Raw genomic sequence first — 71,493 nt, forward strand, 5'->3', positions numbered from 1 at the left:
CAAATGTTCCGGCCGGTTGACCAGGGCGTCTTTGCGCGTGGCCTATCCCGCGAGCTAGGGCACCTTCGTTCTGCACCGCCTGTGTGTACCTAAAAAAGAAGCGAACAAAGGGGCGCCCTCGCGGTCGTTTGCACTCCGACAATCAAGTCAGCTAGCGAGAAACATCAAAGTGACACACCCCCGTATCGGAGCACCGCAAATGAATGCTTTGAAGGTGGTCTAATCACTGAGTAACTAATGCTTTTTCTCCCTAATTGTCTGTGCGTACAGTGGGTGCGCAAGCAAGCAACTAGAGTGTATCTATGTGTGTTCTCCCAAAAAAAAACTCCCGATCTCTGTTTCCCACGTCTAAAGCCCCCTTTAAACGTCCCTAGCATTTAAAGAGTCTTAAAGCGCATTTAAGGGTAAAACGTTCAGGGCCTTTAAGACGTTCAAAACACTTAAGGTGTTTAAAGTGCTTTAAAGCGTTCGAAACGTAAACTTAATTACTTTGACATAATCTTAATTACCTCATACCTGACAAACTGTCTGGAAAACATTGATGTTTTTGTTTGTCTCGCCACGTGTCCTCCTGACTTGACCGTTATTCTACATGGAGGGCCTCACAGCACCATAACCCAACTTAGGGATATTTCATCGTGTGAGTCCTCATTCCTTGGAGTGCATCTGGCGCAAGGGGTGACTTTTTGGGTGCCAACTCATGCGCCCCAACCTCTAGTCACTCGCCCTGGAAGTGTATCCACCTTCCTCTCGCACCCTGCACCTGGTTTCCCCTGGGCATGACCTTCCCTTGAGTCGTGTTTATCCCAAGGGTCTCCCTGAGGTGGCATGGGCACTTCACGAGTCAGGCTACTCCCTACTGACGCTAGTACTATGGCCTTGAAGCCACCTTACTCTTCTCTTTATCACTGTTCTGAGCTGTCGAGGCCTGAGGCCTTCCCGTGGTGTCACTCCCTCCATGGTCTTTCCTACCCATGGGTATCGGGGAGTAACACCGTCGACGCCTCTCTAGGCGACGCCCTATCTTGGCGACGCCATCTCTAGGCGACGCCCTATCTTGGTGACGCCTTGTTTTGGCGACGCCTTCATTTCCCAATCTAAATAGACTTCTACATTTTCTTTTCCATGAAAATGAGGTAGATCTACCCTGACCTCTCTTGGGCTCTCTTGTTCTTTTCTTTCTCTTCTAGTTCTCCTAGGGGGTGGTTGATAATATTCATTTATCCTAAGACTTTCTTCCCCAAAAGATTCATGAGAGCTAGATGCATGTGAACATATTTTTTTATATTTTTTAGAGCTTCCATCCTTTTCTTTAGCCATTTTCAACTCTTTGATTTGTGCCTCATGTTCCAATTGTCTATATGAGAATGATTGAAAGTCCTTGGCTAATTGTTTTAAAAGAGATTTAATGGACTTTATATCACTTTCACTAGATTTAGAAGAGTGAGTTGACATGACTAAAGCTTTGTGTTAAAAGTATTTTACCTCAAGAAAGAAAAAGGAAAGTGATGAAGGTAGCTTTCCAGGAAAGAGAGGTGGATCACTAGGATCTCTTAAGTACCAAGTCTTTCCTTGCCAAAACCTATCCCTCAAGACTTCACACAATTCTTTTTCTAAGTAATTTACTTATATCACAATTAGGAATGAAAAGTCAATTTTTATGCAAAGGAAAACAATGCAAAACAATTAAACAATTCAAATCAAGTTTGACAATACAAAACAAGTAATTAAAGTAAAGCAATTAACTAAGCACAAATTAAAGATTGCTAACTACAAAGCTTTAAATTAGACGATTCCTAAGGTGAGGCTTCTAGACACTTGGAGTCATTGAAGACACACTCACCGTCTACACATGATTAATCCACTAATTAATCAAAGGTTAAATATAATTACAACTCAAAGAAATACAAATAAATTGAATTACACAAAAATAAAATTCAGATTTCCTACACTATGCACTCATTGGCTTGTGATTGATCTTCCTTGTTGTGTTCTACAAAGTGTATGTGTTTGTATTTGTATTTGTATTTTCTACAGCTCCTTGCCTTAACCTCTTATGGTTAGCCAATTAAAATCTTCAAAATAGTACCTACTAAGTAGGGATAGACTCACCACAAGGTTAATTCCACTTAACAAACACCAATTTGAATTTTGTCCACCAACAATTTAAAGGTCAAGAAATGAAAGCAAAGAACAATTCAAATTTAAAATAGGACAACAGCAAAGAGATTTGATTTATAGGACACAACTAGAAGGAATATTGAATAAATTGGACAAGCAATAAAAATAGGCACTCAACAAAAGGTAGCACACAAATTAAACCTAGAGAATGGCACTAGAGTTTATTAGAAAAACCAAAACAGCACTACTGGAAATTTCAGGTCCAAAAAGCGTGACTTATAAAATTTATGTTGAGCTGGCTATTTGAAATTTGATTCTGAAATTTGAACCACAAACACTTCAAGGTCTTAGCAAACTTTTGGCGCTGGAATCAAACCAAAACTTAGCACCAAATAATTGTGATAAATTTTTCAAAATTCTTGTCCAACTACCGTATATTTTGGCGCCATGATGCACACTTTTTTTGTTTTATTTATCATTTTTTCTCTATTTTTTCTTTTTGATCTGGTTCTTTTTTTTCTTGATTTTCTAATACATCAAATTGTATAGATCCAGATTTTCATAATTTTTCTTCAACGTATTTGAAATTCATAACAAAAAAACAGCCATCACAGAATTTGAAAAACAGAGTAATCCTAATTCTGGAACTTAAAAACAAAAGGAAGAACTTCAAAAACACAATGGAGTGAATGTATATGAATTTGTATGGATCTAACATACAAATATGAACTCAAACTAAAAGAAAAATGCACCAAAGGATCAACAAACACAAAATTATAAATCTGGACTTAAATCAAATCAAGAAACCAAAATTATCAACAAAATCAGCACTACATGGATTTGATGACAAATTAGGAGAAACATGACTTAGACAAAACATAATTGGATTCAGAAATTAAAATGACTTAAGACACATATAATGAACCGAATAGAATTGCAAACAAGACTCAAACAAACTAAAAACAAAACAGCAACACAATTCTATATGGATTCCTACACAAATATGAAAATTAGAAGCTCAAGAACAATTTGAACACAATGCACCGATTGAATTTCTTCGAACAACACCTAAATCAAATTAAAATGCAAAAAACAGCAAGACAACATGAAGAATTGAAGAACAACACGGAAACAAGAAGAACACAAACATTAAAATGAAAGAAGACACTTAGCTCTTGTAGAACCATAGCTCATGATACCAAATGATGGATTTGTGTCCTCCTCTTTTCGGTTTTGGTGATGGTTTGCGGAAGCTCCATGGATTGAAGGTGGAACAAGATCCTCCTAAGAGTGATGGTGATCTTGAAGGTGCATTGAAGGTGCATGAGAAGTAGGAATTGAGAGTGGTGAGGCCAACTCTCTTTGGAAAGTGACGGTTTAGGAAGATTAAGAGCCTAACCTAAGAGGTTTTTGGCAAAGAGTGAGAATGGCACAAATTTGGCAGTATTTCACTAATTTCATTAATCTTCAATTTACATGACCCAAGCTCCTCTATATATAGCAAGAGTGGGCTGAAAATGAAAAGAGAATTGGAGGGAAATTCAAATGTTGGCACATGGGAAGGTGGCTCCTAAATTCAGCACATGTGAGGTAGTTTCTAGAATTCTTCCATGTGCTAAGAGTTCTAGAACCTTACGCTCCACTTAGGCTAAATGTGGGCTGGACCTAAGTTTAATTAGGAGTAGGAAACTCTAATTAAACTTAGGTTAGCAAATACAAAAGAATTAAACTATGTTACTTTTGACACAAATGTAAACACTATTCTACACTAGAGTTTTTGACATGTAGAATGCGTCCTCTTGACCCCTCTTTGACCATAACTCTAGTAGTTGCCTCAATTTGACATTTTGGTGTCCTTTCAATGGATTGGTGTTGGGGCCTCTTCCATCAGCCCAACTGTTGGGATGCAGCTGGGCAGGGGCCACATTGAGCTCTGTGAGCAACTCCCTTTCGAAGTTGCTGAAAAGGATTCGTTGACCGATGCGCTTGAACTCCTAAGTTAGCTATGCACTGGGCAGTACCATGCATAAGTAACTTAGCCAAAATAAGAGTAGAAGCAGCGCCAAGTCAGGAAGCCTCCAGATGATGGCACGTGTACAGTTGGATGCGAGCCACGTGTCCAGGTCTGTAACTGCCAGGAGAGAGAAAACCACCAGGTATATAAGAGTTCTTAACAGATTTTCTAAGGTACGCGCATTCAGTTCATACACTTTACGCTTGCGAGTGACAGAGCTGTTTGTGAGAGAGAGAGTTTACACGGTTCCAGTTCTTAGTATTTGGTGATACCGTCACTGACTTGAGCGTCGGAGTACGATCGGCCGCAGCGGCGTCGTGTCATCTCTTTACAGGTTCTTGAGATAGATCCAGAGGAGGAACGGAAGTGAGAAGCGGCGCGCACGTCGATCCCTTGACGAGGCATTCTCCAGCGCTCCGGTCAACAGGCAGGATCACGAAGAAAAACGTAAATGCGAGAATCTAAACAGTCCCAGGCAGAAATATCAACGCATGGAATCAAGAGTAAAGAGCCATCAATGCGTAAAAATCATACCTTTTGTGGTTGATTAGCGAAAGTCTTGATTTTTTCAGCAAAGAAACCAGAGAGAGCTCGAAGAAGAAGATGAAGGGTGCAAGAGCAAGTTCGAGTTATGAAACAGTGACTGAAGCGCGAGATTTTGAAAGGCTTTAACGTAAACTTGAGAAGCGCAAACGACGTTAAGTCCCATCCACACGATAGGGCCACGTGCCGGTTGATTACAATGTGAGTAGATAAGCGTCACTTCAGAGCACTGTGCACGTCTTGTCACAGAATGCCACGTAGGACAGTAGGGCGAGGCCATAGTCTTTTCGTTGAACAAGTCGCCAGCTCAAGACTTGGGGGCTTGTGTACCGACCGGTCCTCGGGCGTTGACCAAAGTCAACATGGTGGGACCCAGAGCAAGGAATCCACCAGAGGTACTATGAAGCAAGTGAGGGAGTTTCGTTAAGGTCCACGTCCTCGGGCGTTGACCGGCCTCGGACGTTGACCGACCTCGGGTGTCACCTGAGTTTAGCACCAGGAATGCGCCTATGCCAGAAGGGTGTCCCCTCCTGATACCCACGGGTAGGGATGACCGTGTTGGAGGCGGCATAGTAGGGGCGTGGAGGCCTCGGGCCTCGGCACCCCAGACAGTAATAATAAATAAGACAGGTGGTTTCCAAGCCACACCCCCAGTTCTAGCAGGGAGAGACCCAACTCACAAGGGATCCGTGCATGAGGTGTAGGGACGCGGCAGTACGCACCACCGCGGGAAAGCCACTGGGACAGAGACGACCCGTGAGAAGGTCACGTCCCAGAGGATGATCTGCATGCATGGCACGTGAGGAAGGTGAAGTACTCTCAGGGCGAATTACTCGGAGTTTGGGCGCATGAGTTGGCACCCAAGCAGTCATCCCCGCACGAGTTACACTCTGGCGAGGCGACCTTACACACTAAGAAGGCCCTAAGACTAGGAACAGTGTTGCTAAGGAGCGCCCTCAGAATACGCAAGTATCAGGCTGACACGTGGAAAGAAACACCGGTAAGGTACATAAGGTTTTATGATAAACAGACTAAGGTACGTTTTCACATTTTACACACAAGTGAACTCAGTAAGATAGAATTCAGTTACGATTCAGTTACGCACTTCTCTGAGCACTGAGCTGGTGGTGTTCTGCGACGGGAAGTGTTACGGTGTTTTCTGCCATAGCTGACTTAAGCGTCGAAGCGCAAACGACCGCTAAGGCACCCACTTGTCTCTCTGTTTCAGGTGTTAGCAGCGGAAGAAGAACAACGTTGGAATAGAAGCAAAGGCATTTGTGAAGCGAATCTCGTAGAGACGTGCGAAGGTGTCCAAGTCCAACCGGCAGAAACAATTACTATTATAATTTTTTTATTATTAATAGTTTTATTATTATTCTATTTTTTATTAGTAATTATTTTTATCAAAAATAAATTCGGAAAGTGCAACTTGACGAGGAAGTGCAACTTGACCATGACAGGGTGTCAATACTTAGAGTACAAAAATGATAAGTTTTTAACAATATGAGAATTAAAAATATAGAATAAGATAAAATGTAAAATATTCATAATTGTCCGTTGATAGGATTTATGGGATATGTTTAGCCGTCTGAACTTTTTATCTTCTCAGACCTTTAGTTGTGTAGGTACTGTAATAATAATCTTATTATTATTATTATTAGTTTTTTAAAATTTTATTGTTATTATTGATATTTTATTTTTATTGTATTATATAATATAATTAATTATATTATATTACTATATATAATAATTACTATATATAATAAAATAATGGATTAATATATAATAATAAAATTCATTGTTGCTTTTCTTTACAAATCAGCAAATGCAAGAGTATACAAATTGTCTTCGCCTTTCCATCCACGCACACAACTTAACTCGTCTTTGTCTTTCCATTCACGCACACAGTACACACTCAAAAATAAATGGGGGGCGTTAGAATGCTACTGAGTCATTTTGTCATTATATAAGAATTCTTGTAATAATCATTTTTCATGTTTGTTACCGAGAAAAAATGAGCTTCAAAGTTGTAACATTCCAGATTTTTAAAATGTTGCCTTTTTTTCAATAAAGTGTTTGGTATGATTCTGATAATTTTTATATACACTTTAAGAATAAACTAATATTATAACATTCTTCTGAAATGTTATATCCTACTCGTTAATTATCAAATTAAAGGTTTTGTCTCTCACACACTTTCTTAGGGTGTGTTTGTTTCTATGGAAGAGAAGATTGTTTGTGTTTGTTTCAAGAGTTTTGAGAATGGGGAGTGGATGGGGGAAGGGTGGATAATTTTTTTCACTCTTCACAAAATGAAGAGATTTGTAGAAATAATGTAAAATTATTGTATTTTACTGAAATATCCTTGTGCACATTTTATTACAATATACAAAAATAAATATTACATAAATTTATTTATTATTTATAATTTTAAAAATATTTAATTATACTATTAATAATAATATATAATGAAAATAATAAAATAAAATTATAATATCAACAGAATATATATATATATATATATATATATATATATAAAGTAACAAATGAATATAATAATAAATATTATTTTCATAAATTTTAATGTATTTAATAAATTTATTTTAATTTAACACAAAAATATTTTCTATTATATTTTTTAATTTTTTATTAAAAATATAAATAATTATGAATATTATATATTAAAAGCATTTAATTAATTCAAACCTACACACAAAAAAATCATAATTCATTATTCAAATATTTTTTAATAACAACAATAAATTTGTAAATTTACAATAAACCATCCTCACAAATACACTCTATCATCCCTCAATCCAAACAACCTCATATTTCCTCACACATCCTCTCTAATCCTCACAAATTCACTATCTCCCCTCCTCACAAATTCCCTTCTCAATCCAAACAGAAACTTAGTGTAACAGTCCTTTAGAAAAATTAAAATTTCATCTAAGGGATACTGAAGGACAGACGGGCATGAGTTTTTGTCTCACCCTTCGTTTCATAAAATTCTAATACTATATACGAACCCAAGGCTTTGTTTGATGCGATTATTCCAACAAATTGTATGAGAGAAAAGCGAGCCACCACTAAGGAAGTCACCAAATCCTACGTTGCCACCACCCACAATTTCCACAACCCCAAAAGCAAAATCTACTTGCCCCGCTTACAAATTATTTCAACTACTGCCTCCTTCCTCCCAAATCCAGCAGCTCAGTCTTGGCAAATTACATTGGGTGCTTTTGTATAATAATTAATAATGAAAGATAACTAAATGAAATTATGTGTAAAATGGTACCAAATGAAATGACATGCAATAAATGGAAACACGTAAAAAGGACACTAAAACGTGTTATGAGATGTTTTAAGAGAAGGACACCATAGGAATGGCCTCAATTCATGACAAGGACTTCACCCCATAAATCCACCTCTGACTGCACCAGGGTTGAAGAATATGTTGAACCTAATCTCGAGAGCTTACAAGGTGAGTTTTAAAATTGGTTCATTGTTAAAAAACCATCATTGTCGAGAACTCAAACTTTTTTGAAACATCGATTTAACGTATAACATGATCATTGAGAATTGGAACTAAAGATAATATAATACAGACATACAATACAACCCGAATCAAAATATCTTTTGAACTACACAGGATGTGTAAAACAAACATTTAGATGTGGTAGTAACCTTATTGTTGTGTATCCTCTTATACCTTGATAACAACATATTCAACCGGATGGCAAATCACTGCTGCAATTTCCCCTATTCATATCAGATCATACTTCCTGGGACAATAAATTAAAATAGTTTGAAATTAAAAACTGCTGCCCAAATAAATGAAGGGATACTTAAAATTAGTATGATATAAAAGCTTCAATAATAATCTTTTGTTTGGAGTACTTACTAATATTTTTTGAAATTGAACTTTTAATAAATTATAAAATTTTATTTTAAGTTCCTAAATAAATATTTATTAATCCTTCCAATACTTTTAAATTTTCTTTTAATTGTTCAACTTATCTTTATCATTACAACCAATGTGTCATGTCAGTATAAGTAACAAGATGCTTGATGTATCGCTACAACCTAATGAACATGTGAATGGTAAAATTGATGGACATAACAGAAGAGACTTGTATCAAAATGTTTAATCTATTATGTATCCAAATTGAAACAAAAAAAAATAGGTAATCCACAAAAATCGGTCATATAGAAAACATGGAATTTATTTAAGCCTAATATATTAACACATTAAAAAATGCGGTGTTGCTGAGTTTTATGGAGCTATACATGCTATAGAGGAAGCTCAAAAGATGTGGTTGAAATGTGATTTTACTTTGGTTTGTGTTGCGTTTAATACTAGAACAAATGTTCATTGGATGCTTCGGAACCGACGGAATATTTGTCTTAATTACCGTGGGAAAATCAAGTTTAGGGTTTCTCATATTTTTCGTGAAGGAAATGTATATATTGATAAGTTGGCTAATTTAGGATTTATTCATAGAGAATCTTTTTGTACCGTCCCGTCCCCGGGCGTTGACCAAAGTCAAAGTCAAACGTATGGTGGGACCCATCTAGGGAACCCAAGGAGGAAAGTCAACAGGTTGACCACAGCAGCCCTAACAGTACCAGAGGAGGATCAAGCGCATGAAATGTCAATCCATGGAGAGGTGCACACCATCTCTGGTGGCTTTTCTGGAGGAGGACCCACTGCCTCTCAGCACAAGAGGTATGTGAGGGTAGTGAACTTAGTTGCTGAGGAGGGATTGGACGATCAGTGGGAGTCAAACCTTGTTCACAAGGGCTGACCTACGAGATGTTGTCCCACATGACAATAACATCCGGTATCTAGTCGTGAATCTAATTCAGCCTACAACATCTTGTTGGGAAGACCAGCGCTGAATAGGCTAAGGGCAGTGGCCTCCACACGCCACATGAAGATGAAGTTGCCAAATCTTAGTGGCAGGGTCATTGTGATCAAATCTGATCAAGAGGAGGCCCGAAAATGCTATGAAAATAGCTTAAAGGCGAAGAGAGGCGTGTTCATGGTGCTTGAACGATCGCCCGTTTCGGATACGTCAATGGAGGTAGAACCCTTGGAAGGGGCGATGCCCGCGGAGTCGACGCCTGTAGAGGCCTCACACGCGGAGGCGACGCCCAAGGAAGATACAACCTTAGAAAAAGCACACAGGGGGCCTCGCCCATGAAAGAAAAGTCAGAGGAGGCAACGCCCGAAGCACCCAATAGGGCGACACCTATAAGTGAAAGCAACATAAGCGAGTCTCGTGCGGAGGGCACGCGAGACAGGCGACCCCAACCAGTAGACAATGTGGTGGAAAGGCAGATAGGTGGTAAGGTGTTCAAGTTGGGACGTTTGTTGAGCCAGGAAGAACAAGACGAAGTGGCAGCAGTGATCTCACGCCACTTGGATGCATTCGCGTGGACCGCCGCAGACATGACAGGCATCGACCCAGATTTTTTGTGCCACCACCTCACCATGGACGCCAAGGTTCGCCCTGTACGACAGAGGAGGAGGAAGTTCAACGAAGAGAGGCATCTCGTCGTGAAGGAAGAAACGCAGAAATTGCTGAATGCTTGGCACATCAGGGAGATACAATACCCTGAGTGGCTGGCCAACGTCGTCCTGGTGAAGAAGGCGAATGGAAAGTGGAGAATGTGCGTCGATTTCACGGACTTAAATAAGGCGTGCCCTAAAGATTCGTACCCCTTACCTAGCATCGACGCATTGGTGGATAGCACCTCAGGGTGCAAGATGTTGAGCTTCTTAGACGCGTTCTCAGGGTACAGTCAGATTGCATCCAAGGGATGAGAGCAAAACGACGTTCATGACGGAAACATGCAACTACTGTTACAAGGTGATGCCATTTGGGCTGAAGAACGCAGGCGCCACCTACTAGAGACTAATGGAAAAGGTCCTTGCACCCATGCTGGGAAGGAACGTACACGCCTATGTTGATGACATGGTGGTGACCTCTCAGGAAATAAGGTGACACTCAGCTGACCTGGAGGAGTTGTTCGCCACAATAGCCAAGTACCGCCTCAAGTTAAACCCGGAGAAGTGCGTTTTTGGCGTCGAGGCGGGAAAGTTCTTGGGATTTATGCTCACTGAGAGGGGAATAGAGGCGAACCCTGATAAGTGCGCAACCATCATTGCCATGAGGAGCCCAACCTCAGTGAAAGAAGTACAGCAGCTTACGGGGCGGATGGCAACTTTGTCAAGGTTCGTGTCTGCTGGAGGTGAGAAGGGTCACCCCTACTTTCAGTGCCTCAAAAGAAATAGCTGTTTTGCGTGGACAGATGAGTGCGAAGCAGCATTCCTCAAGCTAAAGGAGTACTTGGCGACGCCACCAGTGTTTTGCAAGCCACGAGCAGGCGTCCCCCTTCGATTGTACTTTGCAGTAACAGAGTGGGCAATCAGCTCTGTGCTGGTCCAAGAGCAAGACCAAGTGCAGAGGCCCATCTACTTTGTAAGCAAGGCATTACAAGGCCTAGAGTCGAGGTACCAGTTGTTGGAGAAGGCGGCGTTGGTAGTAGTGTTCTCGGCCAGGAGGCTCCGCCACTATTTTCACAGTTTCACAGTGGTGGTGATGACGAACCTCCCCATTCAGAAAGTACTTCAGAAGCCAGATGTAGCTAGAAGGATGGTTCGCTGGGCGGTGGAGCTGTTAGAGTTTGATATCCAGTACGAACCCAGGGGATCCATCAAAGGACAAGTCTACGCAGATTTCGTCGTAGAGCTCTCACCAAGAGGAGGCCCTCAAGAGGTGGAGTTAGGATCACAATGGATGCTCTCAATGGATGGATCCTCCAACCAACAGGGAAGTGGTGCTGGAATAATCTTGGAGGGGCCTAATGCGGTGTTGATCGAGCAAACCTTACGTTTCTCTTTTAAAGCAAGCAATAACCAAGCTGAGTACGAGGCGCTGATTGCTGGAATGCTCTTGGCAAAGGAAATGGACGCTTAGAGTCTCTTGGCGAAGAGTGATTCCCAGTTGGTCACAGGGCAAGTATCAGGGGAGTACCAAGCAAAGGATCCACAGATGGTTGCATATCTAAAGTATGTCCAGGTGCTGAAGGGAGCTTTCGCTACGTTTGAGCTGGTGCATGTCCCTAGAGAACAAAATGTCAGAGCTGACCTACTCGCCAAGCTGGCCAACTCAGGCAAAGGGGGAAGGCAGAGGACAGTCATCCAAGAGACGCTCAAAACGCCACGAAAGTTTGTGGCAGACAACAGGGTGGACGTTTTTCACATTAGCGCAACAAGAGGAAAGCTAAGGAGCCATCGCTCTTTGATTCAAGATACGGCGAGGACACCCCGCATCAGCACCTACGCGGCCTCGCCCGAAGGAGAGAAGTGTGTGCAAGTATGTGCCTTGGAGGAAGGCGACACGTGGATGACGCCTTATAGGCGATACATTGCAGATGGGATTCTCCCAGCAGAGCCTGAAAAAGGAAAGAGGATAAAGAAGAACTCTACAAGGTACACTCTCGTTGATGGAGTTCTATTCAGGCATGGGTTCACGCATCCAATTCTGACATGTGTGAGTGGCGACGAATGTACGAGGATCATGTCAAAGCTTCACGAGGGGATTTGCAGAAGCCACGTGGGGGGAAGATCATTAGCTTCCAAGGTGATTCGCGCAGGTTTTTATTGGCCTTCGGTGAGGGAGGATTGTGTAAGATACGCCCAGCGATGCAAGCAATGCCAGACGCCCAGGGAGGAAAGTCAACAGGTTGACCGCTTAAGGCGTCGCCAGGTGTAGGCGTCGCCAGGTTAAGGCATCGACGGTGTCACCCCCGATACCCACGGGTAGGAAAGACCGTGGAGGGGACGACACCACGAGAGGCCTCAGTACCTCAGAACAGTAATAAAGAGAAGAGAAAGGTGGTTTCAAGGCCATATTCCCAGTACCAGTGAGGAGTAACCTGACTCGTGAAGTACCCACGCCACCTCTAGGAGACCCCTGGGACAGATACAACCCATGAGAGGGCCACGCCAGGGGCGAACCATGTGTGTGGTACGAGAGGAAGGTAGATACACTCCCAGGGCGAGTAACTAGAGGCTGGGGCGCATGAGTTGGCACCCAGAAAGTCACCCCTTGCGCCAGATGCACTTCGAGGAAGGAGGACTTACACGATGGAATATCCCTAAGTTGGGTTACGGCGCTGTAAGGCCCTCCATGTAGAATAGCGGTCAAGTCAGAAGAACACATGGCAGTAAGCGTTGAAACATCAAGGTATATAAGTTTCCCTGAAAGTTTGCTAAGGTACGTTTTATTCAGTTTACGTTTCAAACGCTTTAAATGCTTTAAACGTTTTAAACGCATTGAACGTTTTTAAACACCTTAAATGCGCTTTAAGGCACTTTAAATGCACTTTAAGACGCTTTGAAAGCTTTAGACGTTTAAAAGAGGCTTTAGACGTTTGAGACAGGGAGCTAGACTCAGTTTTACACACGCACACTCTAGTTGCTTGCTCGCGAACCCACTGTACGCACAGGCAATTAGAGAGAAATTAGTTATTCAGTCATTCAACTACCTTCAGAGCATCCATTCACGGTGCTCCGATACGGAGGTGCGTTCTTTGATGTTTCTCGCCAGCTGACATGATCGTCGGAGTGCAAACGGCCGCGAGGGCGCCCCTTTGTTCACTTCTTTTCAGGTACTCACAGCAGCTAAGGGTGGGAATTTGGAACGAAGACAAAGGGTCCTTGATACGCGAGTTTTAGCTACGCACGAAGCATAATCTGGTCAACCGGCGGGAACACTTTTCATTAGTATAATAGGTTTTTATCTAGTCTATTCTTAAAATTCTTTATGAATAGGTATAATCTACCTATGTATCGATTTTGTTATCATATGGGTTTTGGTCTAGTCCTCCCATATTTTTGTATTTTCTTTCTTTTTTCTCTTTTTAAGTAATACTTTTTTTCATGTGATGACAGATGATTGTTGTTGTTTGAGATGTCCGCCTAGTTGAGATTTCAGGTTACATAGTGATACCTAACATGAAAGCTTTTATAAAAAAAATGGAAGTTATAAAAAAAAAATTAATGTTCTTTAGAGATTGATTACCAGTCCCAAATTATTGGTTCAACTAGTGTACTGCATCTGGCTGGTTCTCTGGTAGAGCCTCCTGGAATGCAGGGATCTCATTATATGTCTCATGCAATCTTGACAGAATAGGGAACTCATTCTGCTAGGACGATGAAGAGGAAATAAGTTGTCAAGATAAATATTTAACAAACAATCAACAATTTTGCAAACTACAGAAAAAACAAAAAATCTAAATTTATAATAGATATCATGTCAATATGATGAGACCATAGATGAAGAAGGAAACAATTCAAAGAGAATATGAGAACTTGGAAGGAGGAGAATCACCTCAAGAAGTCACTACTAGGAACATGACCAAAGAAAAAGAAGAAAAAGACATAGAAGAGAAGTACAAGGGAAGAATGACTAGAAGAATAATGAAGGAACTTGAAGAAATTACAAAGTATATATAACTTGATTTGTAATTTTTAGAAAAATGATGGAAAAATATTTTAGAAGTTTCTAGAAAGTTGTAAAGATTTAGATAAACTTTTAGAAGTTTCTAAATTATTCTAAGGTAGAATGAAGTGGAAAGATGCATGAACTCACCAAATCACATCATTAATGAGGAAGTTACAAAAGTTCATGAATTTAACCACATTATTGAGAAAATTATGCAAATTCATGAACTTAACCACATCATTAATGAAGAGGTTGTAACTTCCTCCTTACATCATCGTGCATGTTCAGTAATGCACTGGTTTGCTTTCGCTCTTTAACACTTTTATGAATGGTTTCTACACTTCTAAGTAAAGAGTTTCTCTCATGTACTCCTCATATATTGACTAGTTCTACCCAAATTTGAAGTCCTACAATTAACACATCCTCCTGATGCTTCAAGGACCAGTTTTAGTTTTGTGAAATCAACTGCAAGTATTTTAGCAACTTTATGAACAACCAAGGTGTTGTTAAAGTGAGAAATTCATGTACTTTTGATAAATCCTACTGTCAAACAGATCTGAACTACATGAGACCACAAAATACTACCATTTGGATGTTGAATCTCTTAAATGCTGCATGTAACTGAGGTGCTAAAAATATGTCTGCCTGCAAATGATAATCATCTTGTTAGATTGTAATTTATAAATAACTATGATGTGCAAGCAACATTAAGCTGAAAACTATATTCCAAAAAAATGACATTAACTTCGTGCTTGTTTAATAGCTAATCCTGTTCATTTTCAAAATGTTGTGATGATAGACTTCCACTTTGGAGTTCAATCGCATTGTAATTATGATCCAACATATCAGAGCTACAACTGTCAAAGTGAGTCAAAGCCCTTAGTCAACCTGGCCCACCCCGGGTTCAAGGCAGGTTGGACTAAAAAAACTGCAAATTTTAGTACAAATCAAAATCAAACCCAGCCCACTAAGAACCCGGCTCACCACCATGATAAAAAAAATTAAAAAAAAAGACACCTTAATGCAGCCCAACAACAGCACAATACAATTAAAAAATGGGGTGGGGAAAATATACATGGCCTATTGGTTCCCATTCTCCTCTCCAACTCTCTTCCTTCAGTTCTTTTCTCTCAAAATAAAAAATGTCTCACTACATGGGTGATTTTCTCCATCTAAACAACAGCACAATACAATTAAAAAATGGGGTGGGGAAAATATACATGGCCTATTGGTTCCCATTCTCCTCTCCATCTATTCCCTCAGTTCTTTTCTCTCAAAATAAAAATGTCTCACTTCATGGGTGATTTTCTGCATCTACTCTAGGGTTTTCGATTTTCCACCGCCAACCACCACACCTACCACCTCCAGTCACCCCACACTTCATTGCCTGATGTTGCTGAATTACATTATTCTTCCAACTTATTTCATATCACAGCTAGCAACTCCACACGTCAAATTATTTATTACTTAATCCTTTATTGTTATTAGTTAACATTTCTTTTATTGTAAATGGGGATAAAGAAGATGCTCCAGGATATGAAATTGTTTTGAATTTCTCCATTCAAGACTCTAGCTCTAATGTTATAGAAGGACATCAATGATTTGATGTTGGATAGTAATTTGTATTTTTATGATTTTGAATTGTATTTTGAGTTTAAGATGATTTTGGATTGTATTTGCCTATTTAGAGTTTAAGTTCTAAGAGGAATATGTGGGATTAACTTTTGATATTATTCAGATTTTATTTGGATGTTATTTATATAACTATCATTTAGTGCTTCTGTTTGGTATGCATTTAGAAGTATCATTTGCAGGTGTTATTTATATATATTAAATGATGATTTATTTGTCATGGTTATTCCAGTGATTTGGAACTTGGATCCAGTTTTCATATTAGAAAAAAACTAGATTGAAGAAAAAAAAATAAGAAGCTACAATTTTTTCTTTTTAAAAGTGAGTAAACCCATTTAACCCACCAACCCGTGGTGAGTTGAGCAGGGCTCATTTTTTGAAGCTCACTGATAAGTGAGCTTGGTTGGGTTGGTCTACCAAGTGGCCAACCCATGGTGGCCAGGCCGGGTAACCCATTTTAACAGCTCTAATCAGAGTATTAATGTGAAGATTGAAAGGGCTCATTTTTTGAAGCTCACTGATAAGTGAGCTTGGTTGGGTTGGTCTACCAAGTGGCCAACCCATGGTGGCCAGGCCGGGTAACCCATTTTAACAGCTCTAATCAGAGTATTAATGTGAAGATTGAATTGGGTCATAGTCAAGACACAGGAGTTTATGATACTGCTAGTCAAGATTTTAAGGCTACTATTTGGAAGAAGTTATCTCTTCCATTTATTAATTTTCAAATGACTAAACTCCAATAACTACCAACATACCAGGTAAACTTCGTCCCCAGTTGCATATCTTCCTGTGTGGTCTTTCAATAGCTTTTCAAGTGCTGAAACACAGGTTTTATAAACAGCAATTGATTAAGACAAAACCAAACCAAATTCTGGAAAGGCCTAACATAAACAGGATATATTTTACCAATAAGGGGGGATACCAGTGAATATTCTCTTAAACCATTTACACAATTGAGGGTTTGCACCATTTACATACACTGTGTTTCTATTAGCAGTTAGTTCGCAAACTTAATGAAACTCGTGCAAAAATATAGTTGAAGGTTTTGATAGTAACAAACAGATTCAACTATCAGACAATGCATCTAGTTAAAAATTCCTCCAACACTCAAGAACTACACCAACTTAGGGAAACTTTGAAACTTTGCCCAATTCATAACTCCAATTTAAAAACAAATTGTTTATCAAGAGCTGCAGTGTTTAACTGCTGGAGTCTCAATCACTCTGTTCCCGATTGACTGTCATTTTCAATTTGGTATAGTCAAATTCTGTGTCTGCTGCATATAGAATGAAAAACTTACAAGATTTAAGAAAACACCAATAAGGGTAGTAGGATGCACTGTATAGGAAGAAAATTTTAATTAACGGGGTCATCCCCTTTTTGAGTCGTTTAGATATAAGTTATATAGCACTAGGCTCTTAACTTTCAGACAAATGGGATCTACAGAACTAAATTGAGAAAATAAAACTGTTTCATGAATTATCTGTTATGTTAGTGAGAAATAAGCTAGTATTTCAGAGTAAATTGTTTAACGTCGAACAAATGCTTGACACTTCAGAAACTCTCTTTTTGCTTCTCTTTCCTTTCTTACTATCTATAGCGCAGTGGCAGCAAGTTAATCAAACCTCACCTGTAAAGCCTCTTCTAATTGTACTTTGAGCCCAACGAAGTTTTTCATCAGGGCCAACTTTCTCCCCGATGTAGTTCTGCAAAGATAAAAGTAAAATAACAATAAACATATCATAGACAATCCAGCATCCAGATATGGCTTCTTGGTAAAAATAAATAAATAAAGCAACAATATATTAAAAAAAATAAGCAAATGAAAAAATGAACGCAAAACATACCAGTAAACTCAAGTTATGGAGAGGTTGTATTGTTGAGGAAACAACACTAGCAGCCTGCATATCAAAACATCAGAAGAGAATGCACGCATTAGGTCGTGAAACTCCCAACTTTATCTTTCCTTCAATATTGGAGAAAAAGGGATAAGATTAATTTCATTTTAGAGGAACCCGATGTAAAGTGTACCTGGAAATTGATTGTTCTCTTAGGAATATCATGAGGGAGCAGAGGATTGTGGGGATACTTATCTTCCAAATACTGCATGGATGAGAACAGAAAATACGATAGGCATTTGAAGAGAAACTAACAGGGAAGATGAGACATTAAAGGATTTAGGAAAAGGAAAGAAAAGACAGAAGACCAAAATAATGGCGAGAGAGTCATAAAGAACAGCGTGGCCATCCACTAGAACGGGAACACAACCAACAGGGTTGAGCTGGAGAAACTCTGGAAAAAGAGGAAATGCTTTTCGTTAATCGATGAATAACTTGCAATTAGGGAAAGTGAGGGTTAGAGAACAAACCGGGGCTGGATTGTTCACCCTTCAACAGATTAACGGGCTTGTAGTCGTATTTAAGGCCTGAATCGAACGAAACAAGCAATGGCGGAGTGAGTGAGAGAGAGAGTGGGAGAAAGGAAGCGAGTTGGAGTACCTTTGAGGTTGAGAGCGATTCGGACTCGGAAGGAACAAGAGCTCCTCCAATACGAATAGAGTGTGAGTTTGTTTTTTTCTTCTTTAGCAACACTTGCACTTGCCTGTGATTCAATTACAAACAAGTATAATGATTAATGAGTAGCCATGAATGTAGCAGATGAAGGTATCCAGAGGCATTGCATACCATTGCTGATGCTTCCAACTTCAAACACCAACCCCAGTTGTCTTTTGCTCGTACTTCCAACTTCACTCGTTTAAAACATTTTCAGCCATTTGATTTTATTAATGCTTCAGATTTTGCCACATCTCCTTCCATTTTTTAATAACAATTATAATAAATTCTCAGTGTTTATCAGCTCCAAGGCGTGGCAAAAGACAGCCGATTGTTTCGGTCCAGTAGGTTAACGGGTTTAAAAAAAATTAAATATTTTTTTATTTAGAATTTATTTATTTGATTTTAGTTATTAATATTATATTTTAGAGAATAAAAATGTAAGTGTACCGATCAGGTAATCGGAAGTGATGACGTGGCAGCAAGCGATAATATCGGCGTGTTGAGCGGAATACCTGGCTGACAGAAGGGAAGTACATCGGGAAGCCTGTGTAGTCGCCAATAGTTGGGTTGGCGTTCTCCGATCTCTAGTATGTATAACCGGCGGTCACCAGGTTTGCGTCATAGTCGCCGTATGTGAGTTTTAGGCGATCAAGTGGTTAGAGACCGCCTAAGAGGGGAACATCGCCGAGAGGTCAGGAAGGCTTGCTTAAGGCTTTCAAGGGGTACAAGTACAAATGATGAGGTTATCAGATGATCATTCCCTGGCCAGAGGTCGAGGCAAGGGAACAGTTTACCAGAACATGCACGATGTGCAAGTGAAGCAGATCGTGATAGCGGCAGGCGAGACCACAGAGAAGGTGTGCATGGTGACACCCCGTACTCGCCGCTTAAGGGGTCGCGCTCCAAGGAAGCTGTAGTTACTCCTCGCATGGGTAACTTAGTCAAATAGCTTGAAGAGTAGAAGTGACGCTCAAGTGGAGAGGGATCCGGATGGTGACACGTGTACAGTTGGATGTGAGCCACGTGTCCAGAGGTGTAACCGTCAGGAGAGAGAAACGCTCAGGTATATAAGGAACTCTTAACAGACTTTGAGGTACGTTTTCTAAGAACACTAGAGTACGTTTTTCAGAACACTGGAGTACGCTGAGAGAATTCTTGCACGGTTCCTTGAGTTTAGATTTTCTCTCTTAGTATTTGGTGATTCCGTCACTTACTTGAGCGTCGGAGCGCGATCGGCCGCAGCGGCGCCACTCTGTCATTTTCAGGTTCTTACGGAGAATCGAGGTGTGAAGGACAGAAGCTAACGTGGTGCGAAGCCGATCCAGAAGGAGAAACCTTTGATGCGGCAAGGCTCTTGCACTTAGGTCAACCGGCAGGATCAGTAAGGAAGAGCAATAAAATTAAATCAAACTCTAATATTTTTATCTAAGGTTTAATGTTTAGCAAAATAAAATAAATATCAATAATATTTCAATAAATAAAAATTAATATAAATAAAGTTTTTATTTAAAACATTGATCACCATCAATTCTAATTTCAAAAATATGAGATTTATCTTTAAAAATATTAAAAATAAAGAAAATGAATGATAGACTAGCTCGTGCCACTTTATTTATAACTCACTCGAGTCGATTCAACCCACTTTGTCATCATAATTTCGAGCTTCGTAATGTTATTTCTCTCTACACCATATCACTTTTGATCCACACCCAACACCTACAGATGAATTGATTATTTTGCCCTTAACATTTTGGATATATATGTTCGCAATACAAATAATGCATTTCCATATTTTCTCGTCCGGAAGTGATAAGTGGCTTCTGGATATGACCATTTGTAGTCTTATCAAGATACCCAATAATGACTTTTGAATGTCGAGATCTTGAGACTTTTTTACCTTTCAGATGCGAATATCCAAAATCTACATTGAATGCTTTCGAATATCTACATTTGTAATTCACTTTCCAAAAAACGAAAACGACCTACATTATTGCCCCCACATCCACCACACGAAAACAAAAAATCTTAGCTGAAAACACAACTCCAGCACCACTCAAAACGTCTTCACCAGAGCAAACGAGTCCCTTCGCATGTTTTTTTTATGTTTTTTTGAAATAAAAGTGACAATTTGGATTATTTTAAAAGTTATCTTGATGTAGGAAGAATTATCAAATCCAATGGCTCACAACGTCTCAACTCCACGTTGCAGTTATAATACTAGGAATTATTTTGATGTTAAACCAATGACCATTTTTTCATTGATATTTAAAACTAAAATTATTATTATAAAGACATATGTATCAATCAGGGTCGATCTCGTTAACCAAACAAATTGAAAGTATATGACGAATAAGGAAATATTATATAAATCAGGGACACACTCTGATAGAGATCAAATAAGAGAGGATTTTACTAATGGAGGAAGAGGTCATTCACCCAAACATTTGAAGTTCTTTCTTCTAGTCTTCTAAAAAATTAAAGAAGAATTAAAATAAAGAGAGGACCAAACCTAAAGCCAAAAGAAGGCTCAAGAATGGGCTTCAATTAATATCTCTCTTTATAGTTTCTTTTGTATAAATTTGTAAATAATATAGAATAATGTTTAGGTAGGTGCTAAGAGGGAAACCTAAAGATACCTCTTGTGTAAAGCATATTTAGATATTAGCTTTAGAAAATTCTAGAAAGATATCCCTTCCTCCTTCACTTTAGGCGCTAGAAGTGGAAGAGTTACAAGGGGACTTTAGTTAGCTTCTTTTGTAAGCCTCTTGTACTTTCATGACCGGTCATTCTCCTATATAAGGAGGGCTTGAGTCTTTCTAATACAGATTTGATATTTTGAGTAAAGAAATTCTCCCAAATTGGTGAGTGATTGAGAGACTTGTGTCTTCTCTTCTTCTAGTCTCATCTTGAGTGCATCTTGGAACCTCAAGTGGCGGCATCTACACTCATCTTGGAGCCTTACATCCTTCAAGTGGCGTGTTCATCTCCAAGAACTCCAACCACATAAGTTCCCTATTTCATTTCATCTTCTTCATCCATTTTCCCTTCATTCCAAATTACCCATTTTTGTTCTACTTGTTTGTTTTCACTTTCAATCGGTGCAATCTCTTCCTTATGATGTCCTCTTTCATTTTCTGCACTTATATTCAATTTTAATCGGTGCAAATTGGTTGTTCTTGCTGTTTTTGTCACGTCCTCCATGGGTATAATTGCTATATGTTGTGTTCTTGAGTTTCTATCCATGGGTTTGTTGTTCAAAATGGGTTTCTATGTGAGTTTGGCTTGGTTACTTGTGTTTTGGTGAGTTCTTGAATGTTAAGAACATTGATCCAATTCTTAAAAAGTGTCTAATCATATTCCAACTCAAGTTGAATCCATAACATGTCCTTAGAATATCCCTATCATGTTATTGGAATCATATCATGTGGTATCATGAGTCTTAGGTTTGTTCTTGTTTGTGTTTGAGTTGTTTTGGCACTTTTAATTCAAGAACTTTACATTTTTGTTGTTACCTTTCTGTTTTAGGTTTATTTTTTGGGTATTTCTTGTTGTTTTCTTGTTGTTATTACATTATGTTGTGTCATTTTCATTTTTGAATCCTTATAAGTTTTGTCAAAGTCATGTTTCTCCAAAAAATGTTATCAATTCTATGTGGTCCTTTTGTTGTAATTTTTTGTTTCTTGATTTTGTGTTAAGTACAGTTTTATGTGTTTGTTTCTGTTGAAGATGGATGAAGCTCATCTCAACCTAGCCTTAGGGTGTTTGATGTAGATGTTAGCTAGTTTTGCTTTGTAGGTTGCAATGTGTCTTAGATGATTTTGTACTTTATGGTTGTGTGTATTCAAGGTTGCCTTTTGCTACATGACCTATCCTAGATGCCTAACCAAGCATAGATCAAGCACTTGAAGTGGTTAAAAGTTTTTCCAAAAGCTTTTTAGAGTTCTCTCCAAAAATCAGGATATTGCACAAAAATAAATCTATTTCTCTGTAAAAGAATAGGTTTATTTTTGGTGTACTGAAAGGATTTTCGAAAGTTGGTTAGGGTACCAAAGGTACAACTCAGTCAGTTATTTCAATTAGCTGAGTTGGCAGTTTTCCTAAAATAAATCAGTTTAGTTTAAAACTGAATCTGTTGTTTTCATAACAGCTTTTCAACTGTTTTTTTGAAAAGAAGTTAGAAACTGTTTTCTATATAAAGAAAAGCTTTTCTCACATGAAAGGATGCTGAGCAATTACGTTTTTGACAGAGATTAAACACTTTCTATGTGAGAAGAATGATTGAAAAGAGTTTTTGAAAGGTTTTCGAAAGGGATTTTCAAGTGAGCTTGTTCTAGGAAAACTTTGATCTTGGTGAAGGTGCAGTTCTGCATCAAATTGAACTACTGGTTTTGAGTTCTTGCATCTTCTTTTCAGGTGTTATCTTTCCTTTATTCTGGTTTGTAAAGGTGTAAGTGTTAGTCACTCCTTGATAGGGTTTCTTGGAGTGCAAGGTGTGCTGAAATAGGGTTTTTCAGCATTGGTTGTATTGTTCTTGTAGTGTTCAAGAACTGTTGTGTTTGTAAGTGATTGATATTGGTTTTAGTGGATTCCACCTTGGAGTAAGGTGAAACTGGATGTAGCTCTGTATGAGTGAACCAGTATAAAAACTTGCTTGTCTTTTTCTCTCATCCCTGCACTCGTTTCTGGTTTTGCTTAATTCTGTCAAGAACTAAATCTGTTCTTTTGAAATCAAATCTGTTAATTCTGGGTTTAATAAAAACTGTTCTTCCTGATTTGTTAAAGTTCTCTAATCACTAACACAGTATTAGTATATGAGGGTTTCATTGGTTTAAGGACAAATAGTCTTATTCATTAAATTCTGACAGAGATTCATTTCATTTGAAACCTTGTGTTGAATGAACTTGGTTGATTTCCTTGCATAGTTTGTATTCTTCAAACTCGTAAAATCTAACCAATCTGATTCTGTTATACCTCTCTATTGATTGCAATTTTAATCTGAACAAATTCAAATTGTGCTAGACTGTTCTGAAGAATCAATCTGTTTCTTTTAAAAATAATCTGTTCTTTTTCCTCTGATATACTGAAAACTATTTGTATTTGCGAAAATTTTATATGTTCAATTCACCCATCCCCTCTTGAACTTAGACACTAATAGATCCAACAGTTTCTTAATCCTTTGGTACATTTTCTTTTTAGTATTGAGTTCATACTTGTGTAATAGACCTATACAAGTTCCTAAACATCATTTCTATTATGTCTTTGCTAGTTCTTAATTCTGTTTTTCATTCCTGTTAGGGTTCTTCTGTTGAAAATGTGTTGTCTGTTTCAATTTTTTGCAATTGATTTGCTTACTGGAAATTTCTGAAATTCTGGATTTGAGTTCTTTAAAGTGTCATAAAAGAATAGAAAAAAGAATTACATCAAAATTCGAAGTAAAAAAAAATGATAAATGAAATGCGTTCAGTGTGTAATTCTGCCGAAAAAAATATGGTAATCTGGCAATGATTTTACAAAATTTATCGCAATTAATTGGCTTATTGTTTTTGTGTAATTCCAATGCCATTGTTGAGATAAGATCTTAAACTTTCTGTGGTTACAATTTCATAATCCAGTTCGCTTTCTACAATTCCAGATAAATCTGTAAACATCACGCACAGTTTGCACAAAAATATTTTCCAGTAGTTCTGTTTTTTGTTTTCTTCATCTCTTCTAGTGCTTTTCTCTAGGTTTCTGTTGTGTGCCATCCTTTTCATTGAGTACCTTATTTTCTTGCTTGTCTTTTCTCCACTATTCTTAGTGTTTGTCATAACTCTTATATTCCTTTTGTGTCGCCTTTCTTGTTTACACCTTTTCTTGTTTGTCTTTTATTGTTCTTTAAGTTTTGTGGTGCTTTTGCTTTGACATATTTCATTTGTAAGCCTCTTTTACACTTTGAGATAGAGTGCTTTTGCTTTGAGATATCCCTTCCTCCTTCAATTTAGGCGCTAGAAGTGGAAGAGTTATAATGGAACTTTAGTTAGCTTCTTTTGTAAGCCTCTTGTACTTTCATGACCGGTCATTCTCCTATATAAGGAGGGCTTGAGTCTTTCTAATACAGATTTGATATTTTGAGTAAAGAAATTCTCCCAAATTGGTGAGTGATTGAGAGACTTGTGTTTTCTCTTCTTCTAGTCTCATCTTGAGTGCATCTTGGAACCTCAAGTGGCGACATCTACACTCATCTTGGAGCCTTACATCCTTCAAGTGGTGTGTTCATCTCCAAGAACTCCAACCACATAAGTTCCCTATTTCATTTCATCTTCTTCATCCATTTTCCCTTCATTCCAAATTACCCATTTTTGTTCTACTTGTTTGTTTTCACTTTCAATCGGTGCAATCTCTTCCTTATGATGTCCTCTTTCATTTTCTGCACTTATATTCAATTTTAATCGGTGCAAATTGGTTGTTCTTGCTGTTTTTGTCACGTCCTCCATGGGTATAATTGTTATATGTTGTGTTCTTGAGTTTCTATCCATGGGTTTGTTGTTCAAAATGGATTTCTAAGTGAGTTTGGCTTGGTTACTTATGTTTTGGTGAGTTCTTGAATGTTAAGAACATTGATCCAATTCTTAAAAAGTGCTTAATCATATTCCAACTCAAGTTGAATCCATAACATGTCCTTAGAATATCCCTATCATGTTATTGGAATCATATCACACTCTCTCAAATCCAGGTGACACCCCGAGAAATTAGCTAATATTGATTTAATGAAGATATACTCCAAATATACTTTCCTACAAATTCTGATGACTCCAAAAAATAAGCTAACATTGATTTATTGACGATATATGCTAAATACAATCCATCAAGCAAACAGTCCATCACTAGAAATAAGCTCTATACAATGGAGTAAGATATGTTTTTATCGATTTTACAATGTTCACTCTCAATATAAAGTAAAATATTTACTTGATCGTTGGAGAACCTTCTACAAATTTACTCTCAACCGAACATTGTAAAATCTGAAGAAGTTAAACGCTGTAGTACGAAAACATAAAAGAGCACGACCGAGCTACCACACTTACAATAATAATTATATTCAAGATTGTATATAGATCCACTTTGTATATACAACTATATAATTCTCTTCAAGTTGAAAAGTATGCTTGCGGTCAAAGTGGGCGAAGTTGGACGGCCCAAAAGCCCATGATACACAATGGCCCATTGCCATTGCAAAAGATGGAATGAACTTATTCAATTTTAAGAAACGCGTTATTATTTTAAGAAAGAAGATTAACAAGACTATATAATAAAAAATTATCAAAATATTAATGGTTTTGAGGTTTATTTATTATTATTTGTATTTAATGAAGGAGTTTCCACAAATATATTTTTTACAATATTGTCATTATGTCTTTTTGTTTATCCGTTAATTTTTCACCTTATATATTTGAAGGAAATATTTTAATGAGTAGGGATGATTAATGTATAAAATTGTATATTGTTAACTACTTTGAATTTCGCCAGTGTTAATTTTTACACTATCAGATTAGTACATATAAATAACTAAAATACTAAATGGCAAATTTGTAAAGAAATTAAAGAGACTAAACACAAAACAATAAAAGTAAAAAAAGAAAAAGAAAAAGAAAAACAAGATTAGTGTGGTGTGGTGTACAGCTTTGTGTTTTGTTTGTTTAGTGTACCCACTGTTCCAAATTTTGTCGTATTTTAAATAATTGTAAAAATTATTTAAAGCTGGCTTTCTGAAAAGTAATTATTAATTGGTGTTTGATATTATGGAAAAAAAAGGAGTGGAAGAGAGAGTGAGAGTGAGCTGGCGACTGGGTGTCGCGAACATGAATAATTTAATATGTGAAGAAAAAAAGAGATAAAAGGAATGTCGAAAAAGAAGAGTAAAGCGCGTCACAGTCACGTGTCTCCACAACCGACACTCCCTGCACACACAGAGAAGGACTCACTGCAAATCTATTTCTTCGTTCACAACATAACATTGCATTACGTTGTTAGATTAGGGATTGGTATCCAAAATGAGTATGTACGGTAGGGATCCGTGGGGAGGGCCGTTGGAGATCCACGCCACGGACTCCGCCACAGACGACGAGCGCAGCCGCAATCTCCAGGAGTTGGACCGGCCGGCCTTAGACGAGACTCAACAGAGCTGGCTCCTGGGAGCTGGAGAACAGAAAAAGAAGAAGAAGAAATACGTTGATCTGGGATGCATCATCGTCAGCCGCAAAATCTTCATCTGGACACTTGGCACTCTCGCCGTCTCCGCTGTCCTCGCCGGTTTAATCACTCTCATCGTCAAAACCGTCCCCCGCCACCACCACAAGCCATCCCCTCCCGATAACTACACTCTTGCCCTCCACAAAGCCCTCCTCTTCTTCAACGCCCAAAAATGTAACTACTCATTTCACCATTTTTATTTGTTTATCACAATTCTAATTTAGTCCATTCGTTGATTTGGTTCCTTGTTTTGTGCGTAGCGGGAAAGCTTCCGAGACATAACAACGTTTCATGGAGAGGGAATTCGTGCATGGACGATGGGAAGAAGTCTGAAGGTACGTCGGGTGTGATCAAGGATCTGATAGGCGGTTACTACGACGCCGGCGACGCTATCAAGTTCCACTTTCCCAAGGCCTTCGCCATGACCATGCTCAGTTGGAGCGTCATCGAGTACAGCGCCAAGTACGAGGCTGCCGGAGAGTTGGCTCACGTCAAGGAGGTCATCAAGTGGGGAACCGATTACTTTCTCAAGACCTTCAACAACACCGCCGACACCATTAATTTAATCGCCGCACAGGTTGGCTCCGGCGCCACCTCCGGCGGGAGCACCACTCCCAACGACCACTACTGCTGGATGAGACCCGAGGACATCGATTACCCCCGCCCCGTAACGACGTGCAGTAGCTGCTCCGATCTCGCCGCGGAGATGGCGGCGGCCTTGGCGGCAGCCTCGATTGTGTTCAAGGACAACAGGGCGTATTCGCAGAAGCTGGTTCACGGGGCCACCACGCTGTACGGCTTTTCGAGGAAGCAGAGAAGGAGGTACAGTGCGGGTGGCTCCGAGGCTTCTGTGTTCTACAATTCGACTAGCTATTGGGATGAGTTTGTTTGGGGAGGGGCTTGGATGTACTTTGCCACTGGGAATTCGTCTTACCTGAAGCTGGCTACTACTCCAGGCCTTGCCAAACATGCTGGCGCCTTCTGGGGAGGGCCGGACTATGGTGTCCTCAGCTGGGACAACAAGCTTACTGGCGCTCAGGTAATTCCTTTTTTCTTCTCCCTTCGTTTTTCCACATATCTGCCACCTGATTAAGCTATTTGGTGTTTTGATCAATCTCACTTTATTGACTGCATCACATTGTTTTGTTTTTCTTTTTGTTCTGGGTTCATTACTTCAATTTTTACTCAACACATCTAAGGTCAGTTTCAATTGTCAGCTTCTGTGTTCAGTTCCAATCAAGCAGCTATACCACCGAAATCTTCTCATATGCACTTTTATCTTTTAGATTGGTTTTCTTATGTACCTTGCTAAAAAACGTATGTGACATGTTGATTCTAGTGGGAAAGCTCAATTCATTTTACCTTTATTCTCTTCTCGTACAACCATAACTTTTTTAGTGAAAAAGTTTATGCAAACAGCTTTCAAGTATTACTGCATCGTCAAGAAATTCATAGTTTTTATTCACAATGGTTTTCAACTAAAAAATTTAGCCATTCTCATTAATTGTTAACTTTAGAATGTTCCCTTGCTTTCAACACCTCTTGTTTAATTTGATCATGCTGTAGGTCGTAGTCATGTGAACCATTTGATTGACTGCTTCGTTCTGAATTTATAAGAAAGTCAGTTCTGGATATATGTTTAGTGGAAGGGAAGTAACTTAATGTTTTGTCTTGTATTTAGGTTCTTCTGAGTCGATTGAGGTTGTTCCTGAGTCCTGGTTATCCGTATGAAGAAATTTTAAGGACATTTCACAATCAGACAGGCATAATCATGTGCTCCTACCTGCCAATGTTCACCAGCTTTAATAGAACAAAGGGTAAATAATTCTCGGACTCTCAACCTTTTTTCTGCGCAACAGGTTTTCCAACTAATGTTCTAATGAGAATAATGATGTCTTATTCACCAGGTGGCTTGATTCAATTAAACCATGGAAGGCCTCAGCCTCTCCAATATGTTGTCAATGCAGCATTTTTGGCTGCCCTTTACAGTGATTATCTCGATGCTGCTGATACTCCTGGATGGTACTGCGGACCCAATTTCTTTTCAACTGATGTTCTTCGAGATTTTGCAAAGACCCAGGTGTGTGCTATTATACTCTTTTAAGTTGTGCATAATGGAAGCTAATATCAAGTGTCTGGGCTAATTTTTTTTCCTTTTCCCTTCTCTGGGTGATTTTCTAGATTGATTACATTCTTGGGAAGAACCCTCGGAAAATGAGCTATATTGTAGGTTTTGGTAATCATTATCCAAAACATGTTCACCATAGAGCGGCATCTATACCAAAGAACAAGATTAAGTACAACTGTAAAGGAGGATGGAAATGGAGGGACACATCGAAGCCAAACCCCCATACAATTGTTGGAGCTATGGTTGCTGGCCCTGATAAGCACGATGGTTTCCATGATGTCCGAACCAACTATAACTACACAGAGCCAACTCTTGCAGGCAATGCAGGTTTAGTAGCTGCGCTTGTGGCGTTGTCGGGTGATAAAAGCTCAGGAATAGACAAAAACACTCTTTTCTCTGCTGTTCCCCCAATGTTTCCGACTCCGCCACCACCTCCTGCACCATGGAAACCATGAGGTGTTCTGTCATTCATTGTCCTGTATCCGCCAAGTACCACAGGTGACTTCAGTGTATTGATGATTTTGAAGATGGAGGTAGATTAAAGCCAAGGGCGCGCATGGAAAAGTGGAAGTAGTGCAACTAGGCCTAGTGAATCTTGTTTGTTTAGGAACAATCTTTCGTTTCAAGATTAGCTTTAAAATGATAGTAGTACTTGAGAGTGTCTTTTGTTTGCTTTTTTTTGTGATATACGTAGTATGTATGTATCAAATCTTGAATTCTTTAAACGTGAAAACGAATATAATGTAAGGAACACGCCGATCTAATGTCTTACAGTTACCTTACTCAACTTTCTGTTCTCTTTACAAGTTTGAGAACCCTTTTTTTTCAATTTTGCAAAAGGTCGTTAAGTTGTTGCACATGTTGTGCTTACTCTAAATGTTGGTATAATCATTTGCTACATTTCCCCCGAAATAAGTGTGTATGAAATTGCTTTTGAGGTTGAGAGCAATTCTTTTAGACTTGCACGTGCACTTGCCAATTCAAATAAAACAAAAACCATTATATTAAACACGGAGGCGGCGTCAAGTTGCATTTCGTTGCTGAATGATGTGCTGATTTTCATATTCCAACTTTAAACTTGCTGAATGTTCTTTCCTGAACTCACCCGAAAGAATAAATCAATAAAATAGTTTGTTTTGAAATAATGTAGTTCCGCAATATTTCATGATAATTTTTGCCGTGAGGGGACCATATAATCGAATCAGGTGCCAAATGCTAAGGACCGATCCTCATGTCTAGTCTAGAACTGTGGGACATCATTTCCTTTTCATGCGGAAGTTCTGGAAATCATTGTCTGACACATGTTCCCCATGTCTATATAGGTGCATATACCTAAAGAAATACAATTGATGAATATGGCATTACCATTAACACTACTGGGCTTCCTACTGTCAGTGGCAGAGCAGGAGTGTCATACCAAGGTTCCAACCCACCGATATAGTGCTTACACGCATTTAAATAAACGACCAACACATTTGTATGACAGCATAAGATGGTGATTGAGACTGTCTCGTGCATCAGTCAGTAAGCACCCAAACAGAACAACATAAGGTCAGTTCAAAACAGGTCACAAATTTACATCTGCATGAACCGTAGTCCCAATTTGAAACTCAGACTTATTGCACAATACAATTCAATCAGTCCTTCTCAACTATGATTTCATATTAATTGCCTTAAGTAATTAATTCTCATTGAACTAATAATTTACTATTGATTACTTATTTTATATAATTGCAGTTTTATACTCTCCTCACTCTTTTTAAACTCAATTATCAAAGTTGAATTTGGATTTTTACTTTAATAACGTTATTTAATTCATTATAAAACCAAAAGACACAAAAGGGAAATATATAATAATTTATAAATGTAATCCAAAAGCAACATGTAAATAAACGAGTCACGAAAATTTCGACCAACTAAGCTGTTTAGGCCTTTCAAGGGGGAAGCTTTTCCATCTCAAAACACCCGTTCTCAGAGACAGAGGTAACTTCCTCATTCAACCCGGTCATTTTGAGTTCATTGAGCGTTCTCTTTGCATAAACAGTGAAGGCAATAGTGGTAACTATTGCAATTATGAAAGAAATAATGTTGTATACGATTTCCACAGTAGTCAAGTGGTGCTTCCCGTACTGTGCGTCAGCCAACGTTTTTAATAACCGACCGCTGACCAAAAAAAAATTAAGATGTTAGTGTGGGGTAAAGAATTATAAAGAAAACACGTTCTAAGTTGAGTCACATCTTTCTTTATCCATCAAAGTCATACTTGATCATCAATTCTCATTTTAATACGTGGGGTGCTAAAGCACACCCTGGTAATCGTGATAAGGAAAAAAAGTTTGACTCAGTGAGGGCATTTGTCTGAACATCTAACAGAACTCAAAAAAACTTGAAAAGGTTTCACTCACTACTTTGCCTTCCAACCATATAAGGATGGAGGAAATGAGAAGTGTCTTTGCAATTACAATATATTTACAATTCCCTTTCTTTCTAATATTTCCCTTTTTCCCCTTTCATTCATTTTTTTTCAGGGGTAGGGTAAGAACTCATTAGGCCAATGAAGGACCCTAAATAGAAAGACAATCAAACCTGTAAATATAGATGAAAGCTTCTGGTACCATTCCAGCTACGGATCCACTTAAGTAGGGCCAAAACCTCATATTTGTGACCACCACAGCATAATTGAATATAGTATAGGGAAAAGGAGAAACCCTAAAGAGTGCAACGACTTGAAATTGACGAAACCAGTTCCCCTCCCCAGCAAGCCTAATCATTGCAGCATTGTGGGGCCATCTCTTTAACCAGCGCTGGAGAATATAGAGGCAGCAAAAAAAGACAAAAGGAAACACCTAGTCAGAAAAGATACAGCACAAAATTTAAGAAGATTGTTGATCGTATAAGAAATAAAATGACTTACATGAATGCGATCACGGAACATTAGCCCAATTAGGTAAGGCAGGACCATCCCAATGGTTGTTCCAACGATTATTATAATGAAGCCAAGGCCATAACCAAAAATCATCCCAGTCAGCCACATGGAGGGGCCAGAGGGGATTAAGAATACTGGGAAGAAAGCCAGAGAAGCAACAAGTACCAGGGCAAGAACTGGACGGCCAAACGCAGTTGCTTCCCATTCCATGATTGGGTAAAGAACCTGCATATCAAAATTAAAATGATAAAGCATCAAAAAATTAATTTAATCAAATATTCCAAGCATCCATACGGAATGCATGCCATTCCACATGACCTGAAATGTAGAGTCTAAGCTTGTTTTTGGAAGTAGCAAAGATGTAATTATTATAATGCGCTTTTTTAATATCATACTCAGAAGTACCCTTAAAATGACAGCAGACTTAGGAAGTGAAAATGAAAACAGAAAGTGTGAAAAAAAGAATTTCCTACTGAGTTGAGGGAAAAGAGTCCATCTTATTTTGCTGTATTGAATTTCATCCATGTCATGAATCGCACATTTCCTTCAACACATTTACCAAAAATATGGTAACTTTTCGTTTGTAAAGCATAATTTACATCAAGTGGGAGGAGAGCATGGAACTAGCAGCATAATTCTTAGACTATCTTATATTGTAGACCATCTAATAGTTCAAGAGGGTGGTATAAAATCATCTATCTTTCTTTTCAGTTTTATGTCTTCGGAGCATATGGTGGTATCAAACATTCTACCCTACATTAGACCTTAAACTAGTGACTCTGCCCTGTTGATGTTTCAAGCATAGATTGAAGTTTGTGAACATTTCAATTGAACCACGTGATTTTTCTGTGTTTTCTTTGTTACTCATCTTTGTAAACCGTCTAACTCTTGTGAGTTTCTCTGTTATTGTTGTTATTTGTTTGTGTTTGGTAGATGGTCTAGTGGGTTTGTTTGAGTTATTTCTACAACAATAACTGAAGTAACATATCATTCATATATTATTTCTACAATAATATATTTCATTTAAAAAACTTATAAGAACATTGATGGTGACACGGGTTTGCCTCAATATCAACGAATGCATATTAGCCAAATAACTTCAGTACCAGTTCATTCGAACAGGAAATGCAACTGTAGTACAAGTAAAAGTAAGAGGAAATACCTTTTCAAAAAAGGGTGGCACTCCCCATCTGATAAGAATAAAAGCAAGAATCACAATGACAACACACCATAAAAAGGATTTAATCCACCACCAGAAAGACTTAAATCTTGATTCTGCTCGAGGCAGCAAGATTTCAGCTTCAACAGCCCTTGGTTCTTCAGATATGACCAGTCTAACATATTCACTAGTCCCCGTCACATGAGAGCCCGAGTCTGCATGTTTTTCAAATACCTCTGATGATTTTTGTGTCATCACTGAGATGCCGGCCGGCTATAACAGCAGAACAAAAATCAGAACACAAGCATCAAACTGAGTGTTGCTTCAAGATTCAAAGTGCATATATGATTCTACACTAAGTAATTAAATTACGCAAGAACAGTCAATAAATAACTATATATAAAAAAAAGAGAGACACCAGGGATTCTTTACCAATTGCAGGCAAGTAGCATTTCCAATGCAAGACAATAAAGCCAACTTAGTAAAATAACCCAAAAAGAGATACAAAACACCAAGAAGATGTAATGATTTCAGAGATCAGGTAGGGTGCTCTGTTCGAATAAATCCAAGTCAAACAGAAAGAAAAAAAAAATAGTTGGACTACAGGAGTTATTGCATGAGTAAAATAATTTCAATCTTACGGGTGGAATAAATTTCCTTCAAACATAATAAAGCTTATGGTTGATGAACAAAAAGTGAATGCAGACAGAAATATTGGTAGGTTTATAATGCATTTCAATCAGAGATATCTGTAATCCTATGTCTTTGATAAAACTCTCAAATTTATACACTTTAAGAAACTGCAGCCCTTGCTAAGTGCTCCCAAAAACACTTTGTTTGAACTTCTAAATTTCCAAAATCCACTCAATTTCTTAAGCAAAAATAAATTAAATAAAAAAATTCTGCCGTTGAAGTGCAAAAAATATAAATACAACCTAAAAATAATATAGCACCTAGATGGAACCTAGCTTCTAATTCTCCCAGCAATTGATTGAGTAGCCTTGGTATACAAACGAAAATCGACAATGGGAAATGGAAGGATAATATTATATACAGAAGAGTTGAAATTGGTGAATTGATGAAAGAAACATAAGTATTTTGGAGGAATACCCAATTGAAAAACAAAGAAAAGATATCAAAGCACTTTTTGTAACAAGTGAGACAAAGAAACGAACCTTGGAGGAAGGAGTTGAGCTCTGGCAATTATGGAACACAACGAACACAACAGAGCAAAACAGAAGTGAATGATTGAGGTTGGGCTGGGTGGGATTCTGAGAAAGATGGAAACGTCCCACTCACGCTACCACGCTCATTAACCAACTAACTTCAACTCAGAAACCCCTTTTGCCCTTACCTTTCCCTTTACAAAGGTTTCCTTGTCACACTTCACCAACCATACAAACGCACCACAACACAAACTTCTCTTCTCTTTTCTATTTCTTCATTCACAAATATAATCCATTGCAATTTGCATTCACTTTTTCCTCTTAATCCATTTAGTTCTTTAATTTTCTACAAGTTCAAACAATTTTAATTCATTATTAATATAATATCAAATTGCTAACATAATTAATGTCAATTACTTATATATTAATTGTAAGGTTTAACAAAAAACATACAGTTACTTTAATTGCATCTCCACATTTTCTAATAATAATTGGATTATGTATTAATAGTGGATAAAGTCACAAACTAAATAATCAAGTATTTAATTCAAAATCTATAAAGGTCAAAATAACACATTTAAAGATTATAGGATGAAAGTGGTTTTAATACAAATATAATGAAAACTTTTCTAGTCTTTATTTTTTTTTTTCACTCTTAATAAGGTCTTCAAACAAATCTCTCAATTTTTAAATGTACAACTTTGGAACAATTTTTCTTTAAATTAACAATAAATTGTTAACAAATAAATATTGATGGTTTTAACTTATGCATAATTCAATTTACAACTAACACTTAACAATAATATATTAAATTTAGAAATGATAAAATGGTTAATCTCACTGGTTTGGATTTGCCAAAAATGGATGGAAACATGATAGTCCCCCACCAATGGAAAAGACGTTGGAAAGCTACCCACCCTTCCCGCGGGTGAGTTAGGAGACTAACCAACCAAAAACTATAAAAGAAAAATGAGAAAAAAGATATATTATTTACTTTATAAAACTAAATTAACACTAAAAAAAAATTCAGTTAAGTTAATATAATCTTGTGAATTAATTTAATCAAATGAGGTTTAACTTTATTAAGTAGTTCTTTTAATTTTTGGTAAGTTGAAAGATTTATTCTAAAATCTCAATAAAATAACAGATATTTTTTTTAACCTTAGTTAAATTTCAAAGATTTATTTTAAAACCTTAACAAATAATAGAAGTTTTTTTTAACCTTTATTATATTAAAAAAATTTATTCTAAAATTTCATCAAAATAACTGAAGTTTTTTATTTTAGTTAATTTTAAACATTTTTTTTTTTAAAATCTCAACAAAATAATAGATTTTTTTAAACTTCATTTAAGTTCCTAAAACTTTAACAAAATACTCCAAACTTTCTCAACCTTCAATAAATAAATAAATAATATAATTTTAATTTACTTTTTTATTTTTTTCTCTCTTACTTTCCCCGTTTTTTTCTTCTTTTATCACTAAAATTTTATTTAAAAAAATTATCTATAAAAAATTAATATAACTGATCCTGCCTGTTGATCAAAACGCTGGAGCTTTGCCTCGTCCAACTTGGATCGATGTATGCGTCGCGTTTGCCTCCGTCCTTCGCCGCAATCCACCTCAAGAACCTGCAAAAGACGAAATGGCGCCGCTGCGGCCGATCGCACTCCAACGCCCAAGTTAGTGACTGAACCACCAATTACTAAGAGTAACACTCAAGAACTCTAAGGAACCGTGAACCAGTTCTCTCTCAGTATACTCAAGAACTCGCAAGCGTAAAGAAGACAATCTGAACGTGCGTACCTCAGAAGTTCGTTGGGAAACTCTTATATACCTGGACACTTTCTCTCTCTTGGCAGTTACACATCTGGACACGTGGCTCGCATCCAGCTGTACACGTGCCATCATCTGGAGCCTCCTTGACTTGGGCGCTACTTCTGACTCTCCTTTGGCTAAGTTACTTATGCATGATACTACTCAGTGCATAGTTGTCTTGGAGCGCGATCTCTACTGGATTGGCGAGTTAGGGTGCCTTCGTACACACCTTCCCTGTGGTCTCGCCAGCCGCCTTCATGATCTGCACCACCTGTTTCACCGTGTATGCTCAAGCAAGCTGTTCCCCGACCTCATCCTCTGGCCAGCTGGGAAATGTCTATCTGCCTTCATCTCCGGCGATGTCCTTGTTTTGGCGATCTCTAATCACTTGGTCGCCTGGGTTGACATCTGGCGACTTCATCTTTAACCCGGTGACCGCCGGTTCTAGTGTGCTGGAGATCGGAGCACGCCATCTTAATAACTGGCGACTACACGAGCCCCCCGACTTCCTTCCCTTCTGCCAGCCAGGCGTCCCATCAACACGCCTATACAATAGCTTGATGCCACGTCATCACTTCCGACTACCAAGGCGGTACAATAACTTATTGTACCGACCAGTCCTCGAGTGTCGGTGACCACTAGTAATAATGGGTCACGTAAGCTGGGTCCCACGAGCGGCGTGGGCCAATGTCTGACAAGGCACGTGAGCCAAGGTGTCGAAGAGTGGTCAAACGCCGATCACTAGGATGTACTGATGTATCCTCGACAATATCATGAGGTCGATGAGAGATCGGACATCGGTGACTCAAACAACGGAGCTGGGCCACGAGAGGTGGATCCCATACCACACACCAGTTATCAGTTAAGGAGAAGCCTAGGTCACGAGAGTCCATTCGTGTGGTGGATGACGCGTTCAGGCGTAACACAAGTAAAGAGCCACTAGAAGAGATACAACCTGTAAGGGTTACGTTCCAGGGGTGAAGCTGCACGCATGGCACATGAGCAGCTGGGGCGCTCCCAGGACGGGTGACCCTAGAGATCAGGTGCACGAGGTAGCATCTAGGTGGTCATCCCGTCAGAGGTCGCACTCCAGTTAGGTTGCCCTAAGAATGGGTAATAGTGGCACTAGGGCCCACCCTCAGAAGGCCTATTTTGGGTAATGGAAACAGGGGAAACCCTGGACTATATAAAGGGTAATGATAAATCTAGTAAGGTACGCTATTCATTTGTGCCGCTTCACACACACACAGATACAAAGCTTTTACGCTTAACAGTTTTGGTGTTTCCTAGCCCTAAGATTGACTTGAGCGTCGGAGTGCAAACTGATGGAGGAGGGCCCAAGCTCACCACACGATGAAAGCCAAGCCTCCAAGACTAGACGGTCTAGCCTATGATGAGGAGCGTCTAGACTCAAAAAGGAGCGTCTAGCCCATGAAGAGGAGCGTCTAGGCCATGATGAGGAGCGACTACATAAGGAGCGTCTAGGCCATGATGAGGATTCCTTCTAGACCGTCTAGCTTCACATACACATGGGTCAAAGCTACGGTTTTGGGAAGAGAAGACCTTTGTAATTGTTACATAAAGGCCCATTAGGGGTGCTTAGTAATTAGAGTAGTGTAGAAAGCATATTTGTGAACATTCTAGAAAGACCATGGAGGGGGGGGGGGGGGTGAGCATAAAAACTAGACACACCCCTCCCCATGTGCTCATTTGTGCACCCATGTGCCATGTGCACCCATGTGCTTCACATTTACATTTCATTTGGCTAGCATTAGGGTTGCATTATGGTCCTCCTTAGCCTATAAAAGGAGGAGCCTACACCTTGTATTTTCAAGTTTAATTGAGTAAGGTTATGCTGCCATTTTTGTGCACAAGCTTTACTTCTCCTAGAAATCTAGGCTCTAAACTTCAATCCTTTCACCTTCTCCCTTGAGCTGGCCGAACCACTCAAACACCATACTCATCATGCACCTACAAGGCCAACACAACTCCTAGGAGGGTCTTGATCATCTCACCCATTGCTTCCGCACCCTATTTTCTACTTTGAATCAAGAAGAACACATGAAAATGCCATCATTTGGTATCATGAGCTTTTGGTTCTTCAAGATGAGTAGCTTGGTCTTTTAAATTTTCAGTTCTTCTTTATTTCATATTGTCATTTAAATTCCATACTTGTCTTGCTGTTTTTTTACTTTTTAAATTGTTCTTGGTGTGCTTATGGAAGATCCAACCAAAGCACAATTGTTCAATTGATCTTGAACAAATTCTGTGCAGCTTGTGATAGGATTCCTTACACCATTGAGTGGCTGTTTTCTTTTAGGAATTTGAGTCCTTATTGCTTTCTTAATTTTGCTTCATTTTATGCTTTGAGTCTTTATTTTCTGAATCTATAATTGTTGTGTCAAGTCATGTGAATCCATATTTGTCAACAATTCTTAGTAGTCCTATTATTGGCTTGATTGTTTCTTGCTTTTGGGTCTCTTTAAATTGTTTGAATCTGCTGTTCTTTGCTCCTTTGGTGCCTTTTTAATTTTTAGTTTGAGTTCATATTGTGTTTAGATCATACACAATTCTATTTCACAAATTTCCATTGTGTCTAAACTTTGGTATCTTGCTGTTTTTGTTTCCAGTTTTCAGATTCCCCTGTTTACACCTTCTCTGTTTTGGCTGTTTTAACCCAGAAAAATATTTCCACCCATAGGAAAATTCTGATTTTCTGGAAAATGCAAGTTTAAAGTGTTATAGAAAAGACAAAAAAAGAATTAGGTCAAAAGAAGCAACAGAAAAAAAATGATAAATCTTACAAAATCAGAGTGCAAATCTTGAGCGCTCCAGCTGGCCTAACCGAACACCAATTTTGCAAAATTTATTAAAAAAAAATGGTGCATCCGTTTTGAGTGAATCCAAAGCCAAATTTTAGATAAGATCCTGAATATTTTGCATAACAAATTTCAGAGCCAAATTCCAAAAATACAGATCAGCATAAATCGGGGAACAAACACGTTTTCTGGCCCACAACATTTTCCAGTGGTGCTGTTTTTTTATTTGGTCATCTAATCTAGTGCTTTTCTTTAGGAATTCTTTTTGTGTGCCAACTTTTATTGAGTACCTTTAATTGTTTGCTTTAATTTCTTGAATCTCTTTCTAAGTTGTCATATTATAAATCCTTTTGGTGGTACTGTTTTCTTTCAATTAAATTTGTTTCTTGCTTTTGTTCCTTGACCTCTCTTTTTGGGTGCTGGAATTTAATTTCTCCCTTGGTGCTTATGTGCATGGAATTTGACTTGGTTTAAGGTTTAGCCCTTGTGAATAGGTGCTGGAAATTGGAGAATTAAAGCCAACATTCTAAGGAGGAGACAAAGCCAAAGCCGAAACAAGCTTTCTTGAAACAAACACTACAAACACTTAGGAGATCAACAATCAAGACAACAAAGAAGTGCACTAACCAAAAGGAGGAACAACAAAGGGAGTTTTCTTATTTCCTTTGCAACTTGGTTTATTTTTAATTACCTCTTTTAATTACGTTTAGACGGTGAGTGTGTCTTCAAGGGCTCAAAGTGTCCAAGAAGCCTCACCTAGGGCCGAATAGTATAGCATTCTTGATTAGTAATTGTTACTTGTTTGTAATTGCTTTTCTTTTGCTTTCATAGCTACGTTTTGCATGTTTAATTTTGTTAATTGTTGGTGATTGTCTTTCTTTTTGCTTAGTAGTAACGCTTTGCATGCTTATTTTGTGTTAAACCGACTAGCTTTGTTAAATTAGTTAGCATACATTGTTTTCTTGCATTGAAAAAAAAAATTGATTTCTCAACTTATTTGTGTTCTAAGTGTTTCACTAAGAGAAAGTCTTGTGTGAAGATATTGGAGGATAGTTTTTGGCAAGGAAAAGGCTTGGTATTTAAGTAGTCCTTTGTGACTCACCTCCCTTACTTGGAAAACTACCTTCTTTAACTTTCCTAAACTTTCTCAAAGTAAAACACCTATATACACAAAGCTTTAGCCATGTCTTCTTCTTCTCATTCTACAAAGTCTATTGGAAGTGAATTAAAATCTTTAAAAACTCTTTTGAAAGAAGTTTCACAAACTGTGCAATCAATTGCATATAGACAATTGGAGAGTGAGACTAAACTTAATGTTTTGACTAAAGCAAAGGATGAGAAGTCTCACATTCTAAAAAAATTACCTTCTCATGCATATATCTCTAAAGATCATGATTCTTTTGGGGAGGGAAGCATTAGAGTAAATGATTATTATCAAGCACCCCCTAGAAGACATAGAGGAGATAGAAAAGAACAAGAAAACCCAAGAGAGGTTAGGGTAGACCAACCCCATTTCCATGGAAAAGAAAATATAGAAGCTTGCCTAGATTGGGAAATGAGGGTAGAAAAATTGTTTGCTTCCCATAAAGAAAGAAAGGAAAGAAAAATACAAAAGAAGAGAGGGGAAGTCGAAAGGGAAGCTAAAGAAAAAGAAGAAAAAGAAAAGCATGAGAAGACCCTTGAAGAACAAAAGGCGTGGGAGAAGAGTGTTCCTTCCCACAAGGTCATTCAACAAGACCAAAGATTTAAAAATACCTTTGAAAATATGTGTCTTGTTGAACAACCTCAAAGCCTTACCTTTTGTAAAGGAACACTTGCAAGCCTAAGTGAAAAAGAAGAGTCTTTAAAAGAAGCTTGCATAGATAAAAATGAAATAGATTATTTCTCATATGTGCTAGGATATCACCAAGTGAATGTCAAGTTTTTTATAAGCATCTACAAAAACAATTTTTTATGTGAAGTAGTGCCTAAAGAAACTTGTCATGTCTTATTGAGACAACCATTGCAAAGTGGACAAATCCTTATAAACAATGGTTGTCACAACGAGACTATCCTTACACATAAGAGAAAAAGTCTTCATGAAGGAGAACTCATGGGACAAATTAGAGTTGATAAAACTCTAGAGCTTTTAAAAGGAAAACTTTTGTCCCCCATGAGAAAAGAAGTTCAAAGACATTACCTTAGGTACAATTCTTGTTTTCAAACTACACCCAAGGCAATGTCTCATGAACTCTATACTCCTTCACCTTTTGCAAATGATCCTTGGGAAGATACAAATTTCATATTAAAACTCCCTAGGACAACAAAAGGTTTTGATTCAATTTTCATGGTTATGGATAAACTCTTCTTTAGAGAAGTGATACATCTTCATGGTTTATCCTCAAGCATAGTGTTGAATAGAGTTCCAAATTTTGCAAACCATGATTTGAGGATTTCCTTTGGAAAACTTGCAACTAAATTGCACACTTTAAATTCTTATCATCCTCAAACGCATGGTCAAAATATATTTGAAAATCTAGCTCTTTCTACTATGCCTAGAATAATCATGAAGTGCACACACAACTCTAGAGGTGAGCAAACATACCATAAAGTAGTTCACAAAACTACTTATATTTCTACTTTTAAAATTATGTGTGGGTTCAATCATCTTTCTCCTTTTAAGTTGTTACCATCTTCTATAGGATTTATGCCTAAAGAGAAAGTAACCACAAATGAACCTTTTAAAATACATAAGATGATTAGAGACCACACACAACCATTAAAAGAGAAACTTTGTCCAAGGTTGCCAAAACCAAAAGAAAAGCAAAAATGGCAACCTAGTAAAATTAATTTGCAAACTAACACCTATGCCTTATTTGATTATTTCTATAGGTGGACGTTTGATCCAGGAGGACAAGCTTTGGCGAAGCAAAAGGTTGCTATCCGAGATCAAGTCTGTAGATCTGAGGATAGATCTTTACCCGAAGGAGGAGATGATGGACACCATCCAGCCACAACCATCCCCCTAGTTGAAGAAAAAGCTTTGGATTTGAGGACAAATCCTTTTCAAGAGGGAGGGGATGATGGAGGAGGGCCCAAGCTCACCACACGATGAAAGCCAAGCCTCCAAGACTAGACGGTCTAGCCTATGATGAGGAGCGTCTAGACTAAAAAAGGAGCGTCTAGCCCATGAAGAGGAGCGTCTAGGCCATGATGAGGAGCGGCTACATAAGGAGCGTCTAGGCCATGATGAGGATTCCTTCTAGACCGTCTAGCTTCACATACACATGGGTCAAAGCTACGGTTTTGGGAAGAGAAGACCTTTGTAATTGTTACATAAAGGCCCATTAGGGGTGCTTAGTAATTAGAGTAGTGTAGAAAGCATATTTGTGAACATTCTAGAAAGACCATGGAGGGGGGGTGAGCATAAAAACTAGACACACCCCTCCCCATGTGCTCATTTGTGCACCCATGTGCCATGTGCACCCATGTGCTTCACATTTACATTTCATTTGGCTAGCATTAGGGTTGCATTATGGTCCTCCTTAGCCTATAAAAGGAGGAGCCTACACCTTGTATTTTCAAGTTTAATTGAGTAAGGTTATGCTGCCATTTTTGTGCACAAGCTTTACTTCTCCTAGAAATCTAGGCTCTAAACTTCAATCCTTTCACCTTCTCCCTTGAGCTGGCCGAACCACTCAAACACCATACTCATCATGCACCTACAAGGCCAACACAACTCCTAGGAGGGTCTTGATCATCTCACCCATTGCTTCCGCACCCTATTTTCTACTTTGATTCAAGAAGAACACATGAAAATGCCATCACAAACGGTCTCTAGGGCGCCCTTTGTCTTTGTGATTACAGGTGTTAGATCGAGAGAAAGACACGAACAAAGGCACAAAAAATGAGGCGTGGGAGTATCGTGAGACGTACGAAGGCAATCGAGTCAACTGACAGGAACATTTGGCACCCACCATGGGGCACGATCTAAAACATTGTCCCACCAGCAAGAACAAGAAAGATCAAGAAAGATGAGGAATACGAGGCAAGGATTTGTTGCATCAAATGGGGGCGAAAGCCTCACCCTGCAACAAATTATGGAAACGATGCAGGCCCTCCAAGAAGAAGTGGTTGCGTCAAGAGCGGATCAAGAACGCAACCAGGATGATTTGGCTGCGTCGTGGGCAACAAACGAAGAATTGCGCCGATAGAATGAGGAGTTGTGCAAGGATCTGCAAAATCAGGCGAGGGAACGTGAGGTGGAGGATTAAGAACCTGCGACGCCACCCAGGGAATTCCCGATGCCGTTCTCGCAAGCAATCATGGATGCCGTGATACCAGCCACGTTCGTGGGGCTCAAAGTCACCTTCACCGGTATGGAGGACCCAAAGGCTCATCTCACGACTTTCCATACGTAGATGATGTTGGTTGGGGACTCTGACGCGGTGTGATGCAAGCTGTTCATGAGCACATTGGTGGGAACAACGATGGATTGGTTCATCAGCCTCCCTGATGGTCACGTGACGTTGTTCCCACAACTTACTAAGCTGTTCAGAGAAAAGTACATCACGAATCGGGCTCCCACGTCCATCTCTTACGATCTTTTTAATGTAAGGCAGTATTAGGGAGAGTCCCTGAAGGAGTTCCTCAATCGTTTTGGGGCACAGGTGGTGAGGTTGAACACTAAGGATGAAACGATGATGGTGCATGCGTTTAGAAAGGGCATTGTGCCAAGACCTTTCAGCGAATCGCTCATCAAGAACGGTCCCAACTGGATACAAACGACATAAGAAACAACATGTGTAAGTGTTTTCAGAACTTTTCAGCGTAATATGAACTCAGAATAAAATTGCAGAAACTAGTGCAAAATTTCGAAAATCTGGAGGAGTGCAAGAATTTTGTGAAACATTTTCGAAAAAGAATTTATTGTTGAAATCTTATGGAAGAATCCTAACAGAATTTGGGACGAAACACGACAAGTTTCAGCTCAAACGGACAAGTATTTAGTTAGAAAATGATCAAACAGTTTCACACAGAAATGAACCTTCCTTTCAGTCGTGGCAATGATGAATAAAAAATTCATTACAAATCTTTTGGAACGAATTTGAGGCTCAAATCTTTGCCACATATCAATACACATAATAAGGAATGTCTAGTCAAAATTTCAAATATAAAAACCCAAGGAAAAAGGTGTAATAAGTCCCAGACCGAGAGCAAACAAAACTGGAAAACTTGTTTTTCCCAAACCAGAACGTCCTGGATTTTCTTACTTATATCTTTTTCCGTATTTTCTTTTTGGACGTGCCCCCTTGACTGGATACAAACGACATATAAAACTACTTGTGTAAGTGTTTTTGGAACTTTTCAACGTTATATGAACTCAAAAAAAATTGTAGAAACTAGGGAAAATTTCGCATATCTAGAGGAGTGCAAGAATTTTCTGGAACATTTTCGAAAAAGAATTTCTTGTTGAAATATTATGGAAGAATTCCAACAGAATTTGGGACGAAACGCGACATGTTTCAGCTCAAACAGATGAGTATTTAGTTAGAAAATGATCAAACAGGTTCACACAGAAACGAACCTTCCTTTCAGTCGTGACAATGATGAATAAAAAATTCATTACAAATCTTGTGGAACGAATTTGAGGCTCAAATCTCACCCACATCTTGATATGAGTAGGATTTGTTGGGTTCAATAGTGTCAAAGTTGAAGAGGGGGGTGGGGGGTGAATTGAGCTTTTAAAACTTTTGCGCAGAATCATATTTTATTACAGTACACAAAATAAATCGATTTATTTAGCAATGAACAAATTTATTTTTATACTGTTTATGTACTTTAAGGTGTTTATCTCAGTTGAATGACTTTTGATTTTAATAATGAGTTAGATGATCTGCAGGCAGAGATCAAAATATTTTTACAGAATTAACACAAAGAGCTACAACAGTTAATCACAACCTTTGAATACAAGTGATGGAGGAGGGCCAAGCACATCCCACCATGAAAGCCAAGACCCAAAGCTAGACCATGATGAGCGTCTAGACTCAAGGAAGGAGCGTCTAGGACGTGAAGAGGGGAGGCTACACATGGAGCGTCTAGGGGGAGGCCTAGACCGTCTAGGCCCAATTACAAGATCAATGGCTAAGCACATTCACGCCCAATTGAATGAAGTCACAGATGGAAGAGAGAAAGCCTTGTACATGTTACATGGAGGCCCATTAGGGGTGCTTAGTAATTAGAGTAGTGTAGAAAGTATAATTGAGTGAACATTCTAGAATCTCTTTTGTTTCGGCCGGTCATGAGCACATGGCACATGTGCTTGGTGATTTGCATTTCATTTGGCTTGCATTTCATTAGATATTAGCTTAGTTTATACGGCCATTTAGCTTATAAATAGGAAGGCCTACACCTTGTATTTGCAAGTTTATTGTGAGTAAAGTTATGTTGCCATTTTGTGCCAAGCTTTGCTTCTCCCTAGAACTCTAGGCTCTAAACTTCACATCCTTCACCTCTCCTTGGGTTGGCCGAACCTCCCAATATTCATACACCTCATGCACCTTCAAGATCAACACCACTCTTAGGAGGATCTTGCACACACACATCCATAGCTTCCGCACCATATCTTACATGATTCAAGAAGACCTTCATGAAATTTGCCATCAACAAGGTTAATGCTTGTTTTTAAAAACACTTAACAGATTGTATTAACCTTCACAGAACATGAATTTCAATGATGTTTCACAACACATATAGATTTATGCAACAGTTCTTTAGGAAGTTTTCTAGAAAATCAAGAACAGTATATACGTGCCCAGAAAGAACAAATTCAATCACAATTGAATAGATTTATTTCTTGACAGATTAGTTTGATTAAGGATTATTGAGTGCAGAGTTTAAGAGAGAAAGAACACAGAACAATTATACTGGTTCATTCAAATGAGCTACATCCAGTCTTCACCTAATCCAAGGTGAAATTCACTAAACCACAATACAAAACAATTACAAAAACCACTATTCTTGAACCCTACAAGAACATGACACACTTTGCTGAAAAACACTATTCCAGCACACACAACTCTTCAAGAAACCCTATTAAGAAGAGTTTACAACCACACTTTACAAGAAATTAAAGAAAGAAATGATATGAGTTGGATTGAACATGGACACTTTTAAACTCTTGAACACAACATTATATGAGAATGAAAACAACAATTCAAGGATCAAAGAGTGCTTAAACAATGAAAACGAAATTACATCAACAAAACAACAAGCTGAAAACAGAAATGGAATCAAGGAAGCTTAAGGAGTCATCAATGGAGACATAGCCTTCCAAAATGATGATCCAAACTCAATAAGAGTGCTATCTCCTTGTAAACATCCATGGAACAAGATATTAAACGCAATTGAATTAAAAACAAAAGGTACAGAACAGAAAAATGAAGAACAACACAAGGAACACAAGAACAATCGGTGGAAAGGAGAAGAACACTAAAGAGATGCTAAACTACCGAATGAAATTGCAAAAGAAGATGAAAGGAATGACACTTATGGAATGAAGCTCGGCTGGAATGAGAATTTGGAACTGCATCACGCCACTTGGAGGTCTTGTTCCAAGATAAGTGAAAGGAAGCCACCACTTGAAGCTCTCCAATGGCACACAAGATAAGCCTATGGAAGAAGGAGAAACCAAAACTCACAATTCTCTCTCAATTTGAGTAGAGTTTCTCTATATCCAATTTCCAATTCTGAATTTTACAAGAGCCCACACCTCTATTTATAGTGTGAGGGTGCTGAAAAATAAGTGGGAAAATTCAAATGAAACTCATTTGAAATTCCCACAAAAAACAAGTCACATGGGAGGTGTGACCTTTTTCTACTATGACACCTCCTAAAAACTACACCTACACCTACTCTCCTAAGTCACATGGACAATGTGACTTTATTTTACATATTCACACTCCTTTATTTAATATCCACACCTCCTACAACTATACAAGAGTAATTCAAATGATGCTCTTTTATTTAATGCTTGGCCTTGCCCCTCATGGGATGGACTTGGGCTTCTTGGGCTTGGGCCTTCTTGGGCTTGGGCATCATCTTTTGCAAAGACTAATAAGAAGAACTTTAAATGCTTTGGCCCTTGTCCATTTCTTCTATTGATAACATCTTTTTTATTCTCATCAAGAAACGAATACACCTAATAGAGAATGCAGAAATCTGCCTTAAACCAGTAGAACAGATTGCTCACACAGTGACAACACCTCTAACCAAGCCTTAGAACCAACCAAGAACAAGCACACTGTGTGATTTGGAAAAACTTTGAAGAACTCGAGCTAATCCTCTGAAATCTCTTATTTCTCTGTTGTAAAACTTGTTTTCTCAATTATATGAACAAATTTTAAAAGCCAGAACAAACTCTCCTTTTATAGAAAACATTTTATAACAAACTTTCAAAAAACAGTTAAAGCTGTTACAAAAAGAACAGATTGAAAATAAAATAAACAGACTTATTTTCAAAGGCAGTGAGAGAATTTGTTATATGTAGGAGACTTAGTCAAACTCCCTGGTGCAAGGATAAAATGTGAAAAGCCTTTTAAGAAAACCATGGCACCAGACTAAAGAGAATCTATTCATTTACAGAAGAACAAATTTATTTTCAAAACGATAACAAAAACTTTTTAACAAGTGAAACACAGTTGTTTTGATGGAATGAAGACTTTGTCAAAATACTTGATGCACAAAACATGATTTTTAAAAACACTTAATCAAAGCATCAGTTTAAGAAAAGAATATATTCATTTAGAGAAGAATAGATTCATTTTCTATGCAGTAAAGGATATTTTTGCAAAACATGTGAAAAACAGTTTCATAAAACTTGTGCTTGCTCTTATCACATGGTCAGGGGTTAAGAGGTGAGTTACCTAGCAAAAAGCCTACTAGCCTACTTTAAACAACCTCTAATCTATACCTAAGACATCCTTAAAGCAAATGCGAACACTAAGGAAATTACACATTTGGCTTTATCAAACACATGTCTTGAAGGGGCAACATCCATCTTCAACAGTCTCGAGTGTGGGAAGGGTAGGTTCGTAGAGAACACCTCCCCCTCGAGTGAGAACACCAAGAATGAACAAGTATGGTTCACCAGAGAAATCCTCCCTCGCCTTTGAGCGAGGACAAGGTCAGATACGAGCCATACCTTTGCGTTAGAGGTCTCGAGCGTGGAAAATGTAGGTTCGCAGAGAACACCTCCCCCTTGAGTGAGAATGCTAAGGTTGAGGGAGAGGGCCCATCAAAGGAAATCCTCTTTTAAGAGGTCAGTCACAGGCTTTTCCTTAGGTTAGCTCGGGATAGGGAAATACAGGTTCGCAGAGAGCACTTTCCCCTCAAGTGAGAACACCAAGGTCGAGCAGCGCAGTTTACAGTTAAATCCTCCCCTGATTCTAAGCAAGGGTGAGGCCCATTCAGGTTAGTGTGTGAAGCCCCACTACCTAACGAATAGTACGCGGTAGATGAGACGGGCAAGTGTGCTACCTAAAGTTCAAAGAGTTCATTAGAGGCGCTGTTAGAGGCATTAATATGAAATACAACAATTGATGGTCAAGACAAAGAATGCGAGTTAAATGGAGTAGAAGAACAACGTTCAGACAAATCAAGATTCGAGAAGGTTAAAGCAGCTAAGGACTCAAGGCAGTTAAAAGTTCAAAGCAATTAAGAGCTCAAGCAGTAGAAATAAAAAAACAACAGTTATAAATACAATTGTTCTTCAACAATACAAGTTAAATAAAATTTGTCCATGAGCCTAAGAGGGAGGGGCAATAGGCATGAGCTGCCCATCAACGATCTGTTTCAGCACGGAGAAGGGAGTAAGGTCCCAGTTAGGATGCACCAAGGCAATCTTAGTTAGGGCGTCTTCGAACCCTCCTCCGTAAGCATCCGCGACATCTTCGAGAAGCTCCGCCTCAACCTTTTGAAAGTGCTATGTCTTCTCAGCAAGCTCGCCTTCCACCTTGCCCAGTTGGACCTCTCGGGAGACGACCCGTTCCTCTAGTTTGGCCATTTTCGCCTTGGTGGCCTCAGCCTCTTCCTCGAGCTCTACCACCCTAGTGCGCAAAGGAAGAACCTTCGATTCCAGCTGGGTGTACTCTTGACCCTTGTCAAAGATCCGCTTTTTGAGGTCTTTCTCTATTTGGCAAAGTGTTCCGGCCGGTTGACCTGGGACGTCTTTGTTCGCAACCTCACCCGTCAGCTAGGGACTCCTTCCCACTGGTGACTTGTGGATTCCTGCAAAGAAGGACAAAAGGGCGCCCTAGCGGCCGTTTGCACTCTGACGCTCAAGTTAGCTAGCAAGAAACACCAAAACTCTACACCTCCGTATCGGAGCACCGTGAATGGCACTCTGAAGGTGGTTAAAAGAAACTATGTCTAGTGTCTATTTTCTTCTTCTGGCAAACAACCCCTCTCTAGTCCCTTATGCCTCGTCTCAAAACTCGCGCAAACAACTAGAGTATCCTCAGGGAAAATATGCCAAAAGTCCGAACCTCGTTTCCAACATTCAAGGCGCTATTTAAACTACTCTAGCATTTAAAGCGTCTTAAAGCGCATTTAATTATGAAACGTTCAGCGCCTTTAAGACGTTTAAACCGCTTGGAGCATTTATAGTACCTTAAACGCTCGAAACGGAAACTGTATTAAATAGCTTTAATTACCTTGTACCTGACAAATTGACGTTTCTATTCTGACTTGGCTGCTATTACACGTGGAGGGCCTCACAACGCCGTGACCCCATCTGGGGGTGTTTCCTCGTGTGAGTCCTCCTACCTGGGAGTGCATCTGCGCAAGGGGTGACTTTTTGGGTGCCAATTCATGCCCCCAAACATCTAGTCACTCACTTTGAGAGCGTAGCTACCTTCCACTCGTACCCTGCACCTGGCTGCCCTGGGCGTGACCCTCCTCATGGGCCGTATCTACCCCAAGGGCGTCTCTGGGGCGGCATGGGCGCTTCACGAGTCAGGTTGCTCTCCACTGGCGCTATGACTATGGCCTTGAAGCCACCTTTCTCTTCTCTTTATTGCTACCCCGGGTTATCGGGGTTTGAGGCCTTCCCACGACGTCACTCCTTCCATGGTCTTTTCTACCCATGGGTATCGGGGAGCAACACTGTGATTGCCTTGCTTTTGTGACATTTTACCTTGGCGACGCCCTAGCTGGGCGACGCCTTGACTTGGCGACGCCTTACCTTGGCGACATTTCCTCTTGGCGACGCCCCGCCTCGGCGATGCATGCACTTGGCGTCGCCTCACCTAGGCGACGCCTTATGTTGACTTTGACCTTGACTTTGTCAACGCCCGGATACGGGATGGTACACAAGCCCCCCAGTCTTAAGCTGATGACTTGTCTTCAGCGAAAAGACTATGGTCTCGCCCACGCCATCCACGTGGCACCCTGGTGACGTGTCATTCTTTGCAGACGCGACACTCTTCGAACTATTGACGTGACATTCTCTGAACCATTGGGGTGCCCTTAATGGCTGATTGGACATCCTCTAAAACGGGGAAAGCAACACCTTTTAGGGCCACGCTTAATTGCTTGCCACATGGTTCATCACGCGGTCAGCTTCAAGAGTCTCTTGCGCTCCCAGTGAGCGCCTAATCCTGCGACACGTGGCATCATCGCACGGTCACCATCTGTTGCCCCTCGCGCTCCTCGTAACGTTTAAGTTACCCAAACTCCGCGCTCGAAACCACTGTTTCATCCACCTTCTCTGCCTTCTCACACTGTTCATCTTCTTCGAATTTTCTCTCTCGCAATCTCTGCTTTTTCGTGCTTCCGCTCATCACACCCTTCGACCCTTAAAGGTACGGTTTTTCCTACCTTTGTTGACTTTCTTTACTGCATGACTATGATGTATGGATGAACTGCCTGGGATTGTGCGTCTGCTTGTTTTTTGATGTTGTTCTTGTGCTTCTTTGTTTCTCTCGTTCCCCTTTCTCTCGCGTGGGTAGGGTTTGCCTAGGGTTTCTCCTTTTTCCCCCCTTTTCTTCTTCAAACCCCTTTTCGCTGAACGCTTTCTTTTCTCTTTACTCTTCAGCTCTTGCGTCAATGGCGAAAACCAAGACCACCGCGCCTCCTCTGCTCCCTAGGTCTTACTATAAAGAGGAGTATGACTGGGCCTCCGACGAATGCTCCACCTTAAACTCCGTTAACGACGTGGAGGCCCACAGGGGGGACCCCGCGCTCTACAACTTCAACGCATTCCACAAAACTCATGACTCCCACGTCTTGGTATGTCGGGTGAAACCCGGGGTACCCGTTTGTGTGGACTCGAGGGCCACCGAGGGAAGTCCCTTCTTCTTCCTCTACCAAATGGTATTCAAAAGGGTGGGCTTGCGTCTCCCTTTCACTTCTTTCGAGAGGGAGCTGCTCACCGAAATTAACACCGCCCCTGCCCAGCTTCACCCCAACAGCTGGGCCTTCGTGAGGGGTTTTCAAATTCTTTGCGGGTATTTGGGCATTCCCTCCTTCGTGGATGTCTTTCTTCATTTTTTTGAGGTGAAGAAACAAGGTAAAAGCCTGTGGATGAGTTTTTCTGGCGTCGCCAGGCGCATCATCCTCACGCTCTTTCAAAATTCATTCAAAGGCTGGAAAGGGAAGTTCTTCAAAGTGCATGCGACCAAATACAATCCTACTTCACTGGAAGGCTTTCCCCTGTACTGGACGGACAAGCCCATAACGACCAAGGCCCTGGCTTTGGATCAACTCTGGTGGAGATCAAGCCCAAGAGGACATGGAGGCCAATCAACAAGATCAAGAGGAGGTGGAGGCACAAATAGAAGACGCCCATGGAGGTCAAAGTCCACCTCAAAGGATTACAAGAAGCATGTTCAAAGCTTTGGGAGCTAGAGGACATTTATTTTCTCTTTTTGTAATTTCTTTAGTTAAAGGTGCTTAGAGGGAAACATTAGAAACCTCTTTTGTTTTAGCCTCTTTTAGTCTTTAGTTAGGAGTCTTAGGGGGTGTGTGTTAGTAGATAGGTGTAGGAGTAGAAAAGGAGGTGCCAAAGTGAAGGAAGAGGTCACACCTTCCTCATGCTTTGTTTTAGGCGCAAATTCTAGAAGCTTTTTGGGAGGGAGTTTTTGAATCTGTGTAGCTTATATTTCAGCACCTTAGGCTATAAATAGAGGTGCTCTCTTTGTATTTTTCAGATTGGAATTAATCTAAGAAAACTCTACTCAAATTTTGAGTGAACTTTGGAGAGCTTTTGGAGCCTTCTTCTCTAGTCTTATCTTGATGGATCATTGGAGTCCTCAAGTGGCGACATCACTCTCATCTAGGAGCATTCCACACTTCTAGTGGTGAGATCATCCAACATTCTTCCATCTTCATGAGCACTCTCTTCTCCTTCCTTCCTTCTCTTTCAATTGTTCATGTTGTCTTGTGTTCTTGAGTTGTTTGGTTCGGCTTTTCTATTTTTTTCCAGCACCTATGTTCTGTTCTTGTCTTTTAATTACACTTTTGTTCGGTTCATATGTTTGCTAATTCAATTCTGTTCGGTCCTTTCAATTTTACCTCTCTTTGTTGATTCAATTTGACAATATGTGGAGCATCCAAATGAGTTTGGGATTTGGTACTAGTTTTTGGTGAGTTCTTGTCTTAGAACAATGATCCAACTCTAAGAAAAGTGCCTTTATAATGTCCAGCTCAAGGTGAGTCCTAAGAATGTCAAGAATCATTCTCTATATGGCTAGTGGAATCACATCATGTGGTATCATGAGTCTTAGGTTCATTCTTGTTTAATTGTTGAGTTGTGTGCACTTTATTTCAAGAGCTCTTTAATTTCTTGCAATTTAAGTTTCTTTTTTAGAATTTTACTTGAGTATTCTTGCTGTTTTTCTTTTACACCAAGTGCTTGTGAAAAGGTTTATGGCACTCATTCTTCTTATGAGTATGGTTGCTCTTTTGGAATGGCATTATCCTTCCTAGAGTTTACCTTAAGCTTCCTTTCACTTGTTGTTAAAATTTGTGATGTGTCTTTTAATTTTGTAATCATGTCAAGTTTTGTCTTAGTCATGTTATTCCATAATTGTCATTACTTTTAGTAGTACTTTTCTTGTTTTGGTTGTTTCTTGCTTTAGTGTCTATTATTTTCTGAATTGATATTGATCTTTTGTGCATTTTTCTTTTTAGAATTGAGTTCATACTTGTATTCTAGACCTATACAAGTTCCAATACATCATTTTCTATTATGTCTTTGCTAGTTCATAATCCTGTTTTTTATTCCTATTAGGATTCCTCTGTTTCTGAAAAAAAGTGCTTACTGTTTTTCCTTATTGCAATTGATTTACTCACTGGAAAATTCTGAAATTCTGGATTTGTGATATTCAAAGTGTTAGAAAAGAATAGAAAAAAGAATCATTCAAAAATTCAAAGTACACAAAAAATGATAAATAAAATAAAAAAAGTGTACAATTCTGCCGAAAAGAATACGGTAATCTAGCAGCGATTTTAAAAAAATTATCTCAATTAATTGGCTTACTGTTTTTAATTGATTCCAGTGCCATTATTGAGTTAACATCTTGAAGTTTCTGTGGTTTAATTTTCATAATCCAGTTCGCTCTACATCATTCCAGTTAAATCAGTGAATATCAAGCACAGTTTGCTTTTTTTTTAAAAAAATTTCCAGTAGCTAATTTTTTGTTTTCTTCATCTACTCTAGAGCTTTTCCTTAAGTATTCTTTTGTGTGCCTACTTTTCTCATTGAGTTCTTTATTTTCTTGATTGTCTTTCATTCTTACTCTTTGAGTTTGTCTTACATATAGTATTCCTTTTGCAATTACCTTTCCTTGCTTATACCTTTTCTTGTTTGTCTTTATTGTTTCATTGGTTTTGTGGTGGTTGCTTTTGAGATTGGTGTGCTTGCTTTGACATCTTTCATTTGAGGATTCCAAGGCCTCAAGATCAGATTGGTGCAAGAACATTATTTCTTTGAGAGTGACCTCTTTTTCTACCTCATTTCACTTCGGCAGTTTCAATTGCCAAGCTCACTGTTTTTGCTAATTTTTTAACTTGTTTGCTGTTTTGTGTGTTTGCTGTTTTTAATTCCAAATGGTTGGAATTTCAAGTGATGCATCCTACAAGCATAATTCTCCTTCCAAAGCTTCAATTCGTGGTGAATTACATGAAGCTCAAAGAACAATTAGACGGTTGGAGGAGAAAATGCAAAAGATGGAGGTCCAACAAGCTAGACCATCTCCTTCTATCCATGATGGACATCATTCTCATAGACCATCTTCAAGAGCTTCTTCAAATGATGTTGGCCGTGAAGATGAGCATAGGAGAAGGAGACCTCCACCCCAAGTCCATGGACAAAGACATCATCACCAAGGGGAAAGAATTCACTACGGCAATGGCTTCTATCATGATGCAAAGTCCAAGCTTCCTTCGGTCAAGCTACCTTGTTTTAATGGTTCTAGTGATCCAAATGTATATTTAGATTGGGAGGCTAAGTGTGAAAAAATTTTTGAGATCCATGAGATCCAAGATGAGCATAAGCTCAAGCTAGCCACCCTAGAGTTTAGTGATTATGCCATGAAATGGTGGCATGGAATTGTAAAGGACATTATCTATCACAAGGGTCCTCCCGTGGACTCTTGGAACTCTTTAAAGGATCATATGCGCACTAGGTTTGTGCCCCCACATTTTAGGAAAGACCTCATGTTGAGACTCCAACGGTTTCAACAAGGCACGCTAAATGTGGATGAATATTATAAGGAGCTTGAAACGCTTGTGCTTAAAATTGAATTAGAAGAAAGCGAAGAAGCCATGGTTGCTAGGTTTGTAAGTGGTCTTAGGAAGGATATTCAAGACATTGTTGAGTTACAAGAGTATACATCATTGGGCTCTTTAGTTCATCTTGCAATGAAGGTGGAAGCCCAACTTGCTAAGAAAAACTCTTTTAAAAATGCTTCCAATGATGGATACTACTCCAAGTCTTGGAGAAACAAAACTTCTTTTTCTAAACATCCTTCCAAAGATTCTTCTTTCAAACCCAAGGAATCTAAGCCATCTACTTCTAGGCCTAAATCTCCCACTAGAACGTAATACTAAATGCTTTAAATGTATGGGTTATGGTCATATTGCTGCAAATTGTCCTTCCAAACGAAGTATGTACATGCATGAGGGCATTGTAGTTAGTGAGCATGATTCGGATTCTCCTAAGCATTCATTGCATTCTCATGCATCTAGTGAGGAAGAGAGCGAATGTCCACTTGAAGGGGACTTGTTAGTTGTGAGAAGACTTCTTGGACAAGTTTCACAACCTTTTGATGAAAGTCAAAGGGAAAATATTTTCCATACAAGATGTCTTATTCAAAACAACATTTGTTCCTTGATAGTGGATGGGGGTAGTTGTGCAAATGTGGCTAGTACAAGAGTAGTAGATAAGCTTGGATTGCCTACTATCTCTCATACAAAGCCCTACAAATTACAATGGCTTAGTGAAGTAGGAGAAATAATTGTTAATAAACAAGTCCTCATCCATTTCTCCATTGGAAAATACAAAGATGAGGTATTATGTGATGTTGTGCCCATGGAAGTCACTCATGTTCTTTTAGGAAGGCCTTGGCAATTTGATAGAAAAGTTTTACATGATGGCTTTACCAACAAACTATCTTTTGAATTCCATGGTCACAAGGTTACTTTAAAATCTCTCTCTCCAAGAGAAGTTCATGAGGACCAAGTTATTATGAAGAAAAAGAGGGAGAGTGAAAAAGATAAAAAAGATAAAAAAGATAAGAGTTCTAAGCCTACACTCCTTGTGTCTAGGCGTGACATTGAAAGGGAAATAGTGGCTCATCATCCTCTTTTCTTAGCCATCCCTAGAACTCTTAGAGTAGAATCACTTGTTGATAGTCCTCATTGCTTGGAAAATTTGGTAGAAGAGTTCCAAGATGTGTTTCAAGATCCTCCAAATGGACTTCCACCTTTGAGAGGGATTGAGCACCAAATTGATTTGATACCGGGCTCTTCTTTACCAAACCGTCCAGCATATAGGACCAATCCAAGTGAAACCAAGGAAATTCGCCAACAAGTTGAGGCTTTGATTGAGAAAGGGTGGGTGCAAGATAGCATGAGTCCTTGTGCTATGCCTATCATCTTAGTGCCAAAAAAGGATGGCACATGGCGAATGTGTTCGGATTGTAGGGCCATAAATAACATAACCATTAAGTATAGGCATCCCATACCTAGACTAGATGATTTGTTGGATGAATTACATGGTTCTAAAATTTTTTCAAAGATTGATCTTAAAAGCGGCTACAATCAAATCCGTATCAAACCGGGTGATGAATGGAAGACGGCTTTTAAGACCAACTTTGGTTTATATGAGTGGTTAGTTATGCCTTTTGGTTTAACTAATGCACCAAGTACCTTCATGCGCCTCATGCATCATGTTCTTAGACCTTTCATTGGTAAGTTTGTTGTGGTTTACTTTGATGACATTCTCATTTATAGCTTATCTTTGAATGACCATAGGTTGCATGTTAGGCAAGTTTTAGAAACCCTTAGGAAGGAACATTTGTATGCTAACCTTGCTAAATGTATGTTTGCTCTTGATCATATAGAATTCCTAGGGTTTGTGGTGAGTTGTAAAGGGGTCCATGTGGACAAAACAAAGGTAGTGGCCATTCAAAATTGGCCTACACCGAAATCTTTGAATGAGGTCCGAAGTTTTCATGGACTTGCTTCTTTCTATAGAAGATTTTTCCCAAAATTTGGTACCATTGCCGCACCACTCAATGACATAGTGAAAAAGGATGAGGTCTTTCATTGGGGAGAAGCACAACAAAATGCTTTTGACACTTTGAAAGAAAAATTGACTAATGCTCCCATCTTGGCCCTTCCTAATTTCACTAAGACATTTGAGATTGAGTGTGATGCTTCAAGCATAGGTATTGGGGCTGTTCTCCTTCAAGAGGGCCACCCCATAGCCTATTTTAGTGAGAAATTGAAGGGAAGTCATCTCAACTATTCCACCTATGATAAGGAATTATATGCACTTGTTAGGGCTTTGTTTACTTGACAACACTATCTTTTTCCCAAAGAGTTTGTGATACATAGTGATCATGAATCTCTTAAATATTTGAAAAGCCAAAACAAACTTAACAAGAGGCATGCTAAGTGGGTGGAATTCATTGAGCAATTTCCTTATGTGATCAAACACAAGCAAGGCAAAATAAATATTGTGGCGGATGCTCTTTCTAGAAGATACACCTTGCTAAATCTTTTAACCTCTCAATATCTTGGTTTTGATCACATTAAGGAACTTTATCATGATGACCTTGATTTTTCTCTCCTCTATCAAGAGTGTCTTAAGGGAGGACACAAAGACTTTTTTATTCAAGATGGCTTTCTTTTTAAGGGAAAACGTCTTTGTGTTCCCCAATGCTCCTTTGAACTATTTGCACCTTTGTCAGAACTATGGGTTTTGCATGACAATTTTGTACTTCTGAGGTATCGAGTTCCGTCTGTATGATATCTTTGCCTTCGTTCTTCACCTTTACGTACTTCGATTGCTTTGCCCGTACTTTTACCCGTTTTTTTTGCTGTGTTGGGTGACCCTGTACATCCGGCGCCTTACTTCTAACGTGTACCTCAGAACCTGTTCCGCCTTCGTATCTATGAGGCCTCTGCCCCGTGAAGGCGATGGCAGCTCCGCCATTGCTGCAATGCGAAAGCTGAGACCTACTCTGGGTCTTAAACACTTGGGACAAGGTCGCGCTTCGGTGCCCACGCCCACGGAGAGGCCTATCTGTCAGCGCCGTATCGTCCCTGGGGTGTCTTAAGCACCAAGGCGATCTGTCCCTTGATTCTTGGTGCCTGACGCCCACGTCTAAGGAGAGGCCTACTACAGCAGCGCCGTATTGTCCTCAGGGTGTCCGGAAACGCCAAGCACCGGGAAGGCTCGAAGCCCCCCAGGGGGTCATTCCCTCCATGGTCTTTCCTTCCCATGGGTATCGGGGAGCGACCTCACCGGTGGTTCACTCGTCTTTCGGCGATCTCGTCTCCCTCCACAGTCTTTCCTACCCGTGGGTATCGGGGAGGCGACACCGTTGGTGACTAGTTTGACTTCTTCGATTTCGTCTCCCTCCACAGTCTTTCCTACCTGTGGGTATCAGGGAGGCGACACCGCTGATAACTTATACTGGCGACGCCTTCGGCGTCTCATGCTAGCGACGCCATCGGCTTCTCATACTGGCGACGCCTGGTGTGATCGAACTGTTGACTTTGACCTTGGCGTCGGCTCTGACTTTGACTTCGGTCAACGCCTGGGGGTAGTGGAGAGCTCAGGGTCTCGCCCGCGCCATCCACGTGGCATTTCCCGTATGGATGATGGGACGTTCCCTCACTTGACTTCATCCTGACATTTTCTGAGATTCTGGAAAGATGCTCCCATTGTTGGCGGCACGTCGTACCCTTGGGCATTCTGTCGATGCGACGTTTTCTGAATGATAAGCAGTGGCATCAGGATCGTCCTCCCATCATATGACACGTGGCTCGATTGCACGGTGCTCCCATTTGCGTCGCTTGACGCTCTAACTGTAATATTTAGATTTTCAGAATCTTATACCTGCGTTCATCATCCCTGTGTTTCACACCCTCCTTGCACCGCTACACACAGAGTTCCTTCTGCATTCCTCCTAGTTGGCGCTTTACCTCCCGTATTCCTAACGCGCCATTCTTCTTTGAACTCCCAGCTCCTTGCTCACCTCTCGTAGCGACATGTCTTCCCATGTTCCTCCCCCTAGGGTTAACCCCAAGGACCTGTATGCATGGGCCTCGCGCGAGCTTCTTGACGAGTGCTCATGCTTGCTTTCTACCAAGGCCATAAGGGAACACAAAGGGGATTCGTGTTCCTACGATCATCGTGCCTTCGCTAGGAGGCATGACGACGACATTGTCGTACTCCCTTGCACCCTGGGGGAGCCGGTGTGCGGGGATGAACGGGCCAACGACGGGGTCCCCTTCTTCTACTTCTACCAGGTGGTATTTAAGAGCATCGGCATGCGCCTGCCCTTCTCCAGGTTTGAGAGGGAACTTCTGACGGAGATTAATGCCGCTCCGGCCCAACTGTATCCTAATAGCTCGGCTTTCGTCAAGGCCTTTGACATACTCTTTGGCTTTCTGGGGTGTGCACCCTCGGTTGATATCTTTCTTCACTTCTTTGAGGTGAAGAGGCAAAGGAACAACCTCTGGGTGACTTTTAGTAACGTTCCCGGCAGGGTTCTCCTGACTCCTTTCCAAAACTCCTTCACTGGTGGAAGGGTAGGTTTTTCAAAGTCTGTTGCTCTGATCTCGTGCCTTTCGCCCTAGATGGTTTTCCACTGTACTGGGTGAGGGAGACGAGATCCCTGAAATCCAAACCCTTCAAGAAACTAACCCCGAACGACCAGGTGGTTTGCCGGATCCTGGCTGAGGCGGGGGGGTTTTGACTCCGCCACTCTGATTAGTTTGGAGTTCAACGCCGAAACCTTAGAGAGGTATATATGTACGAGCGACTGCCTTAGAAACTTCCGCTCTCGATCTTTTCTAAATCTTTGCATGTTTTGCCTCGTGGTGTCTTTACCATGTTTGTTTCCCTTGGTGTAGGTTCGAAGATAAACCAGCAACGGAGGTCACAACTTACCCGGGCACTGAGGGCCGAGAGCGGAGCTTCGTCCTCCTCCCATCCCGACTCCGGAGGCCACTGAAAAGTGGTCTGTTTGTACCTTTTGTTTGAGCATAGGGCATGTACCTGTTCGCCTCATTTATCTCATTGACCTTTATCTCGAACTCTATTTGTAATATTAACTCTCTAGTGTCATGTTTTTGCTTTCTGTAACGCCACTTCATTTTTGCACACCTTCGCCTGCATTCGCTTCCTTTAACATATTGTACACGCTTCCTTTGTTATGTTTACTAGGCGACGCCTTACCTTGGCGGCGCTTCCTCTTGGCAACACCTGCATCTGGTGACGCCTGCTCTTGGCGACGCGTATGATTGGCGACGCCTGTCGCCGATTCCGAATCTCTGTCTTTCATCTTTTTAGCCGTTAGCCTTGCGCTTCGAGTGGAAAGAAGATGAAAACTGAGGCAAACCTTTTCTTGAACTTCTCTTTCTTTTATTTGGGTGACCTCGTTAAAAAACCCCCGAAAGGGAAAAAGAGTGTCCCCTATAATAAAATTGTTACATGGCTATTTACTTACATAGTTCAACTAAAATAAAACTTCAAATTGGCCGCATTCCAGCTGCGTGGAATGGGCCCCCCTTCCAAAGTCTCTAAAGTCTCTAGGTTGTATGAACCGTTCCCCTTAGCTTCGGTGATTCTGAAGGGTCGGGTCCACTTGGGAGACAATTTATTTTCCAGCTCGTATGGGTGAGCCTTCCTCATAACTAGGTCACCAATCTGAAACTGCCGTGGCTTCACCTTAGAGCTATATTGTCGCTCTACTCTTCTCTTTACTGCTTCGGCCTTTATTCTGGCTTCCTCCCTGGCTTCATCTAGTAGGTCCAGGTTCACCCGCCTTTCTTCGTTAGATTCCTCAGCCACAAAATTTTGGAAACGTGGCGAGCTTTTGTGAATCTCGTTCGGGATCATCGCATCCGACCCATACACTAAGCTGAAAGGCGTCTCCATGGTAGAAGATTGGGGCGTGGTGTGGTATGCCCATACGATCCTTGGCACTTCCTCCGCCCACGCTCCTTTAGCCTTTTCTAGCCTTCTCTTTAGCCCTCTCAGCAAAACTCTATTCGCTGACTCTACCTGCCCGTTAGTCTAGGGTTGTTCGACTGATGCGAACACTTGCTTGATGCCTACCTCCGCACACAGGTTTCTCAACTGCTGGCTAACGAACTGGGTTCCATTGTCGGATACTAACCGCCTAGTTACGCCAAAGCGGCACACAATGTTCTTCCAAACAAAGTGTTGCACCTTGTGCGCAGTAATCTGGGCCACGGGCTTCGCCTCTATCCACTTGGTGAAGTATTCAATGGCAACAATCAAATACTTCATCTGTCTTATCGCCAATGGGAATGGACCTAGGATGTCGATCCCCCACGTATGGAAAGGCCACGGGCTGTATATGGATCGCAGCTCTTCTGGCGGCGCCTTGTGCCAGTCAGCATGTTTTTGACATTGCTTGCAACGCTGGGCGTGCCGCACGCAATCCTCCTTTACTGTTGGCCAGTAGAAACCTACGCGTACCACCTTAGAGGCTAAGGACCTTCCCCCTACGTGACTCCCACAAATTCCTTCGTGGAGCTCCGCCATTATTCTGGTACATTCGTCGCCGCTTACGCACGTTAAGATAGGGTGGGTAAACCCGTGCCTGAACAATACTCCGTCCACCAGAGTGTATCTTGCGGCGTTCCTCTTAACCTTCTTGCCCTCTTCAGGTTCCGCTGGGAGGGCCCCATCCGCCAGATACCGTCTGTATGGCGTCATCCAGGTGTCTCCCACGGCTAAAGCACATATCTGCGCGTACCTTCCTCCTTCGGGCGTGTCCGCGTATGTGCTAATATGGGGTGTCTTCACCGTATCCTGAGTCAAAGAACGATGACTCCTTGGCCTCCCTCTCGCTGTACTAATATGGAGGACATTCACCCTGTTGTCCTCCACGAATTTTCTCGGAACTTTGAGCGTCTCTTGGATTACTGTCCTTTGCCTACCCCCCTTGCCTGAGCTGGCCAGCTTGGCCAGCAGGTCAGCTCTGGCATTTTGTTCTCGTGGGACATGTAGTAGCTCAAGAGCGCTAAATGCTCCCTTAAGCAATTGGACGTATTTCAAATACGCCGCCATCTGCGGGTCTTTTGCTTGGAACTCGCCTGATACTTGTCCCGTAATCAGCTGGGAATCGCTTTTCACCAAGAGGTTCTGCGCGCCCATCTCCTTAGCCAGGAGCATCCCTGCAACCAAAGCTTCGTACTCAGCCTGATTATTACTTGCCTTAAAGGCGAAGCGCAGAGCTTGCTCAATCAGCACGCCATTGGGTCCCTCTAAGACTATCCTCGCACCACTTCCTTGCTGGTTGGAAGAGCCATCAACCGAGAGCAACCACTGCGAGCCCGCCTCCGCCTCTTGTTTGCCCCCGGGCGAGAGTTCTGCCACAAAGTCTGCATATACCTGCCCTTTGATGGATCCTCTGGGCTCATACTGGATATCAAACTCTGACAACTCTACCGCCCAGCGCACCATCCTTCCCGCCACGTCAGTTTTCTACAATACTTTTTGTATAGGGAGGTTCGTCATCACCACCACTGTAAAGCTGTGGAAGTAATGGCGGAGCCTCCTGGCCGAAAATACCATGGCCAACGCTGCCTTCTCCAGCACCTGGTATCTCGTCTCCGCGCCTTGTAAAGCCTTGCTCACAAAATAGATGGGCTTTTGAATCTGGTCCTGCTCCTGGACCAGCACAGAGCTGATAGCTCGCTCTGTTACCGCGAAGTATAGCCGGAGGGGCACGCCCGCTACTGGTTTGCAAAGGAACTTCATGAAGGCCGCTTCGCATTCGTCAGTCCATGCGAAGCGACTATTTCTTTTAAGACACTGGAAATACGGGTGCCCTTTCTCTCCTCCAGCAGAGACAAACCTCGATAATGCCACCATACGCCCCGTTAGTTGCTGCACTTCCTTCACTGATGTCGGGCTTCACATGGCGATGATTGCTGCGCATTTATTGGGGTTCGCCTCTATTCCCCTCTCCGTGAGCATGAAACCTAGGAACTTACCGGCCTCCACCCCGAAGACACACTTCTCGGGGTTTAGCTTGAGGTGGTACTTGGATATAGTGACAAACAACTCCTCTAGGTCCGCCACGTGCTGCGTCCTATCCTTCGATGCTACTACCATATCATCCTCGTAGGCGTACACATTCCTCCCTAACATGGGCGCTAGGACCTTGTCCATCAGCCTTTGGTAGGTGGCGCCTGCGTTTTTCAGCCCAAAAGGCATCAGCTTGTAACAGTAACTGCTGGTCTCCGTCATGAAAGCAGTTTTACTCTCATCTCTCAGGTGCATTTTGATCTGGTTGTACCTCAAGAATGCATCCAAAAAGCTAAGTATATTGCAACCGGAGGCGCTGTCCACCAACGCGTCGATGCTGGGCAGTGGGTACGAGTCCTTCGGGCACGCTTTATTCAAGTCCGTGAAGTCCACGCACATCCTCCACTTCCCATTCGCCTTCTTCATCAGGACGACGTTGGCCAGCCATTCAGGGTATTGAATCTCCCTGATGTGACCAGCACTCAGCAGCTTCTGCGTCTCTTCCCTTACCACCAGCTGCCTCTCTTCATTAAACTTTCTCCTTCTTTGGCGCACGGGGCGGACCGTGGCGTCCATGCTAAGGTGATGACCTAGGAAATCAGGGTCGATGCCGGGCATATCCGAGGCGAAGGCATCTAAATGGCGTGAAATCACCTCTGCCACCTCATCCTGCTCCTTTTGGCTCAGCAAACGCCCCAGCTTAAACGTTTTGCTGCCAATCTCCCTCTCCACCACATTAGCCGCCTGCTGATCCTTGCTATTATCCTTAACGGGCGCCGCCTCTTCTACGGGCGCCGTGTCGTCAAGGCCTTCCTCCATGAGCGTATCTGCCTCGGGCGTCGCCCTCACGGGTGTGGCCTCGTCAGGCGTTGACATATCGGGTGTCGCCTCAATCATCGTCGTGTCTGCACTTGGCGGACGCTCAAACACCATGAACACGCCTCTCTTCGTTTTCAGGCTATTCTCATAACATTTCCGCGCTTCCTCCTGATACGACTTGATGACAATTACCTTGTCGCTGAGATCTGGCAGCTTCATCTTCATATGGCGCGTGGAGGCTACTGCATTCAGCCTATTCAACGCCGGTCTGCCCAACAAGATGTTGTAGGCGGAGTTGGCGTTTACGACCAAGTACCGGATGCTTTCGGTACGCGAGGCCTCTCCATCTGTGAACGTTGTTCTCAGCTCAGCTCAGTTCCTGGGTCAATGCAGTCTCACGATAGGCAAAGGCTTTAGTTTGGCGAGCGAGTTCTTCCTTGGCCTTATCCTCCATTTCGTGCACCTTGGCCTCGAGTTCCTCTTGGGCCAGAAGGAGTCGACGAGGAAGTACCCGAGGCTTAGACCCATTCGCTCTTCCAGAGGGCCCTCATTCAAGGCATCTTCAGCTTCTCTTTCTTGAAATCTCTTGAGGGCATGTTGGAAGGCAGAAGGAAGCTCGAGAGCGGGTGGCACCGGAACACCCTCAGGAATGTTCTCCCCACCACCTTCAATAGCGAGTGGTTCGTGGGGAGAGGAAGCGCCAGGAGGGTGCTCCCGTAAGATGAAGGGGGGCTTCGTTGGAGGAACGCGAGGTCGCCGTTGCGACCACCCTTCGTCTCTTGAAAGTTATACCCTCCCTGATTTGAGTTGGATTTACACTTAACAAGAAACAACACTTTAAGGAGGCTTAAGGACAAATCAATGGAGGACAATGCCATCCAAATGAAGAGCCAAACTCATATACATCATGAGTGCCATGTCCTTATCACAAACACTTGGCGGAATTGAAAAGGAAAGCAAGAACAAAACAAGAACACAAATAGAAACACAATTGAAATGTGTAAACTGAAAAACTGGACAGAATTGAATCAAGAAATGAATCTACCGATTGAAATCATCAAAGGAACAAGAAGCACCAAATAGAAACTTAAAAAAACACCTAGAACAAGAATAAACGGTAGAAATTGAAGAACAAGCTAAACTACCGATTGGAAACAGAAATTGAGATGAAGAAATGAGACTTAGGTGATTGAAGACCGCTGGAATGGAATTTGGAGTTGCTCACGCCACTTGGTGATGGAGCTCCAAGATGAGTGAAGGAAGCCGCCACTTGAAGCTCTCCAAAAGCTCACAAGATGAGACTAAGCTAAGAGATCAAAAGCACACACAATTCTCTCTCCAAATGAGTAGAGTTTCTCTATATCAATTATCCAAATCTGAATTTACAAGAGCCCAACCTCTCTATTTATAATAGAAGAGGGCTGAAATGAAACACAAATGAAACTCAAAGTTCCCTCCAAATTCAAATGCAAATTGGTGCCACCTAGTCATGAAGTAAGTGTGACCCACTTCCTATTTTCAGCACCTCCTAAAATGCGTCTACACCCCCCTAACTATTCACACTTTTTATTTAATATTCACAATTCCTACAACTATACAAAATTAATTCAAATGATGCTCTTTTATTTAATGCTTGGGCTTGGGCTTCTTGGGCTTTGGCCTTCTTGGGCTTGGGCTTTGGGCTTGGGCCTCATCTTTTGAAAAAACTAATAAGAAGAACTTTAAATGATTTGGCCTTTGTCCATTCTTCCTATTAATAACATCTTTTTGATTCTCATCACTCCCCCGTGACCTCATCGTCGGATTTTACGGCCACCACAACAACAGGTGGGTTGAGTGAGTCTTGGGCAGGTGAAGCAACGACCAAGGGGCTGGCATTGGAGGGGCCAGCCTCGGTCGGGATGCCCTGACAGCGAGTAAGTGCCTCGGCCAGTGATGGAAGAGGGCCAAACACAACCTTCCATGAAAGGCAAGAGCCAAGTCAAGAGCGTCTAAGACCAAGCTAGGAGCGTCTAAGACAAGCTAGGAGCGTCTAGGACAAGAAGACCAAGCTAGGAGTGTCTAGGACAAGCTAGGAGCGTCTAGGACAAGCTAGGAGCGTCTAGGATAAGAAGACTTGGATCAAAGCTATGAATGGGAGAGTGGCATACTAGCACATATTCCGTGAAGGCCCATCAAGTGTAGTTTAACTTTAATTTGGGTGTAAATAGCATAGCCATGTGGACAAATGTTTATTTTTTTGCAGATTAGAATTAAGGAGGAGTTAACCTTAATTAGCTAAAGGTTTCTAGAAGCCTTCACTAATCTAGGGACGGTTTTGTGAAGCCATGTGCACCCATGTGCCCCATGTGCTCCATGTGCCCATGTGCCTCACATTTCCATTTCATTTTGCTTACATTTCATTTGCACTTAGCTTAACATTTAAGGCCTCCTTAGCCTATAAAAGGAGATGCCTATCACTTGTATTTTCAAGATTAATGAGAGTAATGTTATGCTGCCAATTTAGTGCCATACATTGCCTTTGCCTAGTTTCTAGGACCTAATCTTCTCTTCACCATTTACCAAGAGGGCTTGATGGAAACCGTCCAGCCTCAAAACTTTCGGCCAAGAAGATAGACGAAGATCGAGTTTTAATGAAGAGTTTGTAAAGTCTTTTTCTTCTTCTTAGCCTTATAAAAATTGTATAGAGTAGTTAGGAAGTTTTGGGCCTTCTATTTTGGGCCAAAGTAGAAAAGATGTAAATAGAAAACAAAGTAATGTGTAAAATAGTAAAAGAGGGGTGCAAATAGAAATGTAGGCAAGGAAGGCATGAGTCTCCACATGTCTTCTCCTTAATGGAGAGGATTTGCACCAATAAGGTGGTGACACTTGTCACACTCTCATTTGAGAGTTTTTGAGAGACTTTATCCTATAAATAGGAGTCTCTTATACATGTATTTCTTTAACTTTGAATTAGTAATGAAATGCTGCCTAATTTTGGCCATTCTACTTGTTCTTAAGTTCTCCCTAGGTTAGTCTCCTTCAAGACTTAGCCTAGACTCTTTCCTAGTGAGTTGGCCTCACCTCTCACTCTCACAAATTCCTACTCCACTTCAATCCATGGAAACTCCTCTTGAGTTTCTTTAATGCTTCCGCTCATCATATCTCCTTCATCATTCATCCAAAGAAGAAATTACAAAGATCATTACTAGAAGAAGATCGTTTTTCCATCATTTGGTATTCAGAGCTATGGTTGTAAGATCTTCTTCTATTTTTTTCTAAATTCCGTGTTGTTCATAATGTTCTTGATTGTCTTGAATGTTTACCGATTGATTTTGTGTTTTTTGTCTTTTTGTTCGGTTCAAATTAATTGTTCTTACTTGAACCTTCATGTATGTGCTTTTAGGTGTTCTTGTGTTCATGTTCATGTGTGCTTTTGAATTTTTTTGAGTTTTCTTCAAATTTGTTCGGTGAAATTTTCATATAATTGAGTCATTTTGATTTTATAATCATATATGTTTTGTCTAGAGTCATGTTTAGTCCAAATTTGTCATAAACTCCATTAGTTGAACTTTTTGAAATTTTTTTTTCAAATTTCTTCATACATTAGAGCTCTTGAGTGCTTTTGATTTTCATATTTGAGTTCATAAATTGCTACTAGATCATTAGCAATTTTCTTTGAGTTAGGTTTCCATTATCATTCTCTCAAAATTCATTTTCGAAAATTCTCGAAAATTTTTCCGAAAATTGTTCGTGGTTCGAAAAGAAATTTGGTGCGGATCTGCAAGAAGTAATTTGGAAATAGCAAAGTATAGGTGGCTGCCAGTACGTGAAGTTGTTCAATTTGGCAAGAAATTGGCATTCACATGGTAGGGTCCATGATTTGCTGAATAGTGCTTTTTGAAGAATTGAATATTGGCACACAAGCAGAAACGGTGCAGTATTGAAGCGGGATTTTGATGAAAGAATTCAGCAATTGAGGACTTTCTGTAGGACCCGCGAGATTGGGATTAGAAAAGTGGAAACAAATTCTGCCCAATTGCATTTTGGGCCAAAACATTTTGGATTTCATGGTCTACTAAGAATTTTAAGAATTTTCATCATTCTTTGTTTTTCTTTTTTTAATCCAATTCTAGTGCCAATCTTTAGGTGCTTCTTTTGAGTGCCTACTTTCTTGAAAACCTTTAATTTCTTGCTTGTCTTGATTTTATGGATAATTTTTGTGTTTGTCATCTCTAATCTCCTTTGAGTTTCACTCTTCAAATTGAGCTTTTATTGCTTTTTATTATTGACCTCTTGAAGTGGAATATACCTTGAATTTGTTCTTTGTGAGAATTGAGCTAACTTCTAGGTAGCATCCTAAGAGAAGGCAAAGGACTTTGCAAGGGGTACTCACCTTTGGAGGACAAACAAGTAAAGGCTTGGAGAGAAACACTTGTGAGAGAAGAGAAGAGAACTTTGAAGATTATTTTTTTAAAATTTTGTGTGATTTCAATTGTTTTGTAATTTGGCCATTATCTTTACTTTAGGTGTCTTGGAAGAGCCTTTGGTGTTCTTCCATCTCCTACAAACTTTCTTTAATTTTCTTATTAGATACACGCTTTAGACGGTGAGTGTGTCTTGAAGGTTCACAAGTGCCAACAAGCCTCACCATTAGGAGTCGTCTAGTTTAAATTTTTGCAATTTAAATTCTTAGTTTTTAAAAGCTTTCTTTTAGTTTCTTTCTTTAGAAAACTCTTTGTTTGGGTTGAAGAAGTTTTCATTGGAAGGAGATTTGTGAAGTGCATTGGGATAAGTTCTGGCTAGGAAAGACTTGGTACTTAAGAGTGTCCATTGTGATCGACCTCTCTTTCCTGGGAATTTACCTTGTGTGCTAAACTCACTTTCCTTCTTGTGAAAAATCTTTTAAATACAAAGCTTAATATGTCTATGTATACTTCTTGTCATAGTAGAAAGATTTATAATCCTCATTATCAAAAAAAGGAAGGGATGCGTTTTGAGCCTAGAAGTTTATATTATTCTACAGAGCCTGAAATATACATTCCTTACTTTGATGGAAATAAAAATGTTGAAGCATATTTAGAATGGGAAACAAAAGTTGATCAAATCTTTGAAAAACATCAATTGGATGAATTTAGAAAATTTTCCATGGCTACCCTAAGTTTTGAAGAATATGCTAGGTCTTGGTGGATACAAAGGGAAGCTGATGTTAGAATTGGTAGAAAATCAGAAATATTGAATTGGGATGAATTGAAGATGTGTATGAGAAGAAAGTTTGTTCCACCTTCATATGTGAAAAAGAAAAGGCTTAGAGAAGAAATGAAAGAGCTTGTAGAAAAAGGAAGAAATTTTATATACACAGAAAAAGAATATGTTAGAAGAGAAAAGGAGTTTAGAGAAAAATTCCAAGCTCTTGTCAGAAAGAAAGAAGAGAAGGAGAAAAGGGAAAGAGAGGACAACGAAAGGAAAGATAGAGAAGAGAAAGAAAAGAGAGAAAAAGTGATGATAGAAAAAGAAAGTATAAAAAACTCTTTTTCTGGAGTTGAATCATATATTGATAACATTTTATCTTCTCTAGAAAACCCTTGTGAGGATGTGCTTGAAGAAAAATCTATGTTTGGAGCTGAACCAGAAGAATGTTTGATTGAAAAGGAAGAAGAGGAAACCCACGAAGAAGAAGAACCTTTTATGACACTCCCTCAAAGCATGGCCGAGAAAGAATCCTTAAAGGGGGATTGCAATACTTTGAACTCTTCTTTTCAATTATATAATGTCCATTCTTCTTTACAAAAATCTCAAAAACCAAACTTTGTGATGTTGTTGCCTAGCTTGGGCAATAAACAACACAAAGTGAACAAAAATACTTTTGAAAGGGGCCTTATGTTTTTCTTTAAAAAGAAATTTAAAGATAAAGGGCCTTATTTTTGTTTAGTTTTCTTTTGTTTTAATTATCTTTTAAAAAAGAAATTTATCTCATTTTTGTTTGATGTTTATTGTAGATTGACATTTGACCCAGGAGGAAAACATCAAATAAACAGAGGTTGCTGTCATTGAGCATCATTCAGATCTGAGGACAGATCCTTTTCAAGAGGGAGGGGATGATGGAAACCGTCCAGCCTCAAAACTTTCGGCCAAGAAGATAGACGAAGATCGAGTTTTAATGAAGAGTTTGTAAAGTCTTTTTCTTCTTCTTAGCCTTATAAAAATTGTATAGAGTAGTTAGGAAGTTTTGGGCCTTCTATTTTGGGCCAAAGTAGAAAAGATGTAAATAGAAAACAAAGTAATGTGTAAAATAGTAAAAGAGGGGTGCAAATAGAAATGTAGGCAAGGAAGGCATGAGTCTCCACATGTCTTCTCCTTAATGGAGAGGATTTGCACCAATAAGGTGGTGACACTTGTCACACTCTCATTTGAGAGTTTTTGAGAGACTTTATCCTATAAATAGGAGTCTCTTATACATGTATTTCTTTAACTTTGAATTAGTAATGAAATGCTGCCTAATTTTGGCCATTCTACTTGTTCTTAAGTTCTCCCTAGGTTAGTCTCCTTCAAGACTTAGCCTAGACTCTTTCCTAGTGAGTTGGCCTCACCTCTCACTCTCACAAATTCCTACTCCACTTCAATCCATGGAAACTCCTCTTGAGTTTCTTTAATGCTTCCGCTCATCATATCTCCTTCATCATTCATCCAAAGAAGAAATTACAAAGATCATTACTAGAAGAAGATCGTTTTTCCATCAGGGCTGGCCGAACCTCCCTTTTTCCATACACTTCATGCACCTTGAAGGTAACCACAACTCCCAGGAGGACCTTACCCACTTTCACCATAGCTTCCGCACCATATTCACAAACATCCAAGAAGAGCTCCTTGAGAATGCCATCAGCCAGCCTGAGTTTTTTCTGCTTGGTAAGCACCATGTGATGGAGGAGGGCCAAGCTCACCTCACCAAGGAAGCTAAGACCCAAGACTAGACCGTCTAGAACCATGTGAGGAGCGTCTAGACTCAAGAGGAGAGCGTCTAGTACAAGAGGAGGGGCGGCTATACAAGGAGCGTCTAGGAGGAAGCCTAGACCGTTTAGGACCTATCACTAGTTCCATGGCCAAGCATATTCACGCTCAAATGGGTCAAGCCACGGATTGGAGGGAGAAGACCTTGTACATGCTACATGGAGGCCCATTAGGGGTGGCTTAGTAATTAGTGTAGTGTTAGAAAGCACAAACTTGTCTTATATGTGATTTACCCTAGATTTTGTGCCCATTCTAGAACATTGTCTCACATGGCCGGCCATGTGGTCCATGTGCCATGTGCCTTCACATTTCCATTTCATTTTGCTTACATTTCATGCGGAATTAGCTTAACATTCACGGCCTCCTTAGCCTATAAAAGGAGATGCCTAGCTCATGTTATACTGCCAACATTGTGCCATACATTGCTTTTGCCTAGTTTCTAGGACCTAATCTTCATCTTCATCACCTACCATAGGGCTGGCCGAACCTCCCTCTTTCCATACACATCATGCACCTTCAAGATCACCATAGCTCCTATGAGGATCTTGCACATCTCAATCCATAGCTTCCGCACCATTGTTCACAAATCCAAGAAGAGCTCCATGACTTTTGCCATCATTTGGTATCATGAGCATAGGTTCTTCAAAGATGAGTAGTTCTTGGTCTTTTTCATTTAGAGTTCTTCTTTATTTCATGTTGTTCATCTTGTTTTCATACTTGTCTTGCTGTTTTTAATTTTTACTTTGATTTGGTGTGCTATTTGGAAATTCCAATCGGTGCACTTTGTTCAATTGATCTTGAGCAATCCTTGTGCAATTTTTGGTAGGATTCCATACACCTTTGAGTTGCTGTTTTTATTTTAGGTATTTGAGTCTTTATTGCAATTTATTTGGTTCATTTTATGCTCTTTGAGTCTTTTAATTTCTGAATCTATGTGTTTTGTCTAGTCATGTTTTTCCAAAATGTCATCAAATCATAAGTAGTACTTTGTTTGGCTTATTTGTTTCTTGATTTTGGTCTAAATATTTGTTTTGAATTTGCTGTGTTTTTGATCTTTTGGTGCCCTTTATTTTTAGCTTGAGTTCATATTTGTGTTTAGATCTACACAAATTCCTTTTCATCAATTCCATTGTGTTTATCTTTTGGTATCTTGCTGTTTTTTCCAGTTTTTACAGAATCCCCTGTTTTACATCACTCTATGCTGGCTGTTTTGTTTAAAAAAATTATTTCCCTACATAGGAAATTTTTGATTCTCTGGATTATGCAATATTGAGGTGTTACA

The 71,493-nt window shown here is 40.1% G+C and overlaps 3 protein-coding genes across 8 annotated transcripts; 1 reads left to right on the forward strand and 2 right to left on the reverse strand.

The window, feature by feature from the left end:
* Nucleotides 1–8,200: 8,200 nt before the first annotated feature.
* On the reverse strand, nt 8,201–18,635 carry LOC137806835 (glutathione S-transferase zeta class-like). 3 transcript variants are annotated; one of them, XM_068607136.1, is made up of 11 exons: nt 18,513–18,635; nt 18,327–18,429; nt 18,197–18,253; nt 18,035–18,120; nt 17,860–17,931; nt 17,676–17,729; nt 17,459–17,534; nt 16,584–16,645; nt 14,782–14,841; nt 13,774–13,894; nt 8,201–8,463 (listed from the first exon to the last, which is right to left on the reverse strand). In XM_068607136.1, exons 1-10 carry the CDS (start codon nt 18,513–18,515, stop codon nt 13,796–13,798), a joined length of 672 nt encoding a protein of 223 aa, XP_068463237.1. In that variant the 5' UTR covers nt 18,516–18,635; the 3' UTR covers nt 8,201–8,463; nt 13,774–13,795. The 3 variants fall into 3 exon arrangements, with proteins under 3 accessions (XP_068463237.1, XP_068463236.1, XP_068463239.1); XM_068607135.1 differs by having other exon boundaries at nt 13,774–13,897; XM_068607138.1 differs by lacking the exon at nt 14,782–14,841.
* Nucleotides 18,636–26,137: 7,502 nt separating this feature from the next.
* LOC137806834 (endoglucanase 25-like) lies at nt 26,138–29,527 on the forward strand. Its single transcript, XM_068607134.1, has 5 exons — nt 26,138–26,786; nt 26,873–27,651; nt 28,294–28,429; nt 28,520–28,692; nt 28,794–29,527. Exons 1-5 carry the CDS (start codon nt 26,414–26,416, stop codon nt 29,193–29,195), a joined length of 1,863 nt encoding a protein of 620 aa, XP_068463235.1. The 5' UTR covers nt 26,138–26,413; the 3' UTR covers nt 29,196–29,527.
* A 1,045-nt stretch (nt 29,528–30,572) lies between these two features.
* Nucleotides 30,573–34,314, reverse strand: LOC137806836 (uncharacterized). 4 transcript variants are annotated; one of them, XM_068607139.1, is made up of 5 exons: nt 34,001–34,314; nt 32,829–33,098; nt 31,655–31,891; nt 31,327–31,544; nt 30,573–30,903 (listed from the first exon to the last, which is right to left on the reverse strand). In XM_068607139.1, exons 2-5 carry the CDS (start codon nt 33,078–33,080, stop codon nt 30,675–30,677), a joined length of 936 nt encoding a protein of 311 aa, XP_068463240.1. In that variant the 5' UTR covers nt 33,081–33,098; nt 34,001–34,314; the 3' UTR covers nt 30,573–30,674. The 4 variants fall into 4 exon arrangements, with proteins under 4 accessions (XP_068463240.1, XP_068463242.1, XP_068463243.1 ...); XM_068607141.1 differs by having other exon boundaries at nt 33,761–34,006; XM_068607142.1 differs by having other exon boundaries at nt 33,258–34,001.
* Nucleotides 34,315–71,493: the final 37,179 nt, after the last annotated feature.

The sequence above is a fragment of the Phaseolus vulgaris genome, chromosome 3 (assembly GCF_000499845.2).
Source record: "Phaseolus vulgaris cultivar G19833 chromosome 3, P. vulgaris v2.0, whole genome shotgun sequence".
Taxonomy (NCBI): Eukaryota; Viridiplantae; Streptophyta; class Magnoliopsida; order Fabales; family Fabaceae; genus Phaseolus; species Phaseolus vulgaris.

Bases quoted from the DNA above. Each gene is read 5' to 3' on its own strand.
- LOC137806835 (XM_068607135.1), bottom strand. The intron at 18,121-18,196 runs GTTTGTTCTCTA...CTCTTTTTCCAG, and splicing joins GGGTGAACAATCCAGCCCCG to AGTTTCTCCAGCTCAACCCT. The intron at 17,730-17,859 runs GTACACTTTACA...TTTGATATGCAG, and splicing joins AGAGAACAATCAATTTCCAG to GCTGCTAGTGTTGTTTCCTC.
- LOC137806834 (XM_068607134.1), top strand. From the start codon at position 26,414: ATGAGTATGTACGGTAGGGATCCGTGGGGAGGGCCGTTGGAGATCCAC. The intron at 27,652-28,293 runs GTAATTCCTTTT...TCTTGTATTTAG, and splicing joins ACAAGCTTACTGGCGCTCAG to GTTCTTCTGAGTCGATTGAG. The intron at 28,693-28,793 runs GTGTGTGCTATT...GTGATTTTCTAG, and splicing joins GAGATTTTGCAAAGACCCAG to ATTGATTACATTCTTGGGAA.
- LOC137806836 (XM_068607139.1), bottom strand. From the start codon at position 33,080: ATGACACAAAAATCATCAGAGGTATTTGAAAAACATGCAGACTCGGGC. The intron at 31,892-32,828 runs GTATTTCCTCTT...TTTGATATGCAG, and splicing joins TGCCACCCTTTTTTGAAAAG to GTTCTTTACCCAATCATGGA. The intron at 30,904-31,326 runs GTTTGATTGTCT...TTTTTTGGTCAG, and splicing joins GCTTTCATCTATATTTACAG to CGGTCGGTTATTAAAAACGT.